Below are 71,434 nucleotides of genomic sequence, written 5' to 3' on the forward strand. Positions count from 1 at the left end.
CTACTACTACTTACTACCACCACCACCACCACCAAATCCGCCAGAACACCATCTGATTCCTTAATGTTCCGGCACCCAGGCAAAGCGAAATTTATAGAAATGTAGGAGACAGGGTAATCGCTAAAAACGTACGAGTGAAAAGCAGTGATAAAGTTAGGTAGGCGGAGAGAAAAGGCGGGAAATGTCCCGGTTTTTGCGGCTGTGGTGCCGCTGTCCCGCGGTCTGCTTGTGGGACGGTGTTTTGTCCCGCTTTCGGCAGGATGTCTGGAAAACGGGTATCAAGCCCAGTGTCACTAATTAAAGGCTGGAGGAAAAAGAAGAACTTGAGGAACAGTCTCTTGCTTAGTCCCGATGTCTGAGCTGTTTTCATGAAGTTACAGTGTACATTACCAACAAACCATTCAGTACACCCTTCTGTATTTGACGAACGGTGCGTGGACGTGCTTCAGTACTTGTTTACTTATTCAGCAAATAACGCAGCATTGCTCATCGAACGAAGGCCGAAAGAACTACGACACGAATGATCTTTCAGTTAAAACAAAATTGCATTAAGCCTTAATGACCCTTCAAGCTAGGCGCCACAGGTGCCACGTTCTTCCTTCAGCTTTCCCCCCCACCCCTTCTCGCTTTGGTTTGGGGTCCGAGGAGTATAGGGACCGGGCGGCCGTTGTATGGCACCACCGTCGTTTCAGCGAACAGCGCCGCCCGTGGCGAACCGCTCGTCAGTGGAATGCCAGTGGCCGTCAGCGCAGCATAGTTGTGCATGGCTTTCTGTCGTTTTTCTGCGGTGCGGCTTGCAAAGCGAACGTAACCACACGTGCATTTTTCAGATCGGTAAATCTTCAGTGTGGATGTGACGTTTACAAGGTATGCCATGCGTGTTATTTACGCCCATACTCAATATTTACAAATAGCAGACGACTCTCAATGCGCCAAGCTGGAAGTCAAGCTGGAAGTGAAAGTTCGTTGCTTCATGCAATTTATTCATGCCTGCATGCAGTTTTGCGAATAGAGGAGTATATTCCCGCTAAATGCTCCCACAAAGCCGGTGTGCGCAACCGATCTAGGAATGCTGCGGCGCAGGCCTTTGGCAGATGATGACGAAACGGCGCCGACGTCGTGCACAAGCGAAAGACAAAATTGGAGGGTGTCTTCGAAGATTTACCTCAAAACAGAAATTGTGACAGATGAGCTTCCGTATCTTCATTACCTACGGCTGAAACGTGCTTAATTTCACAGAAATACTCTTACTACAGTCATCGGGAATCGTTGATAGAATAAATACCGCATGATAGTCGAATGATATTGCTTGCCGTGGAGAAGCATTGTTTTACAAGAATCGCAATGGTTTCTGGCTAGTTGGTAAATGGTTTTTCAAAAACCAATTCCTTCGTGACTGAAGGACTCAAGACAGGAGGGTGCCCGAAACCTGTACTCAGCTTCACAACTGAATGCTGCGGTCGCTTTACAAGCTGCCACCTACGCTTGAAAAATCATGCACACCTCCTCTAACGACGATGATGGTTTATCGCAAAGCTCTATCGTATGGGTTTCCTTGGTTGCCTTCTGGATTTAAACTTTGACTAAGCGTCGAATTTGACCAGCACGTAGTTTGGTCTTTTGGTCGCAGCGTCTTTGACTTTGACCATTTCCCATTCGATTTCGCACGAAGAAAGCTTTGTGTTCAACCATCATAATCATTAGATGATTTTGCTGTTTAATTTTGAACTTCCATGCCCCCTCTCCAAATCTAAACTTTTTCCAGTGTGTCGGAAATGTGTCTGTGGTGGAGGACTCGGGCTCATGCATCCATATTTGAGGCAACTAATCGCGCGTTTTTGGTGTCTTCCCCAGATATTTTCAGGTACTCTGTAAAGAATACTTAAGCATTAAAAAACACCGGCTGACGTTAACCCTGCCACATTTTTTAACTATCGGTGCCAGCCTTTATTCTACGCAGGGGGTAAAACAGGAAGGGGAGGAGGGGTGGTTTGTAGCTTGGGCTGTTGAGTTGGTGAATAACTTTGGCTCTTGATAAAATGACCACCAGAAACGTGGGTTTTCCACTTCGGCTTTCAGGCTCCCATGCTGTCACAGTGTCGCTCATTAAAACCGAAGGTACAAAGCTCACGGTTACAGAAAGTGTAAACTACCGCAACATTTCTACGGCTACACGGTAATGCATCTCGTATGCAGGTGCCTTTCTATTTAAATCACACGTATCGAGGTATCCCAGCGCTAAGGCTGGCGTGGAAACCGTAGTCATTGAAACCAGTGAAGAAAGTGGTAGAAATGAATTCTAATATTGCTAATAGATTGATTCCTACTCAGATCGCGCGGAGCCAGGCGCAGAGCGCTGCAAAAGCGCTCGTGTCAATGTAGCCCTTCTCTAACCTTACAAGCATCCAATAAGTTTGCGAAGCCGTGAGTGCATTTAAGAAGAAAATAATAGTAATAATAGTAGTTTTATTCGTACTCAGAACTGGTGGAGCCAAGCGCAGATCGCTGCAAAAAGCGCTTATGCCATTGCAGCCGATACCCAACTTTAGACGCGTCCGACAAGTTTACGCAGTCATTACTGCATCTAAGAACCCAACACATCTGTTTAGACTTCATTTAATCTCACATGTCTGCTCACAACGCCACCAAAACATACAAAGCACCGAAGCAAACATGACGAAAACAACGGGAGGCTGTGTTGTCCAACGCACCGGCTCATTCCACTGACGAGGGGAGCGCCGAGTGGTGGCGCCACCCGTCCAGCTGCCCGGTCCCTATAGGAATATGGGCACTTTAGGCTTGGGACGCTTAGCGCAAAGAAGACGAGCTCGGTGGCAGGCGAGTCAGTTAGAAGCTGTAGATTCCAGCTAGAATTTCTAAATGTAGTCAGAAATGAAGCTGGAAACGTTGATTTCTTGCAGAAATTCTCTTCCCATTTTCACGGGGGAAAGAGCGTTATCGGAACCGAATGTAAGTGGTTGTAGTGGTCAAGTTTCGGTTTCGGTTTTCAAAAGTAACAAAAATTGACTTAAAGCATTTCTAACCTAAGCTACTTTCTACACTAACCTTCTAATTTTTTATTTTTTGTAGAGAAAACAAGCAAAACACAAAAAACAGTTTTCTCAATGCCGTCACATTTTTTGAGACAGACGTGAAAATAGTTCTCGCGTGCGGACGTCGACGGAAGTGGTCTGCTGCTGCTGCTCCGTGCTGTTGCGCTGTCGCGTATTGAATTGGCCTTTCATCGCCTTAAACAGGCATGTTTTCCCAAGAATAAGGCAGTCTATGAGCTAATTTACACAATTCAGAAGAAGCTCCTGCTCATTCAGCTACTCGAGGCACCATGTTTTTGTCCTGCGGTGGGTTTCTGAATCTCGGAGTCGGCCTTGCCCGCCGCATGTGCCGGTCCTATGCCACAGCGAAGGTATGGGCAGGTTACACGTTCGTCATTTTTCCCGGTTCCTGCGGTTCCTTAGACTGCGAAATAGTAATTTGCGAGTTCAGTACACTTTAGCGCGATGTCTAGAACTTTATGCTGTGAATACATCTTCATCCTGATTGAGCAGACCGTCCTAGTTTTTCGTTGCGGACTTGCGGTTTAGATACGTTGAGCGTAGGGGTTCGATGAATTTGTTGTGTACGTTCAGGATGCTCGTCCAAGATTTAAGGATTGGTTCTGTCTTCGTTTCAGCCCGTTGCATTTCAAGTTGCTTTGACCGAACCCACTAAACTCTGCTGGTCGTGAATTCACGGGGCCTTTACACAGCCACAGCTGTTTCTTTGAGGTTGTCGTGAACATAGTGTTTCATCAATTATTGTATGAAACTTAATGTTCAATGAGTACTGGTTTAGTTTTCCTACTTGCCTCGTTAATTTTTAGCAATTGATTAAGCAGCCAGGTTATACCGGAACATTTTTGTTTTAATTTTTGCGAGAAATGCGACACGCTCTGAACTTTTACATTGGGTGCCTCAAAAAGAAACGTGTTAGTCGAGGTGTCATGTCAACAACTCGTCAAAATTAGGCTGTTGTCGGCGCGCTCCTTTGATCGGTGTTCCTCGAGAAACACGGTGCGACCGAAGTTTTTTCGCGACCGGCTTTTCCGGGCGTTCGACCGATCTCGTATCGCGTCGCGAAAACGTCGTCTGTCACCGAAACCTGTTCTGTCCGCGAGGTTGGAGAGCGAATTTCATCACCGACTCTCCCGACAGGAGACCCTCGTGAAAGCCGTTGCCCTCAAAACGATATGGGGTGGCCGGAAAGTGGTTTTTACTTTCGTTTCTTTTATTTTTTATCTATCTCTTTCGCCACAGCGAAACGCGCGAGCGCCTGCTCGCTTCTGGGGCACGTGACAAGTCACTTGAGCCGCGTTCGTCTGACCTGTGGTCTACTTGTGCTGACGGGGGATGCGCGGACGTCGGCGAGAGCGAGAGAGAGAGCGCTGCTTTGATCGTCGCAACCGCTCAAACATTCAAATGACCCGCTTCTCCTGTCGACAGTGCGTTGCTCGTCCACGAAGCGGCGTTTGTTTTTAAACCTAGCGCCTACCTCTTTTAGTGTTTGTTGTTTCCGCATGTTTTTCTCGAGCGTGTGACATCACGACCCAAGCAACCGCCGTTTCGTTTCGTTGGAGAAGCATGGTTTTGGGTGAGCTGGAGCCGTACCTAAACCTGAAGGTTTGTCCTTTCAGGCTTGGTCTGTCTCGTATATTGTACGCTTTGGAAATCTGAAGCAGTTTTTTATCGAAGTATTTTTCATAAGCATTGTGTGATTGCTTACTATTCCGATCCATAGTTGCTGCCTACTCAGAAAAAACATGAAAGCGAGTGTTCAGCAGGTTGGGCTGTTGACCGTTGCTGCACAAAAATTACAAAACAAATAAGGCACCTCGTGAAAGCCGAACAATTGTTTTGTTTCTGAACTTGAAACTTTACCCAAATTTGCCTGTAACCTGTCATACAGCGCATTGTATCGCGGAGAAAAATTGTATGACAAATAAAAAGTGGCTACTAAATTGCCATCTTTGATTCCTTCCAAATTTGCAGACCATCGGAAGCAGCTTCCCGGACTATGTCAAAGTCGTCGAAGTCGGTGCCAGGGATGGTCTTCAGAACGAGAAGGTACGGAACGACGGCATCCCCGTTCTTTTTCATTTCCTCAAACTCGGGAGTTCGACTCTCTTGAGTCTGGCTTTTCGTTGGCGGGTTGGCACTCGTACATGATGGTATGTGGCAAAGTACCAATGCGCACTGAGGCTTTGTGCTCCGATAGCGGGCATTCGGTAATCGCAGTCACCATTATGCTGTGTTCCGAAAGGTCGCCATTGGTTGAGATGAGCGGCTTGCAGCCACACTTGCCTCAGATCGATGAATGTCGTTTGGCATCGTGAGGGGTGCTGTATGCTGGCAGACGGGAGTAGCGGCAACCAGCGCCTGCACAATTTTACTTTTTAAGGGGCACTACACTAAAGTGCGAAAAACTTGCACTGGGAACCAAACGTTACTCTTGATGTGCGACCAAGCCCACCTGTTCTTACACAACCCACCAAGGACTTCATTCTCGTTCCCAGATGTTTTCGACAAGCGCGAAATCATTTTGAAGCTTCAAATAGAACATCTGGCTAAGCACTACGCCCTGGACTGCTGGGCACAACCGCATTGCCAGATGAAGCCACTTGAAAGTCAAAAGAAAAAAAATTGGGGCAGTTCCTTTGCATGCATACAAAGTGTTTGAAATGCAGTTAACATTGTAAGTAATCAATGCTTATCTAAGGTGTAGCCAACTTGTTTATGTTGGCTTGGTTGGTTGAACTTTAGTGTTTGAAATGGGCATTCAAAATGGTTTCTTGCCCCTGGTGCCACCAAAGTTTAATGAGCTGTAAAATTGTTCCTAGCGGTGCTTTAAGAAGCAGCCTCTTCCTATAGTGCATTCACCAGTGTTCATAGTATTATGAAATATGAAGATTACAGTTTTGTGACCAACACTGTTTTGTTATTGTTCCTCCAAGAATGGCTGATTACATCTAATCATCTTGGGAGCTGATTGACTGTCTCAAAAAATAATGACATATTTGCAATCAGTGGGAAAAAAGCAGCAAGGCTGACAAGTTTCACAGAGTTTACTTAAAAATTAAAGGATTTTTTTAAGAGCAGTGTCCCCCCTCAAGGGGGGACGTGGCAAGTAAAACTATTTTTGTTATTTATGGACCAAATTTATTCAAATTAGGAGATTTTATGTAGTTAACTAACCAAATAAGGAAATAAATCAGTGTGAAAATATCTTCTATACTTTTTGAGTTACCAGATTAATTACCTTCACAAAGCCACTCCAAGATTCATTAACTAATTAGGCAACAACTCAACAAGATTTTTATGTCAGCCTGACCAGGAAGGTCTATTCTGTGCAAGGAAGCTATTTTATTATATCGCTTTATTTCCTTTAGGTATCCAAAAATAAAGAGAGAAGTTTCGCTTTCTTTTTGACGTGAAGCTATTCCCGATTTCAAAAGGAAGGTGAAACTTTTCTTGCTCTTTCTTTATGTCTAAAGGATATAATGCAATAATCTAATAGCTTCCTTGCACAGAATAGACATTAATGATCACACTGACGTAAAAATCTTGTTGACTTGTGTAATTAGCTAATTATGCCGTTTGCAAGTTTCAGGTAATTAGTCTTTTAGCTCGAAGAGTATAGATGGTACCTTTAAGCTGATTTCAGTTTTGTTGTTAGAATGGTTAGCTACATAAACGCTTCTGATTTGATTCAATTTGGTCCATAAATAAAGAAGTCATTTTACTTGCCACGTCCCCCCTCAATAACTTGAATATTTGTTTCAAGTCCGCATTAACAGGCGTCATTGTTATTGGGACAACGCAGTCAGAATGAGCCAAACTTGTGCTTCGTCTTTCTGGCCTATGATGTCTTCCACCTGTAATATTAACCGTGCACGGCTGTTGCATTGCAGGAGATAGTACCGACGAAGACGAAGATAGAGCTGATCAACCAGCTGGCTGGTTCGGGTCTTCCCGTGGTTGAGGCGACGAGTTTCGTGTCGCCCAAGTGGGTTCCTCAGGTGAGCCGAGGAGGCCCGGAGATGGTGGGATAGATTTTAAAGAGTGTTCTATTTTTTTTCTCCCCACACTTCAATGTTTTGCAGCAAATGGGTTTGTCGACAGTCAGCAGTGCTTGCAAAATGGGCACCAACTGCATGCTTTTGACGCTGGAAGCATTAGTTGCCAAAAAATTTTAACAACTGAGGTGGATGCCAACAGATTTAGGGCGTCCTTTTTCCTTAAATGAACAGCAAAACCATTATCCTGTTTCTCTTGCAAAAGTCCTGAACTTGGTGCGACAATAGAGCACCTTGCGCAAGAAGTTAGAACCGAAATCCATCAATTTGTATGCTAGATTCCATCCTCAACAGAAGTCTCAAATGATGTTTAGAACTGAAATACATGGTCTGCAACACTCCACACTCCTTAACAAAACAGCGCGACAGAAACAAAGACTTAAGCGAGGCACACAGGACGAGCGCTGACTTCCAACTGAATTTTTATTACAGAAACAAGCCATATTAATACGAACACGCATGCGCACACCTACGATGAAGCAATTCGACACGATAGGTAATCTATAACAATGTGCCGGAAACATTACATTCAAAACAGATGCATATATGATTAAGAACCCACACGCACTCAGCACGTGTTTGCTTGTCCACACTTTGCTTATCCACACTCCTATTATGTAGGCATAAAGTTTGCGCTTTGAGTCATTTTATGGGTAAAAAAACTAGGGAGTTTTTGCAAATTCCATGCACCTCAAAGACGCCAGTAGAGCTCATAACGTGATAATCCCTTTAAATGTGCGTGAAGAAAGCGGGAGTGCTGCTGCCCTTGTGGTTAGTTTTCAAACATTGGCACCTACTACTTCAGCCATAGCAACATTGAACCAATGCCCTCCAAGTGGGGGCTGTGTGCACTGGAGCTACACTCGGGCTGTTAGGCATACCCTAGTGGCCAGTAACAGAAATAGTTCAAGGGCCTTTGAGTAACTTGAAATCTCACACCCACAACTGCATTGAAGCATCTTTTGAAAGGCAATCGAATGTCAATATTAAGGATGCAGCTTTTCACTCTTTCAGTTTCTTCTCGCAGTTTTAGTGTTGGCATGGCTCCTAGGGGTGTTTGGAATGTCTGAATTGTGATGCTTAATTTGACTGTGCAAAATGTTTATGTTTAGCACAACCTCAAAATTATAGGTATTATGATTAAGCTGGGTTGTTGAAATGTTGTTCACTTTTTAGAATAAAATCTCCTAGCTTACTTGAACATCGGTACTCTTTGTTTCCAAGACTGGACATGAACTGTATGCACCTTCACACTCGTGCTTTCCTGAAACTCTCAGGTCGGTCTTTTCATCACATAGAATGATTAAAAGTGGTCGCCCCAAAGTCAGGCTTTGAAAGCTTTTTATCACATCGCAACAGCATCGTGCAGTCTCATGCCAGTAAGTGCATCTGGAATCCTCTGTGAGGGAAGAGCACCTAAGTGCTATATCGGAAGACAGCATTTGTGGGTGAGGTGAAGAGAGATTACAGCAGTGAAGGTCAGGCCACCCTCAGATAAGCAGCTGCTCTCTCAGTAGCCGACAACCGGCCGACAGACGTTTTTCTATTTCTGGCCGAACAGCTGACTCGTATCAGCTTGCGTACGTGGAGCATCTTTCTTGTTCCTTCTCGGAATCCGTGGCAAAATCAGTTTTTAAATATCAGCGGCGGAGGCAATTTGTTTGTTTATTATTTAATAACCAAGGCTCACATTTGTGGCAGGTTTTCTGACTTTGCTGCCTTTCTTTTTAATGCTTGTGACTATGTTTTGAGCTTTGTATTAGCAGGTAATTAGTTAAACCTATTCTTTTTTGTCTCTAGTTGTAATCGTAAAGCAGCAATTTCTGGTTCGCTGATCTGCTATCAATGATTCCACACCGATTAGAGTTTAAAACAGCTGCAGTAAATTTATACGTTTTTACTTTTCTTGAACTGAATAAGTTTGTAGTGATTAATAAAATTGTGTTAAATAGTTTGGTCAGTATTGGTGTGCTATCGGGAAACGTGGGTAATTTTTCTAATGTAATGTCTACCCGACTGCATGAGCTCTATCGAACCTTTGAGTGTTTTCTATCTGGGCATTGTAAATGCTCTGAAAACAGGCATGGCATTCTCTTCCCATGGCAAAAGCAAAGGTAATGTGCAAGAAATTGTCGAAACTAGCATCTTTGTTTTACAATTTGTTCATTAATTTTTTGCAAAACGACCTGTAATCTGGCTCTACCCATGCTAAGTAGCAAGCTCTGCTGTCGTCAACATTTGCTTCATTATAAGGGATTCCAGACGCCGGCTTTAATAAATGTAATAAATAATTATGTCACTAAATTATGGCAACGGCATCATATCATGTTTTATTCACCCTGTGGGCAATAAAAATGGAATGCAGTTGCGAAAAGGGCCAGGTGGCTAAAGTATTCAGGAGTCACCATGTAACACAGAATCTCTCGCTGTCCACATACACAGATCACTAAAACTTAAATCGCAGCGTACTGCAAAGTGGAATGCACATCATGGTGACATGAGGTTCCGTACCATACTGCTAGCTTGTGAGTTTGTCGGGAAAGACAGGGCGTCTATTTAGAAGCTCGTATGGCTAAAATTCCATGTATTTTTTTTGTCAAAGTACAAAAACTCCTGGTGCTGTGCATGTCTGTGAAGCACGAGGCATTAAAAAATAAATGTCCCGGTGTGTGTGGGGTGGCATGCTATCACCACCAAAGGTGCATGCTGTTCAAAACATGATTTGCACCTGAAGCTTATACGCCCCATCACGTGGACATGCATCTCGGGTTGATTAGTCATCAGTAAGTGCAATTTTCAAGATCAGTAAGAGCAAAATAAAAGTGTGTGCGCGTATGGATGTCTTTCTTAGGGATGACCGCCATAACACTCAAGAGAAAAAAATGCTCACACATTTAAAGGGCCATGAAGGCACAATACAACATTGTTTAATTAAAAAAAATACTAACATTTGTTAGCCCACTCAGCTCCTTTCGAGCCATGAAAGACGTTTTTTTTTACCTGTAAACATGCAAGGGATGTTAAAAAACCTCGAGATTTTGTGCTACAGTGATGTGATATTGGCCAGCACTAGAAGCAGTAATCAGAATGTTAACTGCTCATCACAATTCTAGTGGTGTGATGAAACACAACTAGAGGCCCCACTGCAATCATCTGGTCGTGTTTCTCAGTGCCCCCCGATCGCTCAAATAGGTCTTTGACATCATAGAGAAATTGCAGGAAGGGGGCCAGGAGTCACCAGTTTGACAGGTTCTCTTTAATACCTTTAATATTCGTTTGATGTTCGTGGTAAAATCTGTATCAATGTTCTCTGGATGAAGCAGTCTTGTAGGGATGAAGCCCCTTCGGGGCTGGGGCTGTTAGCGTCTCCTGTCATCGTCGTCGTCATAATTGTCGTCTCATGTAGTCGCGGTACTAAAACAATGGGAAACTTGTTCACACCTCATGCTAGAACCTAACGCATGCTAAAAAACCACCACGACAAGCCTCGCACTAGAGAGCTTTGTGCTTCAAAGACGCGAGTCCTTTACACCAAAGCTGTATACCTGTACCCCCCCCAGTGGTTTCATCTCCGTTGGCAAAAACGCCAAGTTGCCAAGAATACACTTATACACTGCATGCTCTGCCCCTGCCCAGGTTTCATGTTAGTGGAGATGGCTTGGGTTTTTTTAATGAATTCAACCTGTATTTTGTCTTCGTGTCCCCTTTGACGTGAATTCAGTGTCACCTCTATGTCGTGTGCTTCCCTGGTCATCCACTCTTACTGAGTGGAATGGCTCCTGATATTTCTTTTTCTTTTTCGGTAGATGGCAGACCACACGGAGGTCCTTAAAGGCATTGAGAAGCAAAAAGGTGTGAGCTATCCCGTGCTAGTTCCCAACATGAAGGGCTTCAAAGAAGCGGTGAGTTTCTTTCATTGTTCCAACCTGTCGAAACTTTTTGTGCTTAATCCGCACATGATTAGAATTCAAATTTTTTTCCCCGTACAAGCATTCTTCCCCAACAAGGTGATTGTCATGGTATACTCTATTTGCACGATTCTAACCCGCAGTAGAATTCAGCACCTGGAAACTACAAAAATATCTTGGCAGCAATTCTATATAGCGCACATGAAATAATGCCCTTAACAGGCACCTCAGAACACCACAAAACATTTAATTGAACATGAATTGGCACATACTGTGGGCAGCAAAAGCCCTTCTGTGAAGGTTCACGTTTAAAAATGAGGTCCCTTTGTTTATTCCAATCGCAAACACACGACTCTCGGACGCCTGATGCACGGGACACTGCCCGGTTCCTTTCCGTTTCCAGCAAGATGATTGCTGTGTGTTTAAACAACGCCTCCAGCATTCATTGAGCCGCTTCATTTCGGTTGTGAGATCATGGAGTTCCGAGTCCGATTGTAATGTGCAGGTATTTTTCAATGCCTATTTCCAACAAGAAAAGCAAAGATGCGGGCTAGACCCGTGCAAATGCAGTAATTACTGAGATATCGTTGCCCCCCAGGTCGTCAAAATCAATTCGGAGCTCTCCACTATGGCGTGGCTCATTGCCTGTATTGCTTCAGTGCGTTAAACCCAAAATCAATCAATTAATTGATCAATCAATCAATTGATCAATCGATCGATCGAGATATCATTGCGCTGTGTTCAAAAGTACGAAGCATCTTCTCGGCATTTCAACCCTGCTATAAACAGGCTTGACTGTGTGACTTTGAATACATTGTGCCTGTTCCAAGTTTGAAAGGCTTTGTGGCCGAGGGCATGAACTAATGAAAGCACGAAAACACATAGTTCTGTTATCTCGCTTTTGTTTTCTTAGTCTTGTGTTGTACCTCTTTGCAGGTAGCAGCAGGGGCCAAGGAAATTGCGGTGTTTGGGGCGGCATCTGAGACATTTACACAGTAAGTTGGCCTTTGCATCGCACTGGGTCCTTGTCCTACAAGACAGAAAACACGCACACCCACATAGACAAAAAAAAAAGTAGCTTATGAACTTGCCCATCTGTGTCTGGCTGGCTGGGACGCCAGCATTGATGCTTGTAATAATTCCCTGCAGCGTTTTTGAGTGGTCGTATTAATTAATCTTAACGAAGACGGCCTGGTTTAAGAGCAGTTGTATCATTCTCTTAGAACTCCGTGGTTGCCGTGTTGAACCCTGGTCAAAGAGGTGAGCCTTCTCATCAGTCACCTGTAAGAGTAAATGCAGAGAAGTTTTTGTTGTGGTGAAACGTTTGCTCCAGCAAAATTTTCAAGCAGTAAAAATAACAATTACAACTTTTTGTACCTACCTTGAAACTATTAAATACCTTGTTGCGGACTGTTGTTTTGTCAGTTTTTTTAACAACAGAGCTGTTTAGGCCAAGCCTTTTATGTCCGTCGCACCACAAAACCTCGAAGCCTCAAGAAAAAAATGTGGTGAGGGGGGTCCCGGGAATCGAACCCAGGACCTTTACGCCGTGAAACTGGCAACCTAACCTCTGGGCCACCCTAAAGGCTTGAGGGGTATGGCATTAGTAGCGGCAGGGAACAATGACATGTGCAGCCAATTGGAAAGAAAAAAAAAACACTTCCCGTGATTGGAATTGAACCTGGGTCCCTCGTATGATGAAACCGGCGTCTATCTGATCAAGCTCTTATTGCATTCCTGGTGCACAGTTCGTTTGGGTTCGTAGCGCAGGCGTTCGCTTTGGACTTGGCCGCGGGCTGCAGCATGTCCTAACGCAGTTCACTTTATGAGAGATGGAAAAGGCTGCTGATAAAACAGTCCAGGCCTACCAGTCAGGGAGAACTTTCAGCGGCAAGTTCGTAAATCTATGTGAGTTGCAACAGCTGGGTCTCTGATGAAGGGAGGCGGCCGCCAGCTATGCTGTTTATCCAGCCTTGTGCAACTAGTGCAAGCTGCGCCAATTTTTTTTGGTGAGGTGGTCACGGCTTGCATAGCGTCTTAGAAGTGTTGTATTCTCAGCACCTTCTATCTTTCAGAGATGGTAGGTCGAGGTAAAAAGACGCTTGATTCAATTTATACAAGCGTCTTCTTTATTTTTGAGTTTTTTGTTTACTTTTTTGGCTTCAGGAAGAACATCAACTGCAGCATAGAGGAGAGCATCAAGAAGTTCTATGACGTCATCGAAGCGGCCAAGGCTAACGACATCAAAGTCAGAGGGTGAGCTCTTTTTGCGTCCAACTTTATTCCCTCTTCTTGTGCATGGTGACTGAAGTGCAGAAAGGGGTACTAGTTGCACTAAAAGAAGCAGAAAGAATGCGTCATGACTTTCTTTGCTTTAATTCGACTGCTTTGAATTTGCTTGTCACCGTCTGCACCGCCATCTGATGGCAACTAAGTACACTAACTTGTTCTCATTTGTTTCTGAACCCGCGTTTAAGTGTGGTGATGCGAGTGGTGACAAGTGGTGCAGTCTGATAAGTAGGTCATTGCTCAAGCTTACACATATACAGTTAAACCTCGTTATAACGAAATTGAAGGGGCACCGCGATTTGCTCGTTATAGCCAATATTTCGTTATAGCCGTAACCGACATTTACTGCAAATATTATGCATTGTAGTTACCTAAAACAAAAAGCGGGCGAAATAGCTAGCATCTTGCTGCACGGCGATAGTCAGTAAAATAAACACATTCCGGAGGTAAAAAGGAAAAGTCACGAACCTACTTTATTGCAGTTCAACACTCGTATTTCAAACAGACTTGGCTACGAAGTCCGTAATTGGACATTGATGCACCTTCCTGATGCGAGCGATGGCTCCCTCAGCTGCGGCCGGTACGTTCACGCCATCTTCGCCGCCCTCGTGCGCGCCGAAGTAGCGACGCAGCACGTCCACCGCATCTAGTCCCTCCGACGCCGTCCTTAGCGCTTCTTTTCAAGCCATGTGCAACAGCGCTGACGATGGAATCTCGGTTGCTCACGATGGTGGACAGCGTACTCGTCCACACGTCAGTCTCTTGCCACCTTACCACGTAGTGCACCTTACCTTCCTTCGCGCCCGATGCGACGGCTTCTATCATAGCCGTCTTCTGTTCAAGCGTGATAGTCTTTCGGCTTCCCGCCTGTCGCACTCGCGCTGTTGGAATCACGCCGGCAGTACGATAAGATAAGGCTGAAGACTGCCAAAACCCACGCACACACAACTACGCAGCGACGTCGGCGATACGAGGAGGGGTGGAGGAGGAAGGCGACGCAACCGCGCGCGCCGTGTGCATTGGGGTTCTTCTCGGGCTCACCGCGGATAGTCCGCGGATTCCCCGAAGCCATAGGGATACGTGGGAAAATCGAACGTCGGACTACAGTGAACTAGAATATTCTAGTTCACTCTAGTCGGACTGCTTCTCGGGGAGCCCGCGGTGAGGAGGGGAGGGGAGGGGGGCTTCGCGGGCGCAGCGTCCGCATGGCGCGCCAGCCAGCTTCGCGCGCGTGGCGGGAGTTTTGAACTGCTAATACAGTTGCCGCGTCACGCACTGTCTCAAATCCGCGTTGCGCACTGTTGTAAAATTAGCTCAAAATTTGATTTCTCAACGAAATTTGTTCGTTATATCCCGTAACGGGAAAATTTTACCTCGTTAAAACGAGGTTTTAAATACATTGGTTTCTATGGGGACTTTCAAGGGGAATTACGATTTGCTCGTTATATCCATTATTTCGTTATAGCCCGTCTCGTTATAACGAGGTTTAACTGTACTTGCAGTGGGCATTCACTTGTTCGTACACGGCCGTTTCTACGTTAAAAACCTCCTGACGAACTGCAAACGCATTCTTGGAGAACATCACGTCAATGCTGGGTGATCGGTTGGGCCGGATCGGTGTGGCCTTGCAAGCCAAGCCAAATGTCTCCAGCACGAAACGCGTAAACCCTTCCCGTTTTGTACAAACCAATAAAAGTGAGTGTGGGTCCCTTTTTCGATGAAAAAAATGGATGGCGCACAGGCGTTCCCCAGAGAACGCCTGTTGCAGCCAGCGCCTCCTAAAGGTTTTTAAATCAAACTCAACAGTTATTTGAAGAGCTTCATAAAACTTTATTCCATAAAAAGAAGAAATAAGGCCATTTAAATCAATCAATAAAGATTAATTTAAACAGCAAAATTTCTGAAGCCAACTGCTAAGAAGCAGCCGCAAGGGGCGCTTCTTACAGCAGAAGCTCCTCGGCAGAAATTTTTCATCGCTAAAGGGACTCCCCGCCCCCCATCCCCCCAATCGTCTCTGAACGATACACCTCTCTCTTCTAGTACACTGTAATGGCGGCACCCACGATGGAACCTGATTGCAGCAACGGATTTCCCTTTAGTATGCATTAGTATGAAACCATGTGGGCTTGTCCCTTCTGCTTTTTCTTTTGTGGTACTTGGAGGCATGTGCGTGCGAGTGCACACTTCACCCAGTTCATTAGTCCACAGTCACTCGCACATACGTTCACAGGTTTGTGGGTATTCACTCGGGAGTGTGTTCCCATGAGCCCAAGTGTAGTCACAAGTGAGCCAGCACTCGGGAGCGTAAGCCACTCTCACTAGTGAGGAGACTTGTGACCATGCGAAGACTTGTGGTTGTACCGTTTTTTCTTCTATGTGATGCAGTTACGTGTCCTGTGTGGTGGGCTGTCCCTACGAGGGAGCGGTCTCCCCCGACGTGGTGGCCAAGGTAGCCTCCATGTTGTACCAGGCTGGCTGCTACGAGGTCTCCCTGGGCGATACCATCGGCGTCGGTACCCCAGGCACCGTGCGACCCATGCTGCAGGCGGTACTCAGGGAGGTACGAACTCGGAAACTCGCATTTCGATTTGTTGCTCGCACCTGCCATGGCGCCTCAGTGGCCAAGGTGTTGGAGGTTAAGTTTGAATTGATTTATTGAGATTTAATGCGCCGACATTACACAGGCAATGAAGCGCGCCGTATTGGATGGCTTGGGATTAATTTTGACCACCTGGGGATCTTTGACGTAGTTCAATTTTGAAGCATCTGGAAGTGAGAAAGGTGAGTGAGTTAAGATATGTTTCTGATTTTAAGGGTACATACCTATAAGATACCCATGTTTATGTGTGACTGTAAATTGGCAACTTTAAGAACTTCGTGTCTTTTTTCTTCGACGAAGTTACTGAATCATGAGTGGGAAATTGTAAATTCTGGTTTCTGTGCTCAAAATCGTAATGTATTTGCTTTGTTTAGCAAATGTTCTCCATGATACAGAATTGTTTAAGCAAAATTGTTTGTTGCTTAATGTTTGCTTCAAAGGCAAAAGTCACAATTCGCAACGGGACTACTCAATTTCTATCTGTGGCTTGATCACTCAAGGAAAGCTTTAAAAGGAACAGGAGGTTAAGAGATCAGATTGCAGATGTAGCAAATATCAAATTTGTCGATGCTAAACGAATATAAATAGTAAAAACTGGCTGCAAGCTGTATCTAATATATTTGAATACAAAAAAATTAGTAGTGGCTTAGCTCTGCTATGCCAGGATATACGTAGCGTGAGCTAAGGTTCAGGAATCCAGTACAGTCCAGTCCAGTCTAATCCAGTCCAGTCAAGTCCAGTCCCGTCCAATTCAGTCTAATCCAGTCCAGTCCAGTCCAGCCAAGTCCAGTCACTGCTCCTCGCACATGCTCAGCATGGCTCCTCACGAGCCACGCGAAGCGGCTATCAAGCGGTTCCGGCGCAGCGTCAGGCTTCTCTACTGCGCAATTTAGGCGCACACCTGTGCACGCGGGGGGCGCCAGTGCATCTGTCATGGCTATAATGCAACACAATCAAACACAATCCACTTTAATCCAATCCAATCCAAATCCGATCCTATCTGACCCAAGCCAAGTCAAGTCAGTCCAATCCAATGCCCCTCGCTCTTGCGCAGAACGGCCCTTCACGGCACACACGAAACTGCTCAACCTCGGCCAGTGTATGCTATCGTGGACCCCAGGGGGTCCGCGATAGCATTCCAGGGGTCCGCGAAGCTCCCCGCAAAACTTTTCACCCGCCCTTTTTCTCTCGATTTCGCCAGCGTTTTCTGATGATGATGATTATTGCTATTGGTTTCCCCTTTGAAGCGGGGCGATGACATGTCATCTTACCAAAAAAGGACTAATACAACCATGTTTTACACTCTTGGTTTAATACTAGCGCTGCTTAGGTTTAATACTAGCGCTGCTTTCTTGCAATGCAAAAAGGTGGCTCCGCCGCATTACATGTACATTTAGCTTCTCCGCATGGCACATATTTTAACATCTGCATTTTTCACAACACGCCAGCTATGAAAGAAAAAGAAAACAGACCCACAAAAGGCAGCATATAGGGGTTCAGAAGACTTATAGATTCAAGTACAAATTGTTTGACATTATGGCACCGATCAACATACGCTCCATCGTGGGGTCCCCCATCACTATCGCAAGCCCAAAAGGGGTCCCCGGGGCAGTCATGGCTGAGAACCACTGCTCTACATGATGTGAGCATTAGAAGTATATTTGACTGGCTGCACTCCCTGCAGTCATTAAAAAGAGGCCTTTGCTTATGCTAGCGTGTAACAAGAACTGTACCTTACTGTACACATTGCCAATGAGTACTGTTGCACAAGTAGCATTGCACTGCAGCGGACATTCATGAAGGTTAGTATACACTAGCTTTGCACAAGGCTCACACAATACAGTCTTCCTTGCACAGCTTCGATGTTGTGGAAAAACGCCAATCCTGGAGGGGCGTAAACTGCACTCTGTAATGAGTCGAATAGTGAACACTGCTCAGAAAGTATTTTAAGTTTCAAATAGTACTTGCACATGTCTAGCAGCAAGCCTTGCCTGACAAGTTGCACAGAGAACACAGTGCACTAATAGGACAGCAGAAAGCACAAGCACAACAGACAGGCCTGTGCCTTGTATGTGTGTTTCTGATTGATTAATTGATTGTAGGGTTTCACGCGCCAAAGCAACGCAGGTGATGAGGCGCACCATAGTGGAGGGCTACGGAATAATTTTGGCCACCTGGGGATCTTTAACGTGCGCCGAAATCTCATACACACGGGCGTTTCTGCTTTTCGCCTCCATGAGAAAAGCGGCCGCTGCAGCCGGGAATCGAACCCGTGTCCTCGTGGTCAGCAGCACAACGCCTTAGCCACTGAGCCACCGCAGCGGGTTGTGTGTTTCTTTCTGTCCTGTTTGAGTGCCGTATTTTATTGAAAGTAACCCTGAAGACAAAGTACAAGCTTCTTCTTCTTTACTTAAAATAACCACTACTTGGATATCCACTAACGTTCATGCCAGCTGTGAGAAATGTTTTTTTAAGCCAAAAAAAAAAGAAAAACAACAAACATTGAAAAACTTTCAAATTTTGTGCCACAGTGATTCACTAAAGACAGGAGTGGCGTAATATGGGCCAGCGCAAACAGCATAGTTATTCAAGTTGCGCGATAAAATGGGAATAAAGGGCCCACTACAGGAGCCCAGCCATATTTCTTGCTGCCCGCCGCCAATCGCCCAAACAAGTTTCTGTGATGTCATGGAGACTCCACTGGAAAGGGGCTGCGGAGCCACCACTGCTTCGTACATGTTTTCTCTAATATCTGTGTCGGTTGCTTGAAGTTTGTGATAAGATCGGTATCCTTGTTTTTGAGAGGAAGCGGTGTTTTTACTGAAACAAACTTGTGCTTCGTCTTCAAACCCCCTTGAGTACGTTACGCCTACTTTCCCACATAAAATTGATGATGCTTTTCCCATTGTGCAGGTTCCAGCGAGTGCGCTGGCCGTGCACTGCCACGACACGTATGGCCAGGCCCTGGCCAACATCTTGACGGCACTGGCCATGGGGGTGGCCGTGGTCGACAGCTCGGTGGCCGGCCTGGGGGGCTGCCCCTACGCGCGGGGCGCCACGGGCAACGTGGCCACCGAGGACGTGCTCTACATGCTCCACGGCATGGGCATCCCCACGGTGAGCTGTCCTTGCCTTGTCTGCGACTTGGAGAGGGATCGTCACCGTCTTCATCACCATTCATTGGATGTCCACTGCAACATCACAGTCTCTCCTGTCTCTCCACAGTCTCTCCACAGTCCACTGCAACATCACAGTCTTTGATGGCCTGTATTCTATGTTATACCCCTGCTACACTATACTCGGTTACAACTCAAGAACGGCACCACCTCATGTAGTGTATCACTCCGTCAAAGCGCCGGACCCGTGACGTCAGTGTGTGCACGTTTTGAAAGGGGTTTGCTATGAATGCGTGATATCACCTGCCTTGTCTCACGCAGTTTGTTTGTCGTCACTGGGAACGGCTCACGCCATGTTCAAAATATTCCCAGTAACGCCCTACTTGCGCCGCGCGGAGAAACATCCGGCTACGGTGATAAGGCACAGCGGAAACTTCCGGTGCTGTTCTTAAGTTGTCACCGAGTATAGCGCCGAAATGTTATTTGAACCGAATGTCATTTGACTCAAATGTGAAGTTGTGCTGCTCCACTGAGTTTTGAAATGCCGTTCGGGTCAAATGACATTCGAGCCAAATGAGCACCTGCCAGAAAGACATTTGGGGCTCTAGAATACCATTTCTAGCACTCTCGCGCACAGTGTTCCAAGTAGCATAAACAAATGCATTAATGGCATACCTGAAACAAACAAAATATTCTTAATTGTGGGACTTTGTTTACTTCTTGTCCACTTAAATCATGATATCAAGATGTAATAATTCCACACTCTCAGCACCAGTGCGAAAGCAACAAACCAGTGTGGCCAGACAGCACAAGACAGCACAGAAAAACCTCGATTCCAATTCAGAATTAAGCGAAAACCATGTCAAAGCTTGCGTTATTTATAATTTGATATCACTTTAGTGCCAAAGACTGCTGCTAAATTTGATTGTTGCATTCTTGTGTAAAAACAGAACTCGACAGGAGCAGCACCACATACCACGGCGAGCGATTGTTAAAGCTTTTATATGCCATCGAAATTGTAGTGGAGCACGGCGGATTCTAAATGACATTTGAAGCCCCTCATTTGAGTTGAATGACATTCGATTCGGAGGCCAGTCGGGCGCCAGTGTAGCAGGGGTATTATACTTGGGTGCAACTTAACAACAAAAGTCACCCTGCGCCTCATCGCGGCAGCTGTCGATTCTTAAGCGCAGTTCAAGGAATGCCTGGGAAACACGTATATGTGTTTCCTAGTCATTACAGCCAGCCGCATCACCTGAGTTTGCTTATGGTGGTTAAATCACAGCATAAACGTACCTAAAGCATACAAAACCACCCGAACTGAAATAAATAACAGTGGTTGAAAACCACGGTGTAGAAAAATATTCAACAAAAATAGCCGAAACCGACCTCAAAGGGGAAAACCCACAAAAACGTGCAAGAATCAGCAGCTGAGACTGATCAAAAGGCGACGAAAACACCCGAAATCCGATTTATAATGCGTAAAGATGCCATAAATAGATTATATGCATGATAATAATGAATTATGACAAACCCTTGAAAAAAAAAAAAAAAAAAAACGGTAACAGGGTTTGAAGCCGGGTTAGGATGTTTGCTTTGCAGGAGCGGATCTACTACACTACGAGACCAAGCGGTTCTGAGCGATTAAATTGAGGGCCACATGTATGGGGACATAGCTTCAAACACGCCCCTAGATGGCGCCATGCATTGCTTGGCTGTGCTGACTAGGAAACGCCTAAATGCATGTAAAACCACGTGAGAAAAAGCAGACGATGTCACGTATCAAGTGCAATCCGCTTTAAAAACACATGCGCATGGTGACATCCAGGTTCGTAGCTTCGGCGAAGTGATACATGCTACTTGTGCTATTGCCATTCTTAACTTGTACCCAAGTATCGCCTCTGCATTGGCCGAGTCCTTTGTGGCCTCTCAGCAGCAAAGGAGGGTGGTGACCTCCAACTACACATTTTAAATCGACCAATGTGGATTAGAAGTAAGAGTGCTCATAATTATATGTGCGCCTATTCAACCGCCAAAGTATACTGTATTTGCCCAGTTATAACGCGCCTCCAATTGTAATGTGCAAGTAAGTTCGCGCAGGAAAATTAAAAAAAAAATGTTGACATTGGCTGTACCACGCAGATGAAAAAGACATGACACAACGTACCTGGAAGAAGGAGATTTTATTTGGCGTATGCAGCTCTGGAAGCCAAATCATAAGATCTCTCATCCAGCTGCTGCTGGAGATAAAGTTATAGCAGGGAGCATTGAGGCTGTTTGCAATTTCAAGTGCCTTGATCTTCATAATTCTAGGCATGACGAGCTAATTGTAGGAGCACAAAAAAAATGTTCAACAGCAAACCAAGGTATGTGGCAGGCCATTGAGTATGCGCCCCAATTCCCTCACGTGGTGTTGACGAATTGTTTTTATTGGATTGAGTTGGATTTTGGGGGGGACTAAGTGTCCGTCCCGTATGGCAATGCTGCTGTCCGCTTTAAAGCCTATTTCGGTTTTGAGCCCGATTGAAATGTGCAGGCAAATATCTTTAAGGCTACCTTTTCAAAAAAAAAGGGTGCATGTTATAATCGCAAAAATACTACACGTAAAGTTTTCAGTAAAGTTTTTTTAACCCATGAAGCTTCTTGGCATGTGTTAAACTGTGCCACAAGACTCAGTTTTGTTGTTCTTGCATCACCTCTCGTAGGGCGTCGACCTTCAGAAGGTGATCAGCGTTGGTGACTTCATCTGCAAAGCGCTCAACCGGCCAAACAACTCTAAGGTGTCACGGGCTCTGAGCAAGCTATGAGCTGTCCATACCTTGCACACTGGCTTGTCACATCGCCCCCGCTTTGATTTCTCTTCTTTTGCACTACCACTGAGCCGTGATCCAATTCGCTGAGAGGGGTTTGTTGCCGCTTGTACAGACCGCAACAGTGTTAGGCCTAATATAGTCACGGCAAACATTCTCTGCGCTTGTGATAAGTTATGACTTGACTGAAGAAAAACTTAGTCACTGCAAGTTTGTTCAATGGGGTGAGTTTTAGCTGCGTTATATTTATTGCAAATGAATTTGAAGAGTGCGTGCTGGAATCGGCAGCACTACACGTTCGTTTGAATCTGTGCGAGAACTTTGAAGTTTCGACCCACATGTGCCAAGTTTCAACCTGTGTTGCTTGCGTTCTTTTTGTGATGTATGCCACAGGGCTGTATGGATTATTTATCAATGTTCCCAATCGCGCTATACTCCAAAAGTACTTCACTCTAGACGTGGTAGACAAACGTAATACCGTAATTACCCGATTCTAACGCGCACCTTTTTTCCGGAAAATTAGCCCAGAAAATCGCATGCGCGTTAGAATCGGATACGAAACCGAAACTGCCGAAACAGCGGAAATTTCGTCCCACCCATCGCCATCGCCATCTCAAGATGGCGCCAAAGCCTTTAGCAACATGGATGTTTAGCAACAATTTTTCGAACGCAGTAGGCCTAGGCGCCTAGGCTTTTCTATCGGCGTTCACACAAATCGTCAAATCGTTCCACTTGCGCACTTGATAACAGCAATGGCAGCAGCGGCTCTCACGTGTTCAAAACGAGCGGTCGGCTGAAGCGTGCGGCTCTGGAGAAGCTCGCGGGATGGGCGTGCGAGGCGGGGGCCACGATCCTATCGACCATGGTTGAACGTTCGTTCAGAAGTGTGGCATCGGGAACGCTCTTGGCGGCACCAAGGACGAGATGTGGTCAGCGGAAAGCGACGAGGAGTGAGATGAGTGAGATTACTTCGGGAAATAAATCGCCCATTTCTCCCGAATTCGTTTGTCTGGGTCATAAAGTTCCGTGCGCGTTACAATCGGAGGTGCAAGTTTTTTTTTGTTTTTTTCCCAGGAAAATCGGGTGCGCGTTAGAATCGGGGGCGCGTTAGAATCGAGTAAGTACGGTAATTGCGTGTTACTTAACTGATTACCTTTACTTGTAAAGAAAACATTTAGGTTCATTTGAGGCTTTGGAAAACATGACAGTTTTTATTTTTGGGGTTTAGAGCTATGCTTTGTTTTTTTTTTAGCTCTCAAGGTTCGTCGGAACACCTTACAATGGTTCTACTGCACACGTCAAGAATGGTTACTTGTGTTGGCTTGTCGATGCAGCACTTATTGAGCTCTAATGGTGACATATGTGGCGATGCACATTCCTGTTCTTTCTTTGTTCGTTAATTTGCATTTCTCAGCTGCCATTTTGTTGCACAGTGCTGTTGAGTCTTCTGTCATGGTCATTGTCATGTTGAAGATGAGGTTGCGATGTAAGGTATCAGCAGCTTATTTGGGAAATAAGTTTATGTATGTGAACGCGTAGAAAAGTATGAAATGCAGGTAAGGAACATAACGATACAAACTCATCAATGTTGTGAGGTTGGACGAATATGCTGCTGTGAACTCTGTACAGAACGGAATGCTTGATGTCTGCTGGAACGCTGTTTTTGTAGACTAGCCGTTTGCGTTCGGTCACTAAGGGCAGCAAACGATTCAACAACTCTTCTTGGGTGCCGATGGCTTGATCTCGTTCTTATTGCTTAGACCTAGACTTCTGGAGAATTGCATGTCTTGTGTCCCTCTAAGCTCTGACTATGTCCTTTCCTCAGGCTTTCACTTACTGCATTGTGTTCACGTTTCTGTGTTTCGAGTAATGAATTAATACTGCAGTCTCTTCGAAACACAACCAGTGCCATTTGCAAGCTGCTAACTCCTAGCATTGGAGGAAACTGTGGTGTGAACCCCTGCTTTTGAACGAGAGGCACTTATATGTCCTGTAAACTGTTGTCTGAATTAGTCGTACTTGACTCCACTTGTCCATGCACTGACAATCATGATGGCGTCTCTAAATCGCTATGTAGTCTTTTAAGTGTACACAAACTGAAATAGAATTGTTGATAATTAAACGTTGTTATTAAAAAAAAAACACCAGAGTCATGTGCTCACTCTGCTTGGAAAAATGCTGTTTTGTTCTTTCCTTTTTTTTTTTTTGATAACCCTTATACATTGTTTCTTACAAGAAACTGCCAATGGGTGGAGTTGATGACTGTTCTCGTTTTTCTGTAACGTGTTAACGGTTACAGCACTTGCTATTATTCCCAACAACACCAATTTTCCTTTGGAAGGGGCCACTGTTAGAGATTTTGACAGAGAAAGTCTCAAGGGACCATAAACAGAAAATACAACTTTGTTCTGATTAAAAAAACTAGCCTTTGATGAGTCACTGAGCTCCATTCTAGCCACAAAAAGCCTTTTTTTTAACCAAAATCAGTGGTGGACCTGCTGCACCAACTGTGCAAAGCTGCGCCAAGAGGGACATCCTGCTCCATGTCTGCTCCAAAACAGTCACGGGGTAATGGTGGTTTCTAGTGGAAGCAAAAACGAAACTATATGTCATACTGTCATTTTCCGTGACGTAGCGGCTCAGCATTTCCGTTTGCCTATTTCCTGCTTGTCCGTGACATGCGCACATGCTATACATTTGACTACGGATTTGTCTGAACGACTGTTGACATAGTCGAAAGTTTGTGGTCACCAACCCAAGCTTTATTAAGAGACGTTTCGGCTTCCGTACGGAAGCCTTGTTCACCAAGACTTGTTCAAGGGCTCCTGCCTTTGGTCGTGTGGCCGGAGGAAAGATGGGGAGAAAAGACGCACACGCGGGGAGGCTGCATGCATTGCCGCCGCCACTTCTCTTTGTGGCCTCCGCCGCCGTAACAAGATTTTGGGGGAGCGTGGCTCCCGTTGAAGACGCTTTCAAAGGACCCGCCCAATTATGGCACCAAAGCACCGTTGTTCCAGGGTTGCAAGCCTCAGGGCCAGCTGGTTACGCTTGCCATGCGTAAGTCTGGACGGCGACTTGTGTGAGCGCTGTGGCAGCTAATGACGTGCCCCTCTCTGAGTGCAGCGAGATCCCAAGATCGCTAGAAAGGCTGGCTACATAAGAGGCTGCGTAAAATGAGAGCGCTGTGGAACGCACGCGTATTTCACATTACACGAACCCGGGTACCATCTAACAACGCCAAAACCACAGTGCAAGCCTGCAGCTCATATGTCCCACGTTCCTTTTTACATATGCTAACGATGCGTGCCCAGAAATCTTTTCGAGGCAGCACGTAAGGAATACTTACTGTTGCTTTTCAGCAAAACTACCCCCTTCCCGAAATCCATACCCCCCCCCCCGAAAAAAATTTCAGGCTACGGCTCTGGGGCCCCGCGAGCGTTAACAAGCACAATGCAAGACAACTTTAAATGGGCCTGAAACAAATGGTGCAGGCACTGATCATGCCCACGGCCGAACTCGACTCTCCTCCTCCCGCGCTCTCTCCATGCCCACGGCCGGACTCCCTCTCCTCCCGGGGAGCGCGGGAGGAGAGTCGAGTCCGGCCGTGTCATGCCATATATATGTTAGTGACACAGTAGTACCAGAGTCCTTCAATGCTTTTCTGGTCACGAAACTTCTGCGTAACGCTATGGGAGAGCTTCATATGGGGACCAGCGCTCCCGCGCGGTGGCGCTACGAGTCTGGTGAAGGCGGCTTAAACGGCGGCGGCCGTATTTGCAGCGCGTTGGAGCGCGAGCTTGCTGGTGTTTGTTGTGTGATATAGCTTTATAAGCTCATCAAGAAGGGCAAATTATGTGAACTACCATGCCTCTGACGTGCTGTGTACCTGGTTGCCGCTATCGGAATACAACGGAAAAGGCTTCGTTGTTCTGCCTCCCAAGCGACCGCGAACAACGCGACAGGTCGAGCCATTCCACGACGGGAGACGGACGCTTTCAGCTTCGAGTCGAAGGTCGTTCGTGTGTTCGGAAAATATTTCGACCCCACGGACATTATTCGAGCCGATGAGTTCAAAAATAAGTGGACAACCTGTGCTTCTGCAGCGCGAGAAGCTCAAGCTCCGCGTCGCCCCGGATATTTGAAAACCTGCCGGCGTATCTTACGAAGCCCAAGCCACGATCGCGCTCACAACGAGAAAATCCGTCTGCTAAACGTCGTCGCGTTTCGTCGCCGCACAAAGATCGGACTGCAGCTACTGTGATTTTGGTTATCCAAACATATTTTGAATTCGGAAAGCGTAGCATGGCTATCTTTGCCTGCATACATTTTTTTTTTTACTTGCCCGCCGCGCTTGCCCAGGGGCTAAGGCATTGTGCTTATCTGATAAGCCCAAAGACGCGGGTTCCCAGCCGCTTTTCTGATGGAGGGGAAAAGAGAAAACGCTTGTGTGTTCGAGATTTCGGCGCAAGTTAAAGATACCTGAGTGGTTAAAATTAATCCGGAGCGCTAAACTACGGCGCGCGCCCTATTGCCTGTGTAGCGTCGGCACGTTAAACATCATAATCAATCAATCAATGTTTTTTTAACTTGCCGTTTGGGTGGGAGGGGTGTGACAGGCACTGAGCGGGCGAGTTTTTATCTGTTGACACCCTATGCCGATGAGAACAGCCGAGAAAGTAGCTCAAAACTGTAGCATTTACTCCTACCCTGGCCCCTCCGCGCGCCCATTATTCTGCTTCCATTTCGTGAGGGTTTTTTTCCCTGCTGTCCACGCTAACTTTCCGAATTTCGTTTATTATTTTACATTATTAGCGAAAAATAGCGCAAACACAGCGCTAACCCAACGTGCGCACACCTATTTGCTCAGCGCAGCATGTCGCGCCCAGGGCTGAATACAGATTTAATTCTGGCGTTAGTTCACTCAAATCATGCAGGCGGCTGCAAAGGCTAGTCAAAAATTGAAAACACCAGATGTCCGCCTTTTCGAAGCGAGAACGTAGCGGTGCTTGCCGGAACGAACGAACACTGCAACATATGCGCCTCAGTAACACCCGTGGTCTTGCCCCAGTTTCACAGCTGAGCTACGGGACAACTGGCTCAAAAACAACGACTGACTGACTCAAAAACTGACTCAAAAACTTCGCTCGCATTTTTACTGGTGGAAGTGAAGAGCAGATGAAAGTAGGCGCGTGCCGACGGAGAAACAGCCGGCCAGCAAGCGTCGTCGACCGCCGGCGAAGCCTTCACGTTAACAGGGGCGATCCTAGCGGCAGCTTTTGTCCCTGAATGAAACTTCGGCCGGAGTTTCGTGACCAGAAAAGCATTGAAGGACTCTGGTAGTACTTAAAGACTGATACTGAAGACAAAACCGAAGTTCGTCTAAATAGAGAGATTGGCATCCCCCCAAAACAAATATACTAGTCTCTGGGGCAGCACGTTTGAAATAACGTACCTCATAAATAATCAAAAAATGGCAGAGATGACGTAAACAGGGACCGAGCGGAGGTGACGGGTCATGTGATGAACAAGAAACGCGTAAACAAGCTCGAAAAGAAACACGTAAAGTATTTCTTTGTGCGTTAACTTTTATGTCTAAAACAGTTATAAGCCGTGCTTGCATTCGCAAGCTGCTAAGCAGCGGCGTCAGTGTTGTTATGATGATTATGCAGGTTAGAAGGTGTGTAGTCACATGCAACTCCACGTATACCAAGGCTGCACTATGTAAGCCCATCTGTAAAGTCAAAAATTTGAATGTCTTTTTCGAGTTTTGGGATGAAAGTGCACACGCACGCTTGCATACGTAGTCGCACACAAATGCACATGTACTGCCATTCAGGGGCTCTTACATGGAGTACCTAGGCATTTCTTCACACGAGGCATCGGGCACTGTTACAAGTGCAACTAATAGATGGCGCCACGTAGTCAAGCTGAGTGCATCTAAGTGACTAAAACGTGACTATCCATAACGAGACCGCAAAGCAAAAGAGCGCCCTGACGTCGCTCTCGCTGCAGTCACTGCAGTTGCGTTGTGCGCTAGAGGTTTTGTAAGTAACGTAAAAGGCTGCGCGGTACATACACATTGTTTAACTACCATCACTTGTCCCATGCGGCACCAAGATTGGCGCATACAGAACGGCAGACGTCTAGGGCGGGAAAGTTGTTCTGCGCCAAGAGCTAGCGCGACCAGTACGTCCTGCGGTCACGATGTTCTGCTTGGTAGGTTTTAGATTTCCTGCTTGACCAATGTGCTCGACCACACCGCGGTCGCACTCGCTTCCAGTCTGCGTTTGCGCCACTTTAAACGTCATGAAATCGAGCGAGGAATGAAATGTGTTTTAAAGTGAAGCCATTCTACACCCATACGGCCTGCAGGAAGCCCACTTTCTTTGACGATTGCGCTAAACGCAGTGTCTAGAGTTACGTCCGACGGAACTTTAAGGCAGTTTCTAAAGTTACGTCCGACGGAACTCAGAATTGAAAACTAGGGCTACGTCCGACGTAACTTTAAACCAGTTTCTAGAGTTACGTCCAACGTAACCCCAAATTGAAAACTAGGGTTATGTCCGACGGAACCCAAAATTGAAAACTAGAGTTACGTCCGACGGAACTTTAAGGTGCAACGCTGGGATAGTTTACTAGTTGGGGGGAAAAAAACACAGCACTGATAAACGGTACTGAAGTACTAGGAAAGGTGCCGTGATCAACATGGTTTCCATGTGTCGGCAGCTTTTTGGTCGTGTTTTTCATGAATATTTGCCAGGGGGCCTTAACATCGCATGCTTTTGTGTAACAAAAACGTCAACAGTGAAGCACTTATCAATGCTCACATGCTGCTCATTGATACCAGAGCAAAAGTACGTTCAGCAGTCATTTTATTGTTAAAGCCACCCATGATCCATACACCTTCCAGCTGTACTGCAACTTTCACAAACACCGACAGACATTCACATCCACGCATGTGGCCTTGGCTCCAATTCTTGCACAAGGTATTAAGAAGTACTCTCGGGAGTGGGCAATGTCACGCTCGACACCAACCATTACCCTGAAGTTGTACTTGATGAACCATTTTTTAAGCCTGTTGGCTTAAAGTATTGTTTAAGTGCCCGTTTTGTGGAAGAAAAAGAAACAGCTAATGGGCACACAACACACACCCCGCGAATGTGTTTTCTAGCACCTGGCTTCTGACGAGACTTGCATCATTGTGAACAAAATATGGGACATTTTATAATGCCCCTTACCACTAAGTAAATTCACTTGAGCAATTTTCCAAAACAGTTTACACAGTGCGGAGTTAAAAAGCAATAGAATGTGAAACATCCCCTCACAATTGGAAAGTCTTCCTGTTCACTACCCCAAAGGCTTGGACAGTAGACGCTTAAGCACGCTTCACCAGTTGCGAATACAAGCATTAGTGTCAAGTTGAACTCCGCAGAGTGCTTGGGATGGGCCACTTGGAATTTGTGCATAGACTGCAAGCCTCCGAGATAAGCTCTCATCATCATTAGCCCATCCTGCTGAGAGTGAATTAAAGTATTGTGGCTTCCTTCTTTACACAAGAGTAAAGAAGGAACGAGCCTATCAAAATACATACTCAAAGCAGATGCAGGAGGCAGTTTTGTTGCCTAACCAGGTTAGAGGAGGCGAAAGGTACTGGAGCGAAGGAAAGGGAAATAAAAGCCAAGCAGTAATTTTAAGCCTTGCCTATCATTTCACTAAGACTTTCTAAGTTGAAAGCACAATGGTACTCTAAGCAACAAATCTGAGCATAGATGAACAATAACTGAACTGTCACTTGTTAACCTTATGCACACCATAATTTTAAAGGACTATTAGCAGAAGTTCCAAACTTGGCTCACACGGCGATCTTATCGGCTGCACTTCTCCCATGCTCGCACAGTTGGAGCTTGAGCCTCCTTGCACAAGAAGCCAGCCAGTCAGCGAATGGTTTCAGTGGTATCTTGAGTAGATATCTTTGGACGGGCAGTTGGGCTCCACCCACGGAAGTGAAGCTTTGCTCCCTGCACAGATTCTGCAGCACCGCGTGCACAGATCGTTTCTGCGGAATAGTCAGGATACATTTCTCGGCGATAGTACTACTGCCCCAGGGGAAAAATTGCAGAAGCTACATGCGAGGTCGGATTGCGTTCGATGATGCCGTGCGCTACCTGACGACACTCCATTCGTGCACACGCTCACTACGTCGCTCGCGTTGGCATGTCATCAAAGACAGCTACCTCGTTAGCCACGGCGCGACGCGATGGAAAATACTGATCCCCACGTTTTATAATTGAGCCACCACTCCAGAATTAGAACACAAGGCTTGGCATGGAAGAAGCGAGGCACAAGTAGACAACAAATGCAGGCGCGTAAAGCCGATGACACGCGAACTGCAAGACAACGTGAAGCTTACAAAATATTAAACGACAACACTACAGTTCTAGGAGCATGTAAAAAGCGGGGCGAAGCAGCTTGCAGAAAACAATGCGTTAGGCTTACCAAGACGTGCAACAGCAAGTTCACAAAAAATACCCAATCTAAATAATTACAAGCACACCTCCCAACAAGAAAAAAGCGCCCCGAGGCAGCCGCTGTATAGGGAGATAAGGACGTAACGATGCGTCAGGCCTGCCATTCGAACCACGGGCGGAGAACATCGGGGCACAAGACGTGAACACCCGGCTGCCGTCGTCGTCGTCGTACACAAAAAGAACGGCATGATCAAATAACGTAAAAATGACGTTTATTTTGTGACGTCACAGGAAGTCACGTGATTACTTTAGCTTGACGTCACTTCTGCGTGGCAGCAGCTGTTGCCAGGGGGGCGCAGCTCGTGCCACGCGCGTGGCAGGAGACTTAACCAATTTTGTCTAAAAATGCAGAATAATTTAGACGCAAAGCCGCAAACGAAGTGGCACAATCCGCAGCGCAATCCGCTGATCAAGTCGCAACGCGTCGCGTCCCATCGCGCGCAAGTTGTGTTTACCGTGTTGTGTTCGCTTTTCTGGTCGCCAAAGCCGCGAAAAATCGCGCTTCTCTCGAACGACGGCATCATCAAAGTCTTTTGTGTAGTGTAGTGTAGTCCGAAATACACATTTTTTTTATTTGCAGTACAAAATAACGCACCATTGAACTGCTAAAACTTTTCTAAACAAACAATTTTTGTTCTTGCGGGAGCAGCCGGCGATGCTGCTGCTGCTGCCAGCTGCCGTATCGCGCACATGGAGTCGCGTATCCGAAAGCGTGACGAAGCTCCGATTTTCTCGGGCCGACAACGTAGATAAACCGGAGTTCATATTGTTAGAAGCACTATCTGAAAACGTGAGAGAGTTGCTTGTGATTATGTATTGCGTGGGGACCCAGCCAGCCTTTCCAGACCGCAGCAAAATAGCCGCTCTCGAGTAATGTTGACCTGTGACCGCTTGGTTATGCTTGGTGTACGCCGATGGTACCTGCGTACAGTTTCAGCGTACGTGAGACGACATCGCACAGCCGACTGGCCTCGTTCGAACAAGCTACGTTCCACACAAGAAAAAACACCGTCCGAGCGTAATTCTGTGAACCTTCCGACGCATGTCGGCGCGGCGGCATCTACTATCAACAATTTGCACCACGGCAAGTCCAGAATGCTTAAATGGGCGACCTGAAATCGCGGTGTGTGTTCTCGAAATGAAGACAACTTAGCAGCGCCAAAAGATAATCAGAATGTACAGTGCCGAGGACGAAGGGTAGTGGCGGCAACCGTTTTTTACTAGGCACATGTGCGCATTACAGTTACAGACAATTGCGCCGAGAATAGGAAAGGTAATCTTTGGTGTCCCCACACATGTACCACGTACGTACCACTACAGTAGATCTCCTCTTCTGAAATATTAGCAAGGAAAACTCGAAAATCGGGAAGTTCTTATTTTCTAGTGGGCGAAATTGTAGCTTAAAATTTGTTTTACACCCACGATACGTTTTATGAGCAGAAAAGTCTTGTGAGCATGCGCCACAAGGATCATAATTGCGTGATATTCAGCGCTTAAAAAGATTTCCTAGTAGAAACCAAATATTTCGTAGTAGGATACATGATTCTACAACAGTTTAGGACCTGCGACCTTCAAAAGGTAGACTAGCTAGACGCTTCATCTCATAGCCACTGCACTGGTATAACTTTCACATCTCACTGTACCGTGGTGTACGCTATGTTGGCCAGACTTGACTGAGTCCCTCATGCAAAGGAAGTTAATTCAGGACACACACCCAAACGATAGGGTCAGAGAAGAGGCTGTAGAGACGGCAATAGGAAGGGTATATGCTTGGCCGGCCATCATGTCTAATACACCTACATGCACTCCAGCATATGAAAACCTATGGGTTCTGCACAGGCTCAGTAAGCAACGTCAAAGAGAATCTTAAGATGTGCCTGGAACGTGAAAGCATCTACGGATTGTTTGTGTAAACAGGTATAAGCAGCGAGCATGCTGCAAATGTAATTGATAGGCAAACGTCAAGGCTATCATGGGGCGAATTTAACAAAAAGAAATGGTGCAAAAGATCCCAATTTCAAACTACATTGATGTTATATGTGCATGCACTATAAACACAGTCATCAGTATGTTAACTGTACGTAAACACTCAAGTGATATGATCAAACGGAACTAGAGGCCCCACTGCAATCGCCCAGTTATGTTTCTTTGCAGTGGAATAGGTCGGTATCTGTTAGTCGCACAAACAAGATTCTCTGATGGCATGGAGAAATAGCTGGAAAGTGGCTATGGAGCTCCAGCTGCTTTACACATTTTCTGTAATACCAGTTATTTGTTTGAAGTTTTGCAATAAAATTGATCTCATTTGTTAGTCTTTTTAATTAATGAACAAAACTTTTCATGGCCACAAAACAGTGGTCGATAAACAAATGCTCACTTTCTTTGGTGGCTTGTAACGATTCACTAGAATTTCACATGGCCAACCCAAGGAATCCATGGCTCGTACACTGCAGGGTAGTGCTAGTCTCCAAAAACATTTGCCAGGACGACTGGAAACTAGTGCGGCCCACAGGCTCCATAGGTGGAAACCAGTAGCCCAACCACAGTGCCATAAAACAGCTAATGAATGGAGTGAGTCTCTGCTAAATATTAAGCAGGTTCAAAGGGTAGGTTCGCATTGATAGATTTTGTGCCATCGTTCACTGTGCGTAGATTAACTATTTAACGGGCACAATAGTCATTTTTGTTATTTCGGACAGTTGAAGGGTTGCCTAAATGTTCTTTAACAAAACAAAAAGTGAAAGCTCTCAGGGATTTTAAAAACATTGTTTAGCCTCTCCAGCAATTGTCCCAGCCTGAAGGAACTCGGCTGATAGTTGGTGCCGACTGTCGTCCTCACTTGCTAGATCCCTGACCAAGCACATGAATGCAGTGACTAAGAAAGATGGTGACCAAAGTGAGAAGAGAAGGTGGATCCCGTACAACAGCCCTTGATCATCTAAACACCAGAAAAAAGCGCCGATGACTCACAGGCCACGACTAGGGCGTTAAAATACCTTTTGACATACATTTACAGGGCATTTACAACCTTTTATAAAAAAAATCTTGATTACACACACTCCCTCCATGGAAGGGGTTTGTTTCTGACAAGGTCGTTGAAATTTGTTATTAGTGACAACATAAACTCATCATTGGTCCCTTTCATTCAGCACACTTACGGGCTTCGTTTTAAAAACCCTGCTGTTTCTATTTCACGTATAAATGAACTGCTTATGCAATATTCTCTTATTTACCTATGTTCGAAGTAAACTGTGTTATACCGTAAAATGTGATGTGCCGAGTGCATGCAGGTGTAACATTCTTCAATGGGACATGCAGAACATGAAGCTCAGTGCTGATAAACTTAAATCAGGGAAAATAAAGCTTCCCATGTTGCTTCTTTATTTTTGTAACTATTCTCTCTACCAAATACCTTGGTGGTAAACTCAACTAAGCTCACCTTTTCCCTAGGCCTTTATAATTGTTTTGCTCTGCAATTATACATTCTCAGCTGGAGCATGCCTGCTGAATTCAGGCCCCAACCACGCTTTACTATTTCTCAATTGCAGCTGTATGAAATGTTGCTCTTTAGGTTTTGCCAATGATTTCCAACAGGCCATTTAATTGGTGTCAGAACCATTATATACCTTTAATTGCTATTTATAGCAAACAGTATTATATCATTTTTCATAACACATTTTGTTGTAACCTCATTCAATGATTTTGTTATCCCGCCAGCCTGGTTCATAAATCTTTGCGTGAACATGCCCGTCTTGCAGCTAATCTGCATTAACAGACACCACACATTTTGGCTTTCCAGCGTAGCTTTGGTGCCCGCAAAAAGGAATCTTTTTCTTGGCTCCTCTGCAGCGCTTTGTAGAAAAAGATCACTTGCTGGTTTGGCTTTCCCGCAGGGCTCTAGTGTAGTGCAAGAAAGTATCGCGTGCTTATTCCTTTTTTGTTGAAGTTTTAATGCTGTGCATCTTCCAGAAGAACCCTGGCATTTTGTTTAGAAATGGAACTTCACAGCACAAACAGTGCAGAGATAGTAGAGCTACTCACTTTTTGCATAGACACGGAAGTTTGGCAGATCACTTGTCATTGACAAGCAAGTGTTTGATTTCTGGCTTAAGGTGCAACGCTGGGATAGTTTACTAGCTGGGGGGAAAAAACACAGCACTGATAAACGGTACTGAAGTACTAGGAAAGGTGCCGTGATCAACATGGTTTCCATGTGTTGGCAGCTTTTTGGTCCAGTGTTTTTCATGAATATTTGCCAGGGGGCCTTAACATGGCCTGCTTTTGTGTAACAAAAATGTCAACAGTGAAGCAATTATCAATGCTCACATGCTGCTCATTGATACCAGAGCAAAAGTACGTTCAGCAGTCATTTTATTGTTAAAGCCACCCATGATCCATACACCTTCCAGCTGTACTGCAACTTTCACAAACACCGACAGACATTCACATCTACGCACGTGGCCTTGGCTCCAGTTCTTGCACAAGGAATTAAGAAGTACTCTTGGGAGTGGGCAATGTCACGCTCGACACCAACCATTACCCCGAAGTTGTACTTGATGAACTATTTTTTACGCCTGTTGGCTTAAAGGATTGTTTAAGTGCCCGTTTTGTGGAAGAAAAAGAAACAGCTAATGGGCACACAACACACAACCCGTGAATGTGTTTTCTAGCAGCTGGCTTCTGACGAGACTTGCATCATTGTTGGGACATTTTATAAAGCCCCTTACCACTAAGTAAATTCACTTGAGCAATTTTCCAAAACAGTTTACACAGTGCGGAGTTAAAAAGCAATAGAATGTGAAACGTCCCCTCACAATTGGAAACTCTTCCTGTTCACTACCCCAAAGGCTTTGACAGTAGACGCTTAAGCACGCTTCACCAGTTGCGAATACAAGCATTAGTGTCAAGTTGAACTCCGCAGAGTGCTTGGGATGGGCATATAGATGTCACAGCCACTTGGAATTTGTGCAAAGACTGCAAGCCTCCGAGATAAGCTCTCATCATCATTAGCCCATCCTGCTGAGAGTGAATGAAAGTATTGTGCCTGGTTATGTTCAATTCCAACCAAGCCAAACACAAGAGTAAAGAAGGAACGAGCCTATCAAAATACATACTCAAAGCAGATGCAGGAGGAAGTTCTGTTGCCTAACCAGGTTAGAGGAGGCGAAAGGTACTGGAGCGAAGGAAAGGGAAATAAGAGCCAAGCAGTAATTTTAAGCCTTGCCTATCATTTCATTAAGACTTCCTAAGTTGAAACCACAATGGTACTAAGCAACAAATCTGAGCATAGAACTGAATTGTCACTTGTTAACCTTATGCACACCAGACTTTTAAAGGACTATAGAAGTTCCAAACTTGGCTCACACGGCGATCTTATCGGCTGCACTTCTCCCATGCTTGCACAGTTGGAGCTTGAGCCTCCTTGCACAAGAAGCCAGCCAGTCAGCGAATGGTTTCAGTGGTATCTTGAATAGATATATCTTTGGACGGGCAGTTGGGCTCCACCCACGGAAGTGCAACTGCGCTCCCTGCACGGATTCTGCAGCGCTACGTGCACAGATCGTTTCTGTGGAATAGTCAGGATACATTTCTCGGCGACAGTACTACTGCCCCGGGGGAAAAATTGCAGAAGCTACATGCGAGATCGGATTGCGTTCGATGATGCCGTGCGCTACCTGACGACACTCGATTCGTGCACACGCTGACACTACGTCGCTCGCTACGGCGCGACGCGATGGAAAATACTGATCCCTACGTTTTATAATTGAGCCAGCACTCCAGAATCAGAACACAAGGCTTGGCATGGAAGAAGCGAAGCACAAGTAGACAACAAATGCAGGCGCGTAATGCAAATAGCACGCGAACTGCAAAACAACGTGAAGCTTACAAAATATTAAACGACAACAGTACAGTTCTAGGAGCATGTAAAAAGCGGGGCGAAGCAGCGTGCAGAAAACAATGCGTTAGGCTTACCAAGACGTGCAACAGCAAGTTCACAAAAAATACCCAATCTAAATAATTACAAGCACACCTCCCAACAAGAAAAAAGCGCCGCGAGGCAGCCGCTGTACAGGGAGATAAGGGCGTAACGATGCGTCAGGCCTGCCATTCGAACCACGGGCGGAGAACATCGGGACACAAGACGCGAACACCCGGCTGCCGTCGTCAACACAAAAAAGTGGCATGAGCAAATGACGTAAATATGAAGTTTTGTGACGTCACAGGAAGTCACGTGATTACTTTAGCTTGACGTCACTTCTGCGTGGCAGCAGCTGTTGCCAGGGGGGCGCAGCTCGTGCCACGCGCGTGGCAGGAGACTTAACCTAAAAACAAACGGCACCGCAATTTTCCAAGCACCGAATAGTTTCGTACAAATATCACTGTATGAAACTCTATGCCTATACATGCTTTTGTTCTATGCAACGTCACATCTGCTGAACCTTCGCCTCATAAGTGCGTGTTCGTGCAGCGAGGTGCATGAAGACGCACTTATGAGGGCCCGGCAGCGCTTTTCACCAAACGTTAATAACCGAGGGTAGATTAGGCGAAAAAACATATATTTGACGAACTGATGCGCTACCGGTGCATATTTTAGCCGAGAGGTCTACTTGCTTTACGCCCGGTTTTTAACATGTATGCGCTGTCTTCAAGCCACGGGGTGTATTATCATAGAACAGGGAGGATTTTGTATTATCTTCCGTGCAGGCTCCGCGTCGCAGAAGTTCATGTAGCAGACGACGTGAGAGTTGTTGGAGGCCGCCGCATGGCGGCGCCGCCATCGCAAAACTACAGGAGTTTCCATTCACTTTTTCAGTAGCAATAATAAATTGCAATTATTTATGTAAATAATTATTTTCATGCTTATATTTTTATATAATTTTGTAATTATTAGTTTGTTTGTTTGTTTATTTTTAAATTGTCCATGCAGAAGCCCAAGTTGCCGCTGACCACCGCAAGGCGGCGAGACGTTCGCAAGACTTCACGGCATGGAGGAAAGAAAAGCTTCACGGCATGTAGCTTCAGGGGGTTCCCCCATTCCCCTGTCGTTACCCTGTTTTTGCTTCATTTCTGGCAGCTCGTTTGAACCACTCAAATTCTACCACTCAGATTCTGTTATACCAGCTTCCTTGCCTGGCTACCTCTCAATCGGGTACTTCTCACGCGTTTTTCTTTCCTCCGTGTTCTCACGGGGTGTGACAAGTTTTGCACTGTGAATGTGACAGTCTCCTAATTTTACAGTCACTTGGCGTCATGGCAGCTAGTCCGGAAGAGACTGCACTGGCTCCGGAGCCTGCTGTTTGGACCTGTAGTGCCTGCAAGGAAAAATTGCACCACACAGAGCGCCCGGCTGAATCTGAGGAAGCTGAGGAGGAGAACGAGAAGGAGCTAGGGGAACTCGAAAAGACAATGACCGAAGAGGAGAGGCTGGTATGACAGCGTTTTTATGCGCTAAAAGAGTGATAAGGAAGACAAAAAAAAAAAACAGAAACCCCTACTGTCTCGGGAATTAGAGAAGGGGCACGAAATTTTTGCCTGGAAATTATGCGGGTAGGGGATAGTCATCCACACAAAAATACAAAGTTGGGCGTCCGCATGATATATTCCCGAAGACTGAGCAGCTGTGTAAACTTTATGCATCAGTATATGACGCGTATTAGTGTTGAAATGCGGGCGTTCGTCACGTAGGAAAAGGGACGACAGGATGAGCGCTGAACCATAGCTATGAGTTTTATTGTGGCAACACAAAATACACAGCAAGCTTGCCTTCTTGATGCAGAGGTTCCACACCCTGATAAGTGTACTTTGTGAGACTGTGCGCTTGCGTAGATGATGTTAGCGGGTAAATTTCTTATTTTGTATTTCTTCGTAGGCAAGCCGGCTGTATATTTGCATTGCTGCAATAAAACCTCTAGTTGTGGTTCAGCATTTCCCTTAGTCCTGTCTGTGTTGCAGTGTGGCAATGAACAGTATTGGTCATCATGACAGCAGTGGAATCCCATATAATGATTCTCGGTATAATCTTTCAATGCTGTCCTGGAGATTTCATGGTGCGTATTTACAAATTGTTTTCTTTTCTTCCACAGTCAAGGAACGAACGTGCGTTAAAGCTGAAGGAAGAAGGCAACGTTAGCTTCAAGAGGGGCCAATATGCTGATGCAGTGGAGTCTTACACACAAGCCTTGAAGACTTGTCCGCTCTCCTCGTCAGCAGTGCGGTCTATTCTCTATTTAAACAGGGTCGTGACTTGGTTGAAACTGGTGAGTAGAGCTTGCAGTGTTTCTACCCCTCTGTCGTGGATGTTATCCACAATGGCTGGCTTTTGTTTTTTTGTGACAAAATATTGATGCCGCTGTGAAAACTGTAGACAAAAAAAAAGTTTTGAGGGTCCTGATTAGTGGTAGCCGCTTTTGTGATGGAGGCACAAAGTTGGAACGCCTATGTCTCGAGATTTTGGCACACGTTAAGGATCCCCAGGTGCTTAATATCAATCTGGAGCCCCCCACTTTGGCTTGCCTCATAGCCCATGTGTTGCGTCGGTGCGTTAAACACCCAAAATTCGAAAAGTTGTGAGGTTGGCAGACCGTCAGTAATTAATGCATTCCCTTGCACATGCACCATGAATGTGTAGCATGCAGTTTTACGCAGGTTGGTGGGCCATTTGAACAGTTGCCACTGTGTAAAGTGGTATCATTCTTTTTATTTCAAATCAAGTTAACCACTTGTGTGACTGGAGGTGCTCATAAGAGGGTCTATTTACACACTGCATAGTTAAAACAGTGTTGGTTTGTTGTTTGTGTCCAGTAGGGGTATGCTTACTCTTCATCCAGCGCACTGCACAAGTGCGAAACAAACCATGGTCACCAAACGTGAAACAGCTGATGAGTACTGACACCTCTTTTTCCGAATTCGCAGTCGAATGAGTTCTCTGGACTCATTCGGTACCGAATGTCATTCGCAGCGAATGTCATTAGACTGAGCCCGTGTGACAGCAGACGAATGTCATTTGAAACGAATCTCATTCGTTTAAAATGACATTAGGTTGGCGCGTGTGACAGGGGTATTGGTGTGCGCTGTTGCGAGTAAACAACAGTTTTTGCAGCTAATCAATCAATACGGTGGCTTGCAGCAAGTGATAGAAAACCACGATGACTCGATGAAAAAAAAAGTCCCCACAGTAGAGACAGTAAAGGAGGTAACATTGACACTCGCAGTTGCCAACCAAATGTATATCATCTGGGAATGGCTTATGAGATTTCCAGACCGGAAAATAATAAACTGATACGAAGTAATAGAGGGAATGGACTGAATATGCAGTGCCAACGAAGGGCGCACCGAATATTCTTCCTTACTTCGACGACTGCCATTCAGTTTCATCAGCACTATGTAAAAAAAAATTGCAATCGTCTTTCGCACACGGGCATAGTCGGACGGAAATGTTAACAACCACTTCCTTCGTGTGGCACACAAAGCGTATTAATCGCATTCGCTCGTTTTGAAGGCATGGCTGTGTTGAAAACAGACAAATCTTCATTCCCGACGGGCAATTATAATAAGAATGTGCACAGTTCACGACGCAACAGTTTTTACGTGACGTCACGAAGTCACCGTCTCTGTGTAACAACCTCAGGGCTGTCAGCTCGGCTGCCCACCACCACATATAGTATAGTGCGAAGTACCCACGAGGGCGGTGCCAACGTTCTGTTGCATGCTCCCTGTCGCACTCAAGTGACACTATCAAACAAAACTTGAGGCCCCACTACAATTGCCCAGTCATGCTTCTTGTTGGTAGGTTTGGCCGGCAGCTGCGAGTTTCAGAAATTAGGTTTGATGACATCGTGGAGATGTCGCTGGAAAGTGGCCAGCGAGTTGCCACTGCTTCATCTATTTTCCTTGATGTCGGAGTTATTTATGTGAAGTTTGCGACAAGATTAGTATCGTTGCTATCAGGATAAGGCAGCCTTTTTAATGAACAAGGCTTTATTAAGGCACCTAAATTTTTTGTAATACTTTGTGGCTTACGGTACGTGCATGCATTGAGCGCCAATGTATTGTACGTTGATGGTAACGGTTGTTACACTGTGTAGAACCAACTCTGACAGTTTTGCACCTCCCTTCTCAACCATTGTTAGGATAAAGGAGACCCTTACTACAGGAAACTCATCTCCTGTAACCAAGGTCTCTTGTAACCAAAAATTCTAAAAGCACTAAGAACTTGAAGTCATATTAGGTCATCAAAGTGTTCAAACACATCACCAAGCAGATTGCTCAGGATGGCTTGAAGAAGTCATTCAGAGTAGCCTTAGTGACTGCAGATTGTATTAGCTTTCTTCCCAAATTCTGGAGTTAAAGCACTTCACTTTGCAAGCCTTTCGTGCTCGTAATACCTTTGAAGGGCTCTTAGATGTTCGTCAGCCGCTATTGCCGACATACTCTACCCTGAAATGATCTGGTCGTCGTCTTTTCTCACTGGTTTATTCTGTAACCCGCCGTGGTGGCTCAGTGGCTAAGGCGTTGCGCTGCTAAAAACGAGGTCGCGGGTTCGATTCCCGACCACGGCGGCCGCTTTTCTAATGGAGGCGAAAAGCAAAAGTGCCCGTATGTTCGAGATTTCAGCTCACGTTAAAGATCCCCACGTGGTCAAAATTAATCCGGAGCCCTCCACTACGGCGCGCCTCATCGCTTGCGTTGCATCGGCGCGTTAAACCCTACAATCAAATCAAATCGAGTGGTTTGCCCTGTAGTGTACATGCACCATTTAATTGTGCGAGTCTCGCACAATCCCTAAGCGTTTCGGAGCACGTGAGGTCCTCATCTGCAGACCCAGACTCTTCAAAATATTCTGGAATCGCTGTGGTTTCTTGCAAGCAGGCCAAAGCTTCACGTTCAAGGAAGTTTTCCACGAGATCTTCCGTATAATATTTCTCTTCTATCATGTCTCGTCTAAATATAGAGTGATTTAATCTAGGGTTGTTGAATTTTTTTTTCTTAGTAAAACAAGCATCTCTTGTAACCATATCTCTTGTATGCGATGTTGTTGAACATAGAAGAATCAACAAGTGTTTTCAAATGTCTCTTATAATCGAGTGTCCCTTGTACCAAGATTTTACTTTAATATGTGATTGCACGAATGTGTGATTACTATCCTGGTACCTCATTTTAAGGCATCTTCTTTCTGCTTAGTCTGCCCCCGTTTTCTTTTTCTTTTGTTGTAGGGAGAGAGCAAGTTGGCAATACTAAAGGATTGCTCAAAAGGTGAGTGACGTTCCTAAATGCTTGCAGAAGTCATCTGTAGGCTTCACAGGCGTGCTATTGGGTGTGAGCACTGTCATCTAGCTGCCATTGACTTTTTTTTATAAAAGGCTCAACCAATAGCAAGAAGAGGTCAAGGACATTTCTTCGCGAATGCCTTGCCTTGTCAATGCCTGATATGCATGGATATTCTGTTGCCAGCCATCGAGTTGAACCCCTCCTACCTGAAGGCCATCCTGACGAGGGCTTGGCTTAACAAGGAGATGGGGAATCTGGACGAGGCACTAAAGGACTACAAGCGTGTTCTGGAGCTGGATCCTAGCAATGAGGAAGCGAGGCATGCTTGCATGGTAAGGAAACACAAGTATTGCTGTGCTGTTTGCGAGCAGCACCATTTGGCCTTGAAACATTTTCGTCCTCGGTGTTCATTATTCAATGCTGTCTTTGTTTACTTCTCAAATTTTTCTTCCGTCGGTACGTCAAACTCTAGCTCTGGAAAATTGGTAGAAGCGTGGTTTACTTTTGCACTGCGCATTATAGGGGACTGCAGTTGATCCCATAAAAGCATAGTCTGACAAACATCTGGCATAAATGGGGCTGTGACTTGAGATCTACAGCAATGGGCTATCTTTCAGTAAATTGGTAGTAGGAATTTTCCACCAAATCGTGCTGTTAAAAAAAAGTACCACGAGAAAATGACCCGCTTGTTCTTGGCATGCCCCAGGAAGTAAGTTTACGTTGTATATACAGGTATGAAAAAATGGAACGCGAACACAAAAATACGAACCAGGACACACAAATAGCGCGATTTCTTCTCATCCAAGTCAAATTGACGTGTGGCTTTTAATTATTTGCCGTAACAAAGTTGGGAAATGTGACTTTCCGAATGTACCAATAGCGGGCCATTATTGGGACTCAACGAACAGTGCTTTTCAATTCTGCGTGTCTTGGTTCATATTTTCGTGTTTGCATTTCACTTGTCCACGACTGTGCACCCTTTTACACGTGTGGTATTGTGTTGGTCATGGACGGTAATTGTTCACAAGTTTGGCCGCTGTCTGAACAGGAATGGCTTCTTTCTAAAATGCAGTTCTGAAAGGAAACCTTATTAATCAGGCACTTCCGTTTAATCTGCTACTACGTAGCATAGCATTACTTTCACCTGTGATTAATGTGGCCACAGCTACGTCCCCTGCTTGCTTGAGGCGGTGATGCTCTAGCTCGGGATCATTTCTGGCTTGAATTGGACAACTTGTGGTGGACTGAACTCTTGTAGCGGCACCATCATCATTGTCAGCGGTCAGTCATCATTGACCACAGGGTCTGACGACATAGCATAGAACCTCATGGTTTCCACAGCCGCAATTTACATGTGCTCTCTGGTTTGCAAGCCCATATTGCCACCCCGACATAGCTTTGAATGAATGCAGGCCTTGCCGCACCACAACAGTGGTCGCCTACACTCTTGATTTCCCAGGGTCGCTGATATTTCTATTTTGAGAGCGTTGCACAGTTGGCAGAGCGACCGAGAGATTGGCGTCGCACCCTTGGCTCAAGTGCCTCCAATGTGCATCCTAAGCGGTACCAGGTAATTTGTAGAGGCCAGAAGGTAACATTGCCCAAAAGTAAGCTGTCACCACACCATCATTTTTTTTTTAAAGACGATGAGTCTTTCTTGGGCTACTTGAACGGGAAAATTTTGGTCTGTCTGTCACTCGATTCAGCCAGCCGGCCAAAGTGAAACAGATGCTGCACAATAGTCTTATATACCTATGGGCAAATCTAAACGTCCAAGTACGGTGGCAATGTTCACACTTGTCAACATTGTTGAACAAGAACAAGGCATTACACAAATATGAGGCAGAAAATCAATACACAAGGGATATTTACAGTGTTCCTTTCTGGATGCTTGATTTTGCGATTGAAATAGGTACTACTGTATGTCCACTGCAGGAAAAAAATTCACTCCGTCGCCTGCTGTCGCCCGTGCCACTATAACTTCTGGCGGCATTTTTAGACATCAAGCGGCAACAGCTATGAAAGGTTCCGCTAGATAGGTTCCACAATCCAGTTGGAACGCTTGCGGAGTAGGGCAACCTGGTTCTATAAACGTTGAAGTAGGGTGACTCAATTCACGTGCGTTTTTACTGTGCAGCAGTGCTGGCATCGAGGCACCCAGCCTAGAGCACTAGAACACGGTAAATTTAAATTGACTTGAGCAAACCTCTAGCGTGTTTATTTTGGGAGGAACGAGATGGGAGAGAAACAGCATGAGAGGTGAGCAGCAAAGCGAAGGGAGGCATTTATTTGGCAAACGTCAACGAAAGACTCGTCTTTTGTCGACATTTGCAACGGAAGGAGCAGATACGCTGCCATTTTTTCCCCCAAGTTATGTAGTGTGATGAGTGCAGTTTGCGTAAAGCTAGATTTGTTATTCCTCCTTGTAATTATCCTGACTAGAGCAAGTTTTTGTGCTGTTTTCATGGTCCGTTTGAACTAAGGAGAAGTAACCTGAAACGAGAGTTGTTCTGGTTAGGCACAGCCTGGCCAGCCTAGCATCCACACCATCGGGAGTGTACTATGAATTGGGGTGGGCCATTTTCAAGGCAAATTTCAGCCCGACAACATGCTGAAACTTGAGGCCGTGTGCGCTCGATGCATCACAGGCCTTTACTTCAGAACAGTATGCAGAAACCGAATAGAAGCAGGAATAAAAAACTAAGGTTGTTCCACTCAACGTGAAAGCTGTCGGAAGTGCAGAAAAGTGATTCGCCATAACGGGCTGTAGCGCCGTTATCTGCTCACTGCTACCAGCCAATGCAAATCAAATTTCCCACCTTCGCAGTGCTCGCACACCCCCTGCCTGAAACTGCGCCAGCGGGAGTTCTGTTCTTTTTGTGCTTGCTTTTCCTCCCGCACGTGCCGGCGTTGCACTGCCACTTTTTTTCACTTGCTATCGTAAAAGCCAACCCAACGAGCGTTCGTAACTAAATGAATGTGGGTGCTGCCGGTTGGTTACGTATATTTAGCCTCAAATGTACTCTCAGTTTTCTTTGCGCTAAACAACTGGGAGATGTATGGCGAGCGCCAGAGGTTCACAAGTTTTGAACGCTTATGACTATATAAACCGCTTGGCTTTCGAAGCCTCTGGGTTACACCGCGACGACAGCCGCTACGACAGAACGCCGTGTGGCTCTACTTGGGTCCAGCGAGCGAGCTACGATGACGAGGCGAGCACCTAAAGTGCTCTGCACTCAAAAAACATTGTAGGGGGACTGAAGTGCACATGCATGTGCAGTTGGCTGCACCTAGCAGTCTCATCACCTATTGTGTCAGGCGCTCTTGCCCACCCTTCCTCCCCCCCAGGTTACATGAGTTGTCAGACCAGAAGGCAAAAGAGTTCGGGAAATTATGAAAGCATTGTCTCAACACAGGTTGAGAATTTTGAACGATTCGGTTTGGCCCCCAGTTGTCTTTACTTTGAGGGGGTTAGATTTCTGAAGTCAAAATAAGCAAGTCACATCTCAAGCTGATTTGCGCAAATAGTATGTGAATTGTTGTGATTATTTTTATCTTCGGTAATTTATTGTTTGTCAATAATTTTTTTACTGCCATTTTTTTCAGTTGGATTCAAGGAAGACGAGAACAAACAATCATGAAAATAGGCAGGATGCACGAACTGCAGATTCGTCTTTTATGGTAAGAATTAATTTTTTCTAAGTTCTGTTTTCCAAGTTTCTTTTTGTTACATACATATGGCGTTCCCTGCAATGAAACCCTGCATATTCCTCTGTTTCCACTAGTTAATTCACGAGATGTTTATAAGCACATCTGTGTCTACCCATTCATGCATTTTCTTAAGATTGTAACTGTCCTACGTGTGTGCAAAAAAAAAAATCTGGTCTTTTGTTGTAGTTACTGCACATTCGTAGCTTTTATCGTCGCATTAGTTGAAGCATGCCACCAGAGTTTTCTGCTGCTACTGAGTCCCTAGTGGCCCTCTACGAGCTTTTATCACACCAAGCTCGGATTGGTTTTCATTGTGGTCCTGTCATGTTTTGTTATACGTGTTTTGCTGCCACTGGAACAGAAGGAGCAGGAGGAGCAGAGACTGAAGAAAGAGAAGATCCGGAAGTTTTGCACCGTGGCTGGTGCGTACATAAAAGAGCACACTATTTCGCATTATACCCCTTTTTTCATAAAAGACTTGATCTATGGAAAACGATTGTGACCCTTGTAACAGCTTGTAGCCAATACCGCTCAAAAATGCAAGAATGTCACAGGAAGCCAATTGAAGGGTCACAATACTTGAACGAATTTCACCTGTGAAGGTGAGACAAGCACAAAGAAAGATGCCAGAGGACTACTCTAGTGACTCCTGTCGGCATCTTGCGTTATCCATGTCTTCTTTTCACTCGTGAAATGGGTTCAATTCAAAACCAAGTAGCCCAGCTTTCAGCCTTAATAGGTACAATACATTGATACAACCTAAAATAACAACAGCGTTTCGCTCTGTTATCTGCTGTAAAGTTAGCCGCAACGTCGCAGTTCCCCTACCAATGGCACGGTGGAACCAGGCTGCCCTCCCCTTCTGATGTCTTAAGTGCCCGAATGAAATTAGCACTACCAATCCCACAGTAGGGGTGCCGTGTTCCAACGTATCTGCACCCCCACAGCTTCCTTAACCCTTGAAGGCCTAAGTGTTTGTAGTTGAAAGTGATTGGGACAGACCAGTAGAAAGTGTTCAGTGAATTCATCGTAAGCATCATTCAGGTTGGTGCCAATTTAGCGCCAATCCACAGAGGGCCAATTTCATATGTCGTATTTAAACAACTCCAAGGCGTTGTCTCTGGTGCGCTGAGTAGTAATTGGCTTCTCTCCATTCAAGCAAATTCCAAGAACACCATTCTCGTTGAATGATTGTAGGCTAGAGCTTTAATTGAATGAACTTTAACGCATCTCAGAAATGTTTTAATGAAACCCTGCTCAGCTGAAGTCCGTCCGTGCGCAACAGAGCACTCTATAAAGTGGTGGTCCACTTGTTGAAATTAAATTGGGGATATTTATTTATTTTCACTCTTGAATCTTCCCAGATTCCTCATTTTTGAACTTTTTAGAAAAATGTTTTTTTTAATTCTTCTATCCTGGTGCATTGAGCAGCACGCAGCTGCTAGTTATGTCCACACTACGCTGAAATTTCTCCAGCACAACCGCCTTCCAGGAAAGCAAATGCTTTCTTACTGATGACCTAACTTCACCCGGGGCTCACTTCTCGTATAACTTCCTGCTCTTCACGTCACGCAAACAGGAAACAAGCTGCTGTAGCTAAAGTGATCGCTACTGCACAAACACTAAATTTTTTGTGACAGGAGTCCGGGAGAAAGTTGTTAAATGTTTTCTGTATCTGATGTGAGAAATCAAAGATGTACAGGCCAGTTGGCCCTAAATCGCTCGCAGGACTTAAAGGGACGGACAACCGATTTTTGTGGCGTATATGTTCTCTAGCTCATATGAAAGCCAGCGTTCTATATAGCCCGGTAACCACAAGCAATTTACAAACAAATCGGTGGAAGTAATTTTAATTTGGCACCAAACTTTCTGAAATCGAAGGGGTGGCGGTTCGTAGTGTAGAAACTTGACACTACAATATGTGTCCCTGTCACGTGACCTGCAAACCTAGCAGCTACTTTAACTGCTGAAACGTTTATTCACTTATTGAAAACCTTTTAACACAAGTAATTGTATAAGTTTAAATTGCTTATGTATTTTTAAACCTTATTTTGAAAATTTTTAAGACACATCGCCCGCCCGCTGCCGCTGGGCTGCTCTCAGTGTGGCTAACTGAGCCTCCATGCCCAGAATCAACGGCAGCGTTCAGTAAACAGACCCAGTGAAAGAGCTTTGACGATTCTGCCTGAGTCAGGGGCGTTTGTTCTGCCAAAATATTCTATTTCAGTTTCCAAATGCGCCAACGGCAGCTTAAAAAAAAAAAAAAGGACGTGCCCGGGGAGAATCGAACTTCCGACCTCCACTACGTGAAGCATGTGTGAAGCCAAATTCTACCTATCATGCATCTAAACAGATGGCACCTTCGTGCAAAAAAGACCGGTTAATTAAAAAAAAGCGCATAAAGGAATAAGAAAGCCTGCGATTCACACTTTTTTAAGCCGGGGACAAGTTTTTAAATATCGCTTTTCATTTCGCATATAGACAAAAGTATGTTGCCGCGCTACTGTATGTCACGGTTGCCAGCATTAATTTTGGGAGGATACATCTGACTCTTAGATCTAAAAATTTTGATTTAAAAAGTTCTAGGGCGTTATCAGCAAAACCGCTTCTTGTTAAGGTGCTTTAAGTGATGCCCTTTCGTTTGGGATAGAAAATACATACTCGACAAAAATCGGTTGTCTGTCGCTTTAAGTTTCCTGTGTAAAAATTTAATTCAAAACAAAGGATTTTTATGGGCTAACTAGTGTGCCCAGTGGGGATTTTATAACAGTTTATTTATTAGAAGTCATATGTATAAGTGAAGTTTTAGTGCAGTGAGGCCCTCCTGTTCCTCCTATTGACCAGAGTAAAATTTGGCCATGAACGGACATTGGCAACGCCGAATTTCCACATTCAAAATGTGTTCACAAACATAACGTCGACTTTTCGCCCGCCTTGGAGAAACAGAGAAAAAAGAATGAGTAAATCTGCAATGTGATGTTGTAACCACACATGAAAGTGACTAGGAACATTGTACCGTGAAGAGAGCAATAATCACATGTTGGTTCTTTCACAGGCAGAGCTGCTGCATGATTGCTGAGCAAGCCTTTTACCATTAGCGCATTCTTTCGTGCTTTGTTTCCATTTTGTGTGTCGAGGTCAGAGCAAACCTAGCACTTTGAGTATTCCGTTCTTCTTGTTGACAACAATTTTACACTTGTAGCATATCATAAATACCATTCCACACTGCAGATCAACAATTCTACACACTCGTAGCGTATCACAGATACCGTTGCACATTTCAGAAAATTGCTGCATGCTAAACCGTCGCGGTGGCTCAGTGGCTAAGGCGTTGTGTTGCTAAGCACGAGGACGCAGGTTTGATTCCCGGTTGCGGCTGCCGCTTTTCTGGTGGAGGCGAAAAGCAAAAGCGCTTGGTGTACAAGATTCCGTCGCACGTTAAAGACCCCCGAATGGTCAAAATTAATCCATAGTGGCACTCTACTACGGCGTGCCTCGCCGCCTGCGTTGCGTCGGCGCGTTAAACCCCACATGCAGATCAGAATCAGACCAAGCCATGTTATACAATTTGCCTGTGAACAGTGCCTGTCTATTTGACTGCTTCCTTATTGTCTGCTGCCTTTGCGGGTTTACAGTGAGGTACGTACTACATGTTCGCTCTATTGAACTGTGTTTAGTGGTGCATCTTTGCGTTATCATCACTGTATTCTGGGTATACAAGATCTCAATTATTTTTGCTCACAGGGACAGCTGCTGCGCTTGGAGTTGGTGCAGTGGTTGCGGCGCCCCTTGCACTGGCTGCGGTGGGATTCGGCTCCGGAGGCGTAGTGGGTGGATCGCTGGCGGCCATGGCGCAGTCAGCCATTGGCAACGTGGCAGCAGGCAGCACGTTTGCAGTTCTGCAGAGCTGTGGTGCTGCGGGCATTCCGGTCGCTGCCCAGACTATAATTGGTGTGACCGGCGCAACCGTGGGTGGGGCCCTTGGTTCGAAATTCTCGGGCAGCCAAACTCAGACCTCTGATGCCACCAAGGAAGGGAACGAAGCGAAGGAGAATCAAGAGAACACGAGGGAAGAGGCGACGCGCGGAGCAGGCGGAATAAAGTGAGTGGGGCAGGTTCTGCAAACAGAGTCGAACCATGAAGTGATAACGAAGTCAGAGGGGGAGTGAGATTTGATTTGCCGTATCCGACATGCATTAAAGGGAGCACCTAAATTGCTGGGCATGGATTGGGAGTAGAGTCCAGCATGCAGCAGGCACTTAACTAAAGAGCACTAAATTTAACACCTGCATTACACTATAGTTATATGCAATACTTATGTATGTATAACCTTGCCCTGCATGTAATATCCAGGATGAGTAGGAAGCACATACAGTAATCCCTCGTTATAAGGAAGTCAGCGGGACCCCCAAAAATTTTGTTATAAGCACGGTTTCGATATAAGCAACAACTCAAAAAAAGCTAAAGCATTTGAGCTTTACTTGCGCCACAGCTGTGAGGAATCAAAACACAATTTATTCCGTGAAGCAAAACTTTATTAAGGTGCAAAAAAGGCAGCGAGCTTTGACTGTTTCAAGCTCTTGCTGGGCGCGAGCAACCGCTGCTCTAATTAGGCCAAGCATTGCATGATGCTGCAGTCGCCACACATAAAAGTGACAGTGGCAGTGGCCACTTTTAAAGGGGGCGTGCGGGCGTCGTGGAACCCGACGAGAGTTCTGCGCTGGAAAGTGCTGTAAACACAGTGGCTCGAGTTTGAAGTTCTATTTGTTGAGCCAAAAAATGATTAACCGCTCATTGTGGGTGCACAGCGCAATCATGAAAACCGACCGGTTTTACGGGATGACTGGGCATTCATGATGGCTGGGCATTTTTTTCCCGAGCTGTGCAGCCATTAAGTTTGTGACACAAGAGTTCTTTGGCACCCTCCCGGCACTGCTAATTCTATGGAACGAGTGTCGGTGTTCGCGCACCATCTCATCCACGCCATTGACCAATGTCCAGGAACAAAATTCAATGGCCCTACCACGCATTTGGACTGTTTGTCAAAAGTCAGATGGGACGAATCGGTCATGACTGGCTGGAGAAAATCGCCGGGGAAACACCAGCTTGCGTTGACCCGCCATGTTGATAGCCTGACTCGCGTTGAGTCGCCGCCGCTTGGCGACGCCTTCGCTCGCCACTTCGCTCTAAACAGGTCAAGCTCTTCGTGCTCTCCGATTGATGCGGCTTAAAATGCATGTGTTTGGGTTGGGACCAGAAGAAATTTCGAATAAAGTGATATTTCGAGTAAAGCGAGTTCGTTATAACGAGGGATTACTGTATGAAGATTTGATCCTGGGTGCTTTTCCCACACGCACATCAAGTGGGCTGTCATCAGGTCATCCGCCATCCTGTCTTGTCTTGTCTTTGTCTTGTGCCCTAATAACATTGATATCAGGGAATTTTTCAGTGGGCAAACGTTATTCTTGTAAAGGGGACACTGAAGGCAAATATTTTAGCAAGTTGGGCTCAGACGAAAGTTCAACTGCCCCGACACCCTGTCAGCCTTTATTCGGTGGCAGAAGATGCTTTAATTGCCGAGAAATTTCCGATTGAAAAATGTATTTCATTCCTCACGCCATTTCGTGACATTTCGCGTGATGTTAACGGTTGTCGGAAGCGAGCGAGACAGCCCTGTGGTCCATGAAGAAAACTAAAACGTACCGAGCGAACCATCGTGGCCGCAGGAGCCACTGGTCACACATTCGGTGCATACAACAAAACATCTTGCCCGTTACCTGCCACTCTCTGTGTGTCAATCTTGGTGCCGCTTGGGACGTGAGATGGTGGTTAAACAATGTGAATGTGCCACAAGGCCTTTTACTTTACCTACGTCTAGCGGACAGTGCAAATGCAGTGTGAAAAATGACGGGCACTCCTTTTATTTGCATTCATTACGTATAGTCGAGCTTTAGTCGCTTTGATGCACTCGGCATAACATTGTGGCGCCATCTGTTAGTTTAACTTGTAACAGCGCACAACGCCAAATTTGTGTGGCCCACTACGTCAGCATCGCGGCGCGAGTTTTAGTAGAACATTTTGTCAGTTTTCCGTCGCGATATGGCAACGCTTATTGCGGCATCTGTTGAATGTTTTGCGAAGCGAGTTGCCTATCAGCCCCCCTGCCAGAAGTGTGCCTAGAGGTTCTAGGAGCACCCAAACCACTAGTAACAAACGCCTTGGCGCCAGTATTGAATGAAAAACATGCACAACAAGATACAAATATTATTTTACCTAAGTATGGACCGTAGTGGAAGCATAGCAGCACAGAATGCCCTGAATCGAAATATACGGTTTGACGCACATGTTTTATTCAACTTCAAGACAATCAAGAAATAGCTGTGTTAACAGGCCGTCGATTGCCTCTTGTTCGTGGTAAGGGGAGCACTCGCTTATAGCGATTTACGGGGGCGAACGGGTCTCTTCCATCCGGCGAATTATTGCTTACCGCGTGCGCAACACGACGAAGGACGAAGAGAGTGGCTACACGGACAAGCGCTGAGTTACAGCTAATCGTTTATTTCGGAAAACACAAATTTAAGTATTCACACATTAACCGGACTGCACAAACAAGCCTAGAAAACAGCAAGCATTTAACCACCTTATCTATAAAAAAACGGCACACAAGAAAGGCGCGATTTAGCGCATGGGCCGCACAGCTGCGGAGAACATGTAACAGAGTTATTTTTCTGAAAGACTGAGCGACGGCATGCTGACGCGTGCGTCGCCAAGACGTGCCATTTCGGCGACTTCTACAATCTCTCTTGATAATCGATTGTTGCTCCTTAAAATGACCACACACTCGTTGTAAACAGGGGCACAATCCTTACTAAGGGCACAACCCTTGCAATGGGCGCTCATGTGTCCAGTGTGAGCTCTCTGTACATTCCTAAGGTGTTCATGTAGGCGGACGTTGAGGCACCTTGAAGTCTGGCCGACATACATTTTTCCGCAAGAGAGCGGAATAACATCTACAACATCATCAACGCAAGGCACAAACTTATTTTAATGTTTTATCTGGCAGCCTTTCTTCCCTGTGTTAGCAGGAGACATTTGCTTGCACAGTTTTGACTGTTTCTGGGGCACTGAAAAAAAACTTCATTTACTTAAGCACTCGCCCCTATTTGTTAAGCCTATGATGCACCTGGTGGATATAAGGAACCACAGCCACCTTTCCAGCTTCCTTCCCATCTTCACCGTGATTGTAAGGAGAGGCACGCTTGGCGTTCTTGAGCAGTTGATTGGCGGCAAAAGCAGTTAAATGCCGCGGGTAGCCGGCCTTCACAAGACGGTCCCCACCTATTCCTACACCTGTGGAAACAAGAGTTCCTGAGCGCGTTGAAGAGGCAAAGTTTGACAATGCCGCGCTTAGTAACTACTTATGAGTGGCTACTTTTGAGTGGCCCGTAGAATACGGGAGCAGTGGCTTCTTGGCGCTCATTGACATGAATAGAACCACCCATTCGCAATGCACATGTGCACACCAATTTATTTCTTCTTTAAACATTTGTTATGTTAGTAGAAAAGATTCCACAATGGAACTGCAGGAGCTTCATGAGGAACTTGGATTTTATAAAAACTGATCAAGTATCCTTAGTCTACAAAAATGGAGAGCTGCCCCACACACCTCTTTGGACGAAGTCGTATTCCCTGAAGGACATTGAGTTACAAGGAGAGTTGATTTGCACCTTGTCCTCCATTTTTTTAATGCGTGGTATTCTTTGCCGAGCACTCCCACAGCCAGGACCGTGTAGCGCACTGCATTGCCACAAAAATGCAGATATCACAGAAGTTCCACCTGTAATCGTTATAATAGCGTAAATGAGGATAATTGGTCGAGCGAAATATTGAAAAACTAAAAAATAAGAAAAATACAGAAATACGGAAAATGTCAAAACGTATAACACTGGCATTTCCACAATATTGCAGATATCGCGCAAGTTCCACCTGTAATTGTTGTAATAGCGTAAATGGGGATAATTGGTCGAGCGAAATTTTGAAAAAATAAAAAATAAGGAAAATATAAAATTACGATAACTGGCGTACCGTGTAATGCCCTGCATTTCCACAATAATACAGATTCCGGGAAAGTTCCGAATGTAATCGTTATAATAACGTAGATGGACATAATTGGTGAGATGATTTTGAAAAACTGAAAAATAAAAATATAAATTTACGGAAAATGGCAAAACATATAATGCATGGCATTTCCACAGTAATGCAGATTTCGCAAAAGTTCCCCCGTAATCTTTACAATAGCCTGCAGGAGATATTTGGTCGAACGAAATTTTGAAAAACTAAATATTAAGAAAAATATAAAATTATTCTGGAAAATGGCGAACCGTGTAATGCCCTGCATTTCCGCATTAATGCAGATTCGAGAAGGTTCCACCTGTAGTCGTTATATAGCGTAAATGGGGATAGTTGGTCTAATGAAATTTCGAAAAAATAATTAATAATAAAAATATGAACAAAAAATTATGAAAATGGCAAACCGTGTAATGACCTGCGTTTTAACGATAATGCAGATTTCGCAAATGTTCCACTTCGAATCGTTAAAGTAGTGCAAATGGAGATAATGGGTCGGACAGGATTTAGAAAAACCAAAAACTCTGTCTGTAAAAACTCACACTCAAGAGAAGCGGCATAAGAATGCTACGCACTAGTAGATAATTATCTGAATTTCTGCAGAATTTTGAAGGATACAAGCCGCAAGAACTCAAGGACAGTGTTAATAAGGTGCTGGTCAGGCAAACCACTTCTCAGCGACCCGCCGCGGTGGCCCAGTGGCTAAGGCGTTGTGCTAATGAGCACGAGGATGCAGGTTCGATTCCTGGCCGCGGCAGCCGCTTTTCTGATGGAGGCGAAAAGCAAAAACGCACGTGTGTATGAGATTTCGGCACTTGTTAAAGATCCCCAAGTGGTCAATATTAATCAAGAGCCCTCCACTACGGCTCGCCGCATCGCCTACGTTACGTCGGCTCGTTAAACCCTACAATCAATCAATCTACCAATTGTCAGGACACCATGCAAGGCTAGGTTTAAGTAACAACAATGATGAGAGCATAAAAAATGCACTTACGCTCAAAACAAACTGAATTCAATCACTGCTACGAGCTTTTCAATACACAGACTAGTTTTGAAACTCTGCTTCAGAAAGTGACTTCCGCATACACCCCCTCCTCTTGGCAATAACTTTATCATTGTCTGTTGCTAAGGTGACTATAGGGCAAAAAAAAAGTGATAAAATCCAACACCTGGTTTAAACTTCATGCCGTTTTCTCTTTTTCATGCAATAAAAATCACAGCACCATTTTTTTTCTTTGTTTAGCTTTGCATTCACGGATTTGTTATAACATTGCCTTATCTCCAGTTTCTGTTGGCAGATGTCAGGCAAATCCATTTTGCCAAAAACAAGTAGATAAATCTCGGGTCAGTTTTTGATACATGGGTGCAGTGGGGACTTCCACAACTGCACATAGTGAAGAGCTCTGTCGCTGCCTGTAATCAACGGCTGTTCTGTCTTCGTGCATTTCAGGTGCCGTTGTGCCCACCATGTCAGCCGAAACTGCCAGGTCACGCGCTGCGCCTCTTGCGGCCACTACATCCATTCAGCCGATGTGGCTGGAGGCACTGGTGACAAGACTACTCCCCGTGATAAAGTTTAACTCCAGGGAAGCTGCTTACTTGTGCCTTCATGGAGCAAAGGAGGCCAATAATCTGATCAAGCAGACAATCTTGCCAGCAAGATTGTCTGCTTGCCGCCAGAGTTAGCCTTCATTCACACAGCCGTCACCTTCTCCATCACGGCACCGTCATGTCAGGAAACCACGATGGAGACGTAATAGAGTAGCGTTCATTCTGGAGCTCTCCATCAGAGTACGGGGTCGTCTGCCTAGTGATCACTTAAGCCTAGAATTGAGAATGCTTAATCTGAAAAGTAAAGAAAATGGCTTAGATTTTTGCGTGTGCTTACTTTTCGCTAAATTTAGCAGTAAAAATATGTTCTCTGATTGGCTGGTTTACCACAGAGCGTGGTCCCATTGCGTTGACGGAACGGAAACGTAGAGCTTGGCTTTCCGTCACCGTCAACACCATTTTCAGCGAGAAATCGGCTGAGAAACCGCCGCCCATGACGGAAGACAGTGGCGTGACGGGGTGAAAAACGGCTACGTGAATGATGCCTTACACTGCCAGGGAAAAAGCTACGGGGCTGTTCCCTTATTTTCTCACGGACAATCAATTATCCGACACCTGGGCTGCCTGGAGTTGCTGCAAATGTGCCTCATTCGATGTGTCACAGCTCTCGACGTCCGACTCTGCCTCCTGTAGTGGTGACTGGTTATACAACGGAGTAGAGCCATTTAAGACACATCCAGTAACTGTCTTATCCCACTGCCATGAGCATCCAACTTGCCCATCAGCGACCTTTTCTTTTCTTTTGATTATTTACGATACTGCCAGTCTCTTCCTTTTCCCAAGCCCATAGTATGCTTGTATGCTTTCATCGTATGTATTCATCATATGCTTGTAGCCTTGCTAGCCATTCGCCAGTGTTATATGATACGTATATTGCATGCAAATAAGTTTCATTCCTTCTTTTTGCTTCGAATGTGCAGTCAGCGGCAAATTAATGGTGAAAACAGTGAGAAATTAATTTCGAAACACAAGAAGAGTTTGATTTGGGAATGTTCTGCACTTCATAGTAGCCACACTGGTTTTTTTTTCAGTTCATTTTATTTGTAGTATCTCATTGCTACTGACTTTACAAATTGCAGTGCTACATGGGCATGACTACTAGCCTTAGTGATTCTTGTGCCACCCACAATTTGTGTGGGCAGCTATGTGAGCACCAAGGCTAACGAAGCCCGTGCTCAAATGAAGGGTAATGAAGTTTTTTTTTTTCCTCGTTTTGGCATCCTGCACTGTGTGTGTTTGCTAGGTTAATTACTTTCACTTAATAAAGATGCGAAAAATGGTGCAGAATGGTGCAAAAGTAGAGAAACTATGTGGCCAAGAAGACCCTGATTTGGGTATGGCAGTCTGTAGAATGCTTTCTTGCATGTGTTTTACGCATTTATGCGGGGATAGAATAATGTAAAATAACCAGTTTCATACCCATAAACACCTTCTTAGGAACACCCTTAAAGTTGAAAAAGTCAATGCTTGTTAACAGGGAGCGGGATGTTATCCGTGGTTTAATGTGAATGTGATGTAATGTGAACGTGATGTAATGTGAACGTGATGTAATATGAACGTGTAATGTGCATGTTCGTTGCAAATTTAGTGCCTTTTTACAGATTCACAGGCCTTGTGAGGCTGTTTTAAGTTAGCTTTTAGCGGCTGAAATTTCCACCAGAATTTCTGTATTTTTTCTGGCAAATAAAATCAATTTAACTGAATTGAATGCTATGCACAGACTGTTCTTTTGACTCGCAACCAGAGAGATACATATGCTGCTACTCAGAAGTATATGTGGCGGGCAAGCCACACACATCGGTGTAATGTGTAGTACCGCAAATTCCGAGGTGATCGTTTTCAATGATGGAGTAGTATTTCAGTGTTGATCCTGCTTAGCAAAGGTCAAGAGTAAATGAATTAAAGATTATTTACCTTATTTTTGCAAGTATAACCCGCACCAAAAATGGGAAAATCTCAGGGGTGAAGTAGAGGTGAGGATTATATGGTATTTCCTTTGGTGCAGCTTCACCGCAGTGCGCGTTGGGCCGTGATGCCCTCACAGCAGTAATAGCAACTAAACCACTGTTATCCCATTGACAGTGCTTATTTTGCAAACAGCTCAACAATATACCAACCTGAAAAATAAAATGCATGCAGCAAGTCATCGTAGTCAACTAGGCAAGTTCTTTTACATAAACGAATGTATAATGTTGCTTGAGCAGTAGATTTGGTCCATCCTCTTATGTGTAAAATATGCGGGCAATACGCGGAGATATATATATATATTTTTATTTGTCGACGGAAATTGGGAGTGCGGGTTATACGCGCGAAAATACGGTAAACAGTCGCTAGATGGTGGTAGTGAAAAATGTTTAAGGTGAGGTGTAAAAAACAAAAAGTGGGTGGCTTCTTCATTCAGGAAGGACCAATTGGCCAGGTGTTCCTAGTTTCCAAGCCACAAGCTAGTTGGACTATGCTCAGTGTAAGGTTTGGAGTGTGGGTTGTTGGAGCATTCTCATACAAGTTGTTGTCTCATACAAGTTTATTGTTGAAGGTATGGGTTTTGCGACGTCACCATTTGCGTGTGCCTGGGAGGCTGACGTCTTCAGAAACAAATAAAAGGAGTATGAAACCACGTGTGTAGTCGGAGACCAGATGAGTTTCTTATTTACTGGCTCTAAGATATACGAATTGGCAGTGGAAGAAATTTAAAAGAACGTACCAATACTCACACTCGCGACCCTGGCACTCTTCTTACTTAAATTAAAATCAGCCACCAGCCAAGCCTAGAAATAAAGAAAACACCGGTAGACCGTTTGGCTTTAGGTGTGCATAGCAAAACTGTGAGCGGGCAGGGAGGCAGTGGCTGTGTCTCAATCACAGTCCAACAAGTGCAAAGGATGTTTTGAGAAGATCCATGGGTTCACCTTAAGTGGATGCTAAAATGGTTAGGTAGGTCTATCATTTATGGGGTCGTTTATTCATGTCAGTTTTGGTTTCCAGACCGGCCGAGGTCTTCACCATCCCTTGTCACCCGGGTAGCATGACGTGAGTCCCGAAACCATGACGTGACACACTGTCGCAGCGCGCGCCAATCGCAGCCAGCGCGTCGGCTACGTCACGGGAGCCCCGACATTGGCAGTGAGCAGATGATGTCATGCTGGCCCGCTCTGGGTAGCGTCACTAAACTTAGTGACGCTAGCTCTGGGCATTCTCGGGCGGGCGAAGATTAAAATGGATTTAAAATAGCTTATACTGAACGGTTACTGTTGAACCTTGCTGGGAGATATCTTCTGATAAAAAGGAAGCATTTTACATAGTTATCTCAGCTTTGCAATTTCGTGACATCTACTCCTTCAACAGCGGAGCTGTTGTAGCTGGCCGTAATGTGTGGCACATAACGCGTTAAAAGTACCAAGAAAATTCCTAGCGCTCGTGAGCGCTCGCTGCGACCGTCAAGAGTCCCCGGCATGCGCAGTGGCTCTAGCAAAAGAAACTGGCGAAAATTTTGTGGAACGTCTCGCGTTGCATAGCAACCAACAAAACCAAAGCTGCTGCAACACCTGCTCCACGGAAGCATGACGCGTTTCCAGGAACACCTCGCATGCGTTGTGCGTGTACGCGCCACCGCTGCGCCCCAGCTGTCGTCAAGCGCTATACCGCGCATGTAATGCTTGGCATGAGGAACATGACGATATCGATCATATATGACGAAGACTACTACAGTGCAAAGCGACAACGAAACTTGTAAATGAACAATTTCAATTTTGGACAAATGCGTGGTGATGTGTCCTTCAGTGCTAACGTAGAAAGAAATCCTACATTCGCTATGGTTTAAGCCTTGCGCGACTTAATGCAAGCTTCGCCAGATTTTTTTTTTCACTTGCCAGACGCGGGGATCAGTGGATGGTTTATTTCTCCGTTATAAGGCCTGATTTCTCGTGGGCAGAAAAAAAAAAGTTTAAGCTGCGCATCTCACAGCAATCCATATTGTCCGCCTTCTGCGATCTTAGTTGTAAAAGCCTTGGTTCTGGTTCCATGCCTCATTTCCATTCACTGGTCCAGATTTCGGCGGTGTCCATCGGCAGCCTTTGTTGCCTAGCAGCGGCTGCACGCTGCTCTGTCATCGAGTTCACCCGACGAAGTTTTTGTTACTATATATATATACTTAGCGCGCGCGAGCGGGCGCTTCGCTTTTTTTACGTCGACGTATATTCGCCGGCGGAAATCTATAAGGTGTACGCCTTTCAGAACCTATTTCGCCCACAAAAATTGTTAAAGCCTAAAAGAGACATTTCGCGTTTTCCTTTGTGTGTAGTTGGCTGGCTGCACGCAAGGCGTTTGAGCTGCACCAGCTTGACGACAAGCAAGCCGTCTGACAGATGACTACCGCTTTTGTAGCGGCAAACGACGCCAGGCAGTTGCTGGCTGCACGCAAGGCGTTTGAGCTGCACCAGCTTGACGACAAGAAAGCCGTCTGACAGATGACTACCGCTTTTGTAGCGGCAAACGACGCCAGGCATCTTTCGACGCTGTGTTATCATGAAATTTGCCTAGTCACGCACTGCGTACATGCAGAACATGTTGGGTGCGCTCCTACAAGCGTCCAAGGTAAAGCCTCATGCATTTAGGAATTATTCTGAATTACGTAAGCGGCGCCAAGCGATGGTCCTATATCCACGGATCGTATCTATGAAACCGAATAACAATCCTTTTAAGATCACAAAACTACAGCAGCAACATTCAGTTTGCAAGTTTCATTGTCAGTGCAGCTCTGATAAGTTATTTATAAGAGTTATCTCCTCCAAATTTTTGAAACATTCGGCTCTGACAAAATTATCTTCATAGTATTGCTTTGCGTTCGGCCGCATCCATCACCCAGTAATGCCGAATATTGAATGATCGAACGACTCGGGCTGGTACGAATCATATGACGTAGCTTCCTTCCACCTTTTGTAATTGTTTTTTCCTGCTTTGCTGCACCTCTGTACGTCCCCTCTACCGTAGAGAGCGCAGCAAACTAACGGCGGTAATGCGAGCGTCGCGAACAAGCGCCGTGCACTGTTGCGACTGGCAATCCGAGCGCAATCACTGTTGCGACGTTGCCTTGCTCCTTCCGCAGAGCAGAGCGACAAAGTTGTCGAGCCGACAGTGAGTTGAAGCAACCTTTATATGTACAAGGGTAACAAGAGCGTTACGTGGCTCGCCAAAGGCGAGAGCACGTCTCAACTCGGTGCCTCTGAAAAATGATGCTTCAGAGCTGTTTTATACCCCCGGGGGTCCGCTGGAGCCGCGAGCAATTCGAATCTCTTCAATCAGTAATCTAACTTGCCAAAGGTTGAATCCAACTACTGGAGGCGAAGCGTTTGCGTCAGCCAAAGCCGCCGCGACGGGAAAGGCAAGGCGACTCAGCGGCGCCGTGTCCAGGCGTGTCGTTGCGTGTCTGCCGCAGGTAGGGTGCCTGGATGTTCCTCCTCGCCCGCCCCTCCGGAGGGGCGGCGAGGAGGAACATCCAGGCACCCTAGCCGCAGGCCGTTCGTCCGAGGCATGGAGGAAGCAAAAGTTAGGAGACGGCATGACGTCACGCAGTTAGCCTTCGCAAGTCCACCTCCGTTGAAGCCGCTCCATCCGCCGTTTCCCTTTCTCAAGCCGCCGGAGTCGGCCCAGCACGTGACCTCCACGGTCGGCTGGGCCGGCGGCGGCGGCGGTCTCCGACTCCGGCGCATCTCTCGTGTTTTGTTGGCGGTAGCTTTTCAAGGCTTCCTGCATTTGTCTGCTCGGCGATCCCATGCCCGCGTGCGGGCAGGAGTGCCGCGTAAGTGCGAAATACAAAAGCCTTGGAAAAAAAAAACAATATATAGCAGGCCTCGCGACAATGGGCAATTGAAGTGTGCCCGGCGGCCCATACGGCGGCGGTGCGGTGGGGTCACGTGGTGCAGTGACGCCTGGGCCGACCTCGATTTTACTTTTTATGCATAGGCTTCACGTTTCTCCGGTGGCGCCGTCTCCTAACTTTTTTCTTCCTCCATGGTCCGAGGTATGATTCGGCCCAGCCGTAGCGAAGGGAAAAGAAGAGAGAGAGAGAGAGAAAGAGAACGCAAACTTAATCGGCAGCTCAAGTGGCTTAAGTCCGAGCCGTGAAGTTATTAGTCCTCGGAGGAAGCGGGTGTTCCACGGTCCTCCGACGGTAGTGGTCTTGGCAGAGCTGCACGAAGAGTTTCAATGTGGGCAGCCAAGAGGGACCACAGGGCGGCCCGTAGGTTTTCGGGGGGGAGCGGCTCATCTAGACCATGAGTATAGGATAATGAGGGGGAAGGGGTGGGTGAAAAGAAATGTGAAATACGAGGTCGCCCGTACACAGTGCCAACATGTGTGTTCATTGCCCGGATAGCCACCGCATTCCTAATATTGCCAAAGGCCTGGTGACTTCTGTATGTAGTGGAGAAAGAGATCACATGGCAGGGTCAATGTCTGCGCCTGTCTGAGGTATGTCTCCGTGACATACTTTTGTGATGCATTGCTCTATCCTCTATTGAACTGTATTCTTCAGGCAACGCCGCCTGTATTAACATTGCCTGACGCGTCGCGCGCTTTTCAATGGGAAGGGTAGGGACGCTTAGTTCAGGCACTGATCCGCTATGTGGCGCGTGCCAGCGGACATCTCGCCTTACGTCACTGCTCGCGAGTCGCGAATGCTGCACCCACTTCTACGACGTGTGTCTGTCAGCTTGCCTGTTGGGCTTCAAGGACCGTTTCGCTTACATCTTAGCCGCGACGGGGCGCTAGTTCTGTGGCGCACTGGGGGATCTCGTTCAACGTGTCGCTCGCTTCATACTTGCTGCATTTTTCCAAAGATAAAGACGGAGGCGGACTGAGATAGTCTAAGAACATACGGATTGTCGGGTAGACATATAGCTAACAGAAAAACGATATTTTCGGATGGGGCAGCCATTATTTTACTGATATTTTTCTTTCTGGAGTATTTAGAGAAGAAAAAATTGCGTGCACTTTTTTTGTTCAGGCGCTCACTTCTACGATTACTTTCCAATAATATCACGTGCTTGTAAACTTCAGAAAATTATAGGAAACAAAAAAATAAGCAGCTGGGATCCCGCCACGCTGTCCGGGCGCTTCTACAGTACAGTCCTCAATTTTAGAAGTGCGTACCGATGCGGAGTGCGAACAGCAGGGTCAAAATAATACCTAAATGCGGAGGGGATAGAGGGGGGATGCCCCACTCAGAAAATTTCAGGGCCTGTGATCCGAGCAGATAAGCGCGCAAAGCCGGCATCAGCCTGCGGCAGCGCAAGGGATTTTGCTTCGTGACAAAGGAAGTTTTATCAGTGACAGACCAAGACAGACAGGCATGGTGAAAAACAAGAAGGCGTAGGAGCGCCGCCTCGGGAACGCTAAACAAACTTTCCACTATTTTGCATAGTTTCCGAGAAGCGGCGCTGGCTGGCGGACACGAAAGCACGCTGGAAGGCTACGGAGCGGGGAAGGGTAGGAGAGAGCAACAGGAGAGTGGCTGTTTGGCCATTTTTCGCTCACGCGTTAGGCACTGTTTATACAGGCGGCGTTGCTTCAGGCAACGGCTGAGGGCTGCCCGTGAAATAAGCGTCGCGGGCCTGACCACCGTCTATGCCTGGGTGGCCAGGGATCCATTCGAGAGACAGGAGAGGCGACTCTGCGGCGCCGTATCCCGTTCAGTTGGGGCACGTCTGCCGCCGGCGGTTTGACCGAGCGCGAATCGACCCCGCCGTCGCTGCGTCGCCAGGTGCAGCGAATTTGTGGCGGGCGCTCTGCAGGCAAGCAGCACCCACAACGCCCACCGCCGCTTTCCTTTAGCCGCACATTATGCATTTATCATTCAACGCGCCCTTAGGGCACTTACACATGTGACCATAAAATTTGCCGCGCACCTGCTCGCGTCGCTGCAAATGTCGTCGAAAGACAATAGTCTTCTGCCGCTATTGCCACGTAACTGCCTCTCATGCCTCATCCGCCCGCATCTCACGATGTTCCCCTCCTGTCTCGGTCCTGCCATTGGAGATTTGCGGTGTTCAATTTTCCCGCGTTTAGGGTGCCTTGATGTTCGCGCCGTCTGTTGGATTGTTTGGACACTGCGCCCGAGCCACGAGCGTGAGGTCCCGGTGGCAGATTTGTATTTAGGGTTGCCACCTGCCCGGTTTTGGACTGGCCCGACCGGTTTTTTAAACAGCGGGCCGGTTGCCGGTCCATACTTGAAACCGGCCGTCATTGGCCGGTTTTTTGGCCATCGTGCCGGGATTATGTCCGTTTTGGAGGTTTATAAGCGCCATTTCAACAACTAAGACGATAAATATGTGTCGAAAAGCTGCGCAAGGACACGCGACCAGACAAAAACGCGGGCGAGCGCGCTGCCTGGGATGGGGTGACCTAAGGGAGGAGCAAGACAACGAAATGCTGCCCCGCCGCGGTCATTAATTGCGGTTACTTTTCAGTGAAGCACATACAGAGCAATAACCAAGCTCTAAATCACTTTCAGTACAAGCGTCATGTTGATTTCGCTCTAAATAAACGCTACAATAAATGGCACTGCATGTCAAAAACATGGTACATTTTTTCAACACAAATTAAACATTCTATGTCACCCCCCCCCCCCCCCCCCGAAGGGCCAGTTTTTTTTTTTTCGTGGAAAGGTGGCAACCCTATTTGTATGTCGTGCTTTCATTTTTTTCCACGCGTTTATTTTAATTTGCTCTCGCAAAATCGAGCATACATTTAGGTACTTTTAATTAAGATAACGCTGCAAACACCAGTTATGTATTGACGTTCTTCCTCAAATAAGCTATCTTTTTGTTGAACAATCTTTATGAATACGGAACATCTTTCTAGATTTATTAGATTGACAATGTTATACCAATATAAACGTCTTATTAAGAATACATTATTAGCTATTAGCAGCGCGGTTGAATCGAGGGACAGACAGACAGACGGACGGACAATTTTCGCGTTTGAGTAGCCCAAGAAAGACTATTGTCTTTAAAAAAGGCACCTGATTTGGATCCCGGGCTAATACAATGACGAGGCAAAGCGTCCACCGATTTAGCAACATGTGGCCTGTTCCGGGGACGACAGGAGCTTTCCCGCAATGCTTGAAACTTCACCGCAATAGCCAGGTTTTAGACGTCTCAGGAAGCTAGTGAAACTAGTAGCAACATACGAGTAGTGTTCATTACGCTTCGGCGCGTGTTTTGAAAGCAGTCCTTCGAGAGGGTGACCTGAACGACGTCGCCCTCCAGCGTGGGTGGTCAACTTCCCGCTACACCAGACGGCGTGGCACGTCACAGGCTCGCTTAGATCGGGTGTACTTGACGGGCGATGCGCTGCCGTTAGTGACTCACTACGCCGTCACCCCTGTTGCTTTCTCAGACCACGGTTTGGTAACATGTACCATTAGAATTGAGCGCGAAATCAAGGGAGGGGTTGGCAGCCGTTGGCTGATGAACACTACGGTCCTCGACAATGCGGCCTTCGCTGATCGCATAAGAGGCGAAATTGAAGCAATCAATGCTGCACCCATCGATGGGGTCGCCTGGGAGCGCTTCAAAAAACGGGTAAAAAATGCAGCAATCGCAATCGGACGACAGGAAGCGAGAGACAGAAACGCGAAATTGAGTCGACTCACGGAGTGCCTACGCTCTCTTGTGGAAGCGGACGAGGAGAGGCCGGGGGAATTCTCGGAGGACATTCGCAGCGTTAAAGAGGAGATCCGAACTGAGCTGGAAAAGCGGTACTGGGGGGCTCTTGTGCGGAGTAGGGAGCAGCGAGTGGTGGCCGAGGCACAGCCGTCGAAACTTTTTGGAGCTTTCAAGCGGGCAAGAACTGCCACTAAAGCGATTTCCGAGGTCAACCACCCTAATGGGCTCGCTCGTGGGAGCGGGGAGGTGGCTGCATTTGGCGACTACTACGAGAAGCTGTTCTCGCGCACTGTTATCGATGTTCCTCCGCCAGATGTCCTCGATGAGCTGCCCAAGGTCCCGGAGGACGTTAAGGCCGCCATAAACAACCCCATCACGGTCGAAGAAGTCAACAGCGCTATAAAGGAATTGCCAAAGAATAAGTCACCGGGGCCGGATGGGATCGTTTCGGAGTTCTACCAGGTATTCCGAGAGGAGATCAGCCCTGTTTTGGCGTCGGTATTCGAAAACATCAAAAACACAAAGTTGCTGCCACCTTCAATGCGGAGAAGTAATTTGGTCCTTATACCGAAAAAAACGCCTCACGATACGGCACCCAGTGTTGAAGATTTCAGGCCTATCAGTCTGCTATCAACAGACTACAAAATCCTATCCCGAATCCTGTCCAGACGGCTCGAGAAGGCCCTCAGCAGTGTGGTGGGACCACATCAGACATGCGGATTCAGAGGCCGCTCTATAAACACCAACCTACACCGCATGAGGACTGTCTGTGAGGTGGCGGAGTCAGGGTTTTTTCCCCTTGCTGTCTTGCAACTCGACCTCAGAAAGGCCTTCCACCAAGTAGATCACGCCTTTCTGTTCATGCTCCTCCATCGGTGCGGGATAGGGGACGAAATGGTGGAGTGGATCAAGATTTGCTATACTGAAATCACCACCAGCATCATTATGAATGGGGAGGTGGGGAGCCCCATCGCCGTGAGAAGGTCGGTCAGGCAGGGCTGCCCCATGTCCCCGATTCTGTTTGCATTATATATAGAGCCACTTTGCAGAATGGCAATGGCATCGAAGTCAGTCAAAGGCTTGGTTCTCGGCGACGAAGAACTAAGAGTCCTGGCTTACGCGGATGATGTCGCCTTCGTATGTTCATCGAAAGAACAGGTGAGGGAGATCGTCGCGCTCGCGCAATCATTCTGTCGGTTTTCGGGTGCTCAGCTGAATCTTTCTAAGTGTGAGGGAGCATGGCTAGGTGAATGGCCCACCAAACCATGACAGCTCTACGGAGTCCGATGGAAGGAGGCCATCACCCGCTACCTCGGAGTCAACCTGGACTGCGGCCGAGCCATTGCCCCCCGCTGGCAGTCAAAGCTGGCAGCCGCGGGTGGGAAGTTGGAGCCCTGGCGAGCGCGTCACATCGCCTTTTTCTCAAGGGCACATGTTTGCAATGACGTGTTATACCCGGCCGTCCTGTACGTGGCCAGAGTATCGACCATCGACGCAGGCTCAGTGGCCAAGCTACACCGGCTGTTCGCAGTATTCATCTGGCGATCCACCTACGAGCCTATGCGTCGCACTAACCTTTTCTGGAGTCCGGAAGCAGGTGGCCTCGGGCTTGTTAACGTGGAGCTCAAGCTGACAGTGCAACGTTTTTTGTTCTTCCGAGATCGTCGTGACGGTTTCCTTCGGGCTGCTCAGAATTCAGTGATTTCCCTACACCCCCCCTAGGGGGTGTGTAGACCCCCCCTAGTCTTTCTGGACACCCCCCCCTTGAATCCCCAAATTTCACTCTTGTCAGTCCTTGTATGGACCTTTTTCACTTCGACTGAGGCCGCCTTTGACTTGAACTAAGTGCAGTAAACACACATATAATTTGATTGATTGTAGGGTTTAACGCGCCGACGCAGCGCAGGCGATGAGGCGCGCCGTAGTGGAGGGCTCCGGATTAATTTTGACCACCTGGGGATCTTTAACGTACGCCGAAATCTCGTACACACGGGCGTTCTTGCTTTTCGCCTCCATCAGAAAATCGGCCGCCGCGGCCGGGAATCGAACCCGCGACCTCGTGCTCAGCAGCGCAACGCCTTAGCCCACACATATAATTTACTTTCTTCATTGATTCGATGCCGTTCGTTGTTTACAACCGTAATCTTTGCAGAAGCTCTTTCAGCATGTACATTTAAAATGGGCAATTTTGGCAGCAAGGGCGGAGTGTGAAACGTGCGGCACATCGGAGACGATACGCCACGTTTTATGCGAGTGCCCACGCTACTCGGCTGAAAGAAAAAAGCTGTCGTCAGCGCTGAGGAACCTGGACTCTCGGCGGCCATTTTCGGAGGGAAAGATTCTGTGCCACTGGCCTTCTCAGTCATCCGCTCAGAAGGCGACTAAGGAACTATTACGTTTTCTACGGGCGACGAACTTGAACACTAGGCTATAGACAGAGCTTCCAGTGTCAATCACTGTCAGTGCCTCAGTGCTGGGCATACATGTCTGGTCCAACTTTTCCTCTTTTTTTTCCTCTCTCTTTTTTGCCCATTTCCCCTTTCCCACGTGCAGGATAGCAAACTAGGCTCTAGCCAGGTTAACTTTCCTGCCTTTCTTCTACATTCTTCCTTCCTTCCTTGGCGAGGCGAAGCGCTACGGAAGCTAATCCTGGCGCTTTAATAAATCGGGAGTGTACAATCGGTGGCTGATTTATAAGTGCTGCATAATTCGTGTACTACCGAAACATTGTTTCAAGAACTCAAATTTCGTCACTGGCCCTGGTAACAAGTTCAAAAATGTCCTTATACGTTGAAAAATGGCGAGAAATTAAAAAAAAATCTGAATACGGACCTTTCATGGTAAAAAATGATTTTCTCTAAATTTGTTTTTTTCTTAGATTGAATAGAAAGCACAGCCTCTCAGGTGTATATATATATATATATATATATATATATATATATATATATATATATAAGAGAAGAAAAACTTCGAACAAGGTAAAAGCACGATTGTGCCCTACGTTTCAGCAAAGAGAACTTGCTTTCCTCAGGGCAATCTCTAACCTGGCAGGCACGGTTTATATAGGGGTAGGACCCCAGGTGAAAGGAGAGGGAAAGATGGAAGGGAAATTGAGCAAGCTGATTTGTTTGGGAGTGTGTCGGGGGAGAGATTGAGGGGCCAAGAAGGTTGTCTAGTTTAAGCCGTGAAGTAGGTCACACGGAAGTCAGCTGGTGGTTGATATTCGTGGAATTTTTGGAGAGAGGATGAGAGGGTGTTTATTGACCCTCCGCGGGGTTTAGGGAAAGGATCTCAGAACCGCCAGAAGCAGACCAGGCGGTGAGGGTGGGGTCCTTATCAGAAACTATCTGCAAGCCTCAGGTCAAAAGAAAAGATAGAGACGGGGGGAAAACTAACAAGGTCAAGGAAAAAAGAAAACAAAGGGAGAACAAAATCAGGTAGGGAAACCACATAAACCCACACACAAAAGAAAAAGCAATGACCCGGCAACTGAAATGGCACGTGTCACCCACGGCAACATTCCTGGAACAGGCCTGTCCTGAAACTCAAAAACGAAAAGATAAAGTTAGAGTGACGTACGGGGCACAAGACCACGCACAGTAAAAAAAAGAGAGAGAGAAATAAAATAAATAAAATTGAATTCAAAAAGCAAAGGTTGGAGGGATGAGGGCGAGTATTAAGCTAGACGCTAAGGAATAAAAAAAAAATTAGGTGACCAGGTACAGAGCAGAGTGAACGGTCATAGTCTTTGGATGAGGTATATGCACGAAAATGCCTAATGCTGTATTAGGCATTTTCGTGCTGTATTAGGCATTTTCGTGCATATACCGCATCCAAAGACTATGACCGTTCACTCTGCTCTGTACCTGGTCACCTAATTTTTTTTTTATTCCTTAGCGTCTAGCTTAATACTCGCCCTCATCCCTCCAACCTTTGCTTTTTGAATTCAATTTTATTTATTTTATTTCTCTCTCATTTTTTTACTATGCGTGGTCTTGTGCCCCGTACGTCATTCTAACTTTATCTTTTCGTTTTTGAGTTTCAGGACAGGCCTGTTCCAGGAATGTTGCCGTGGGTGACACGTGTCATTTCAGTTGCCGGGTCATTGCTTTTTCTTTTGTGTGTGGGTTTATGTGGTTTCCCTACCTGATTTTGTTCTCCCTTTGTTTTCTTTTTTCCTTGACCTTGTTAGTTTTCCCCCCGTCTCTATCTTTTCTTTTGACCTGAGGCTTGCAGATAGTTTCTGATAAGGACCCCACCCTCACCGCCTGGTCTGCTTCTGGCGGTTCTGAGATCCTTTCCCTAAACCCCGCGGAGGGTCAATAAACACCCTCTCATCCTCTCTCCAAAAATTCCACGAATATCAACCACCAGCTGACTTCCGTGTGACCTACTTCACGGCTTAAACTAGACAACCTTCTTGGCCCCTCAATCTCTCCCCCGACACACTCCCAAACAAATCAGCTTGCTCAATTTCCCTTCCATCTTTCCCTCTCCTTTCACCTGGGGTCCTACTCCTATATAAACCGTGCCTGCCAGGCGAGAGATTGCCCTGAGGAAAGCAAGTTCTCTTTGCTGAAACGTAGGCCACAATCGTGCTTTTACCTTGTTCGAAGTTTTTCTTCTCTTGCGTTCTCTACCATCTTCAAAATTCTACTACTCCCTATATATATATATATATATATATATATATATATATATATATATAGAGAGAGAGAGAGAGAGAGAGAGAGAGAGAAAATGAAACACGTACGTCACGGGGATGAGTGTTTGGTTAATATACGTCTATTATTTAACTAGTGGGATAAAAAAAAACAGCTTTTCTAGTTTATGAACCCCCCCCCCCCACAGCCATTGAGACACCCCCCCCCCCTTGATTCGATGCCTGGGGAAACCCCTGGCTGCTCTGCAAAACGTGGGCTCCTCACATTCGGCCCCTTGGCTCCCAACAACAGCGGAGTTTACACATAGTAACCGGGCAACGGGCTTTTACAAAGAAGTGGCGGCAGCGGTGGCCCTCTTGCAGGGACTGTTCTCTTGGGAGTACCTGTGCGCAGTGGCCCCGAAGAAGTTGTACTGGGACCTGGTGGAACAGATCCTTCCACCCCCCATGTATCGCTCACCACCTCTAGGGCGCTTGAAAAGTGACGTCCTCCGGCGAGTGCGGAAGCTCCCCATTCCTTCTGGTTCGAAGGATTTCTTCTTCCGCTTTCACACAGGGGTTCTACCCACTAAGGCAAGACAGGGGGAGAGGGGCTTCTTTCTTCCTGGAGGGACCAACTGCTTGTTGTGTGGAAGGAGGGAGACGGCAGAGCACGTCTTTTTGGAGTGCAACACGGCGTCGTATTTCTGGGACGAGCTGCTGTGCTCTTTCTACATGTACTGGCAGCTCACCTGGACTTGAGGTTCTTGGAGGCGGCCTCAGAGCACCCGCTCCTCCGTGACTGCGTCCACGTCATAGGTCTCCACTCACTATGGAGGGCGAGAGTCGACGTGGTTGAATGTGCCGAAAACCCGCGGCCGGCGTGGAGGCACTTTGTACAGAAGGCGCAGTGGGCAGTGGCCGCCCTTGACGAGCCCGATTCAGACACTGAGCTTCGCGACTCACTGGCGCGGGGCTCACGAGCCCTCATGGAGTTTAAGGTAGAGCAGCAAAGGAGATGGGACTTGATCTGAGGGCCGGAAGCGGGACAGCACCATGGGCCACTTCCGCCCACTAACGACTTCTACGCCCAACCGCTTGCCCCTACTTCATTACAGTTTACTGTAAACAAATGACACCATCGCCCATTTGTAAGTGTTTCTATTAGGAACCACGCCAGCACTACGTGACTTTGCTGGCACTGCCTACGAATGGTTTCCACTCCTTTGGCGAAACTCGCTGAATCTTCTCTTGGCTTGTTCAGTTCCCGAACGCGATTATTTGTCTGTGTGAGCAAAGGATGTTACACTGTTCTCTGAAACCTCTGTAACCACTTCATCTGGCCTGTATGTATATCTGTAAATAAAGTTACTGTTACAAAAAAAAAAAGTCGGTTTCGTGGCTCAGTCGGTAGTGCGCCGGGCACCTTGCGTTCCGTCCACGGCGTCATGGGTTCGAAACCGGGTGCAGGAGACTGTTATTTCTTTTATAGTGCATCGAAATCTGTGTCGGTTTCGTGGCTCAGTCGGTAGTGCGCCGGGCACCTTGCGTTCCGCCCACGGCGTCATGGGTTCGAAACCGGGCGCCGGAAACTGTTATTTCTTTTATAGTGTAGTGGCCTGGCTGCGGACTACGACAAGGCGCACCTGCGGACTACGACAAGGCACGCCAACGCCGCGTGACATTGTGAGTTACTAAAATGCTATGCATTTAATACGTCGCAGAACATTTCGTAATTTTTCTCTAATCATGCTGAAAAGAGCGCAGCGCTGTCCATAGAGTAAAGATAGTTCACGAGCCCAGCCCCTGGTGGCTGATGGCTGAACTAGACGTGAGCTGGCACGGCCGGACTAAAGTCACTCGATCGGCGCTTTTTAAAGCAAATGAAGGGACTTTAGGCCGGACTTGAAGCGGCGAGCGCGCCTGCCACTTCTTCAGCCCGGCCGTGGAGCCGGAAAGCTGGGTTTGACGACAGCATTCGACGATTGGTACAACGACCGTGCACAAACGAAAAGCCGATGTCACACCCAG

General features: G+C 46.3%; 2 protein-coding genes across 5 annotated transcripts; both read left to right on the forward strand.

Moving 5' to 3' along the window:
* Positions 1-3,161: 3,161 nt before the first annotated feature.
* On the forward strand, positions 3,162-23,993 carry LOC144138031 (hydroxymethylglutaryl-CoA lyase, mitochondrial-like). 2 transcript variants are annotated; one of them, XM_077670081.1, is made up of 9 exons: positions 3,162-3,424; positions 5,046-5,120; positions 6,965-7,072; positions 10,936-11,031; positions 11,974-12,032; positions 13,204-13,293; positions 15,712-15,886; positions 18,839-19,042; positions 21,747-23,993. In XM_077670081.1, the coding sequence occupies exons 1-9, from the start codon at positions 3,344-3,346 to the stop codon at positions 21,846-21,848; spliced, it is 990 nt and encodes a 329-aa protein (XP_077526207.1). In that variant the 5' UTR covers positions 3,162-3,343; the 3' UTR covers positions 21,849-23,993. The 2 variants fall into 2 exon arrangements, with proteins under 2 accessions (XP_077526207.1, XP_077526208.1); XM_077670082.1 differs by lacking the exon at positions 3,162-3,424 and adding an exon at positions 4,417-4,676.
* A 13,344-nt stretch (positions 23,994-37,337) lies between these two features.
* LOC144138032 (uncharacterized) lies at positions 37,338-56,799 on the forward strand. 3 transcript variants are annotated; one of them, XM_077670084.1, is made up of 9 exons: positions 37,338-37,529; positions 37,619-37,807; positions 38,464-38,637; positions 41,593-41,632; positions 41,831-41,979; positions 45,254-45,328; positions 45,720-45,780; positions 49,103-49,460; positions 54,936-56,799. In XM_077670084.1, exons 2-9 carry the CDS (start codon positions 37,631-37,633, stop codon positions 55,063-55,065), a joined length of 1,164 nt encoding a protein of 387 aa, XP_077526210.1. In that variant the 5' UTR covers positions 37,338-37,529; positions 37,619-37,630; the 3' UTR covers positions 55,066-56,799. The 3 variants fall into 3 exon arrangements, with proteins under 3 accessions (XP_077526210.1, XP_077526211.1, XP_077526212.1); XM_077670085.1 differs by having other exon boundaries at positions 38,464-38,589; XM_077670086.1 differs by lacking the exon at positions 38,464-38,637.
* Positions 56,800-71,434: the final 14,635 nt, after the last annotated feature.

Source organism: Haemaphysalis longicornis, unplaced genomic scaffold, assembly GCF_048455015.1.
Source record: "Haemaphysalis longicornis isolate Haplotype H1 unplaced genomic scaffold, Haemaphysalis longicornis Haplotype H1 scaffold_5, whole genome shotgun sequence".
NCBI lineage: Eukaryota > Metazoa > Arthropoda > Arachnida > Ixodida > Ixodidae > Haemaphysalis > Haemaphysalis longicornis.

Coding starts and splice junctions, on each gene's coding strand:
- LOC144138031 (XM_077670081.1), top strand. CDS start 3,344: ATGTTTTTGTCCTGCGGTGGGTTTCTGAATCTCGGAGTCGGCCTTGCC. Junction 12,033..13,203: donor GCATCTGAGACATTTACACA/GTAAGTTGGCCT, acceptor TTTTGGCTTCAG/GAAGAACATCAACTGCAGCA. Junction 19,043..21,746: donor ACGGCATGGGCATCCCCACG/GTGAGCTGTCCT, acceptor CACCTCTCGTAG/GGCGTCGACCTTCAGAAGGT.
- LOC144138032 (XM_077670084.1), top strand. CDS start 37,631: ATGGCAGCTAGTCCGGAAGAGACTGCACTGGCTCCGGAGCCTGCTGTT. Junction 41,633..41,830: donor ACTAAAGGATTGCTCAAAAG/GTGAGTGACGTT, acceptor TTCTGTTGCCAG/CCATCGAGTTGAACCCCTCC. Junction 41,980..45,253: donor AAGCGAGGCATGCTTGCATG/GTAAGGAAACAC, acceptor CATTTTTTTCAG/TTGGATTCAAGGAAGACGAG.